General features: G+C 34.9%; 5 protein-coding genes across 7 annotated transcripts; all 5 read right to left on the bottom strand.

Annotated features, from left to right (window-relative positions):
- Window positions 1–6481: 6481 nt before the first annotated feature.
- Window positions 6482–12061, bottom strand: LOC141346535 (E3 ubiquitin-protein ligase TRIM39-like). The gene is made up of 8 exons (XM_073851424.1): window positions 11942–12061; window positions 10227–10319; window positions 9455–10008; window positions 9200–9295; window positions 8737–8904; window positions 8504–8642; window positions 7373–7408; window positions 6482–7223 (listed from the first exon to the last, which is right to left on the bottom strand). Exons 2-8 carry the CDS (start codon window positions 10297–10299, stop codon window positions 6676–6678), a joined length of 1614 nt encoding a protein of 537 aa, XP_073707525.1. The 5' UTR covers window positions 10300–10319; window positions 11942–12061; the 3' UTR covers window positions 6482–6675.
- A 5420-nt stretch (window positions 12062–17481) lies between these two features.
- LOC141346427 (E3 ubiquitin-protein ligase TRIM39-like) lies at window positions 17482–25513 on the bottom strand. 2 transcript variants are annotated; one of them, XM_073851282.1, is made up of 8 exons: window positions 25390–25513; window positions 23870–23962; window positions 23095–23648; window positions 22856–22951; window positions 21709–21942; window positions 21476–21614; window positions 18256–18291; window positions 17482–18093 (listed from the first exon to the last, which is right to left on the bottom strand). In XM_073851282.1, exons 2-8 carry the CDS (start codon window positions 23940–23942, stop codon window positions 17546–17548), a joined length of 1680 nt encoding a protein of 559 aa, XP_073707383.1. In that variant the 5' UTR covers window positions 23943–23962; window positions 25390–25513; the 3' UTR covers window positions 17482–17545. The 2 variants fall into 2 exon arrangements, with proteins under 2 accessions (XP_073707383.1, XP_073707384.1); XM_073851283.1 differs by lacking the exon at window positions 23870–23962 and having other exon boundaries at window positions 25390–25486.
- A 4601-nt stretch (window positions 25514–30114) lies between these two features.
- LOC141346622 (E3 ubiquitin-protein ligase TRIM39-like) lies at window positions 30115–37555 on the bottom strand. The gene is made up of 8 exons (XM_073851553.1): window positions 37452–37555; window positions 36008–36162; window positions 34827–35380; window positions 34600–34695; window positions 34141–34308; window positions 33908–34046; window positions 31497–31532; window positions 30115–31347 (listed from the first exon to the last, which is right to left on the bottom strand). Exons 3-8 carry the CDS (start codon window positions 35376–35378, stop codon window positions 30800–30802), a joined length of 1539 nt encoding a protein of 512 aa, XP_073707654.1. The 5' UTR covers window positions 35379–35380; window positions 36008–36162; window positions 37452–37555; the 3' UTR covers window positions 30115–30799.
- Window positions 37556–41382: 3827 nt separating this feature from the next.
- LOC141346431 (E3 ubiquitin-protein ligase TRIM39-like) lies at window positions 41383–49760 on the bottom strand. The gene is made up of 8 exons (XM_073851288.1): window positions 49637–49760; window positions 47204–47296; window positions 46448–47001; window positions 46209–46304; window positions 45077–45310; window positions 44844–44982; window positions 42328–42363; window positions 41383–42170 (listed from the first exon to the last, which is right to left on the bottom strand). Exons 2-8 carry the CDS (start codon window positions 47274–47276, stop codon window positions 41623–41625), a joined length of 1680 nt encoding a protein of 559 aa, XP_073707389.1. The 5' UTR covers window positions 47277–47296; window positions 49637–49760; the 3' UTR covers window positions 41383–41622.
- Window positions 49761–61753: 11993 nt separating this feature from the next.
- Window positions 61754–71739, bottom strand: LOC141347057 (zinc-binding protein A33-like). Of its 2 annotated transcripts, XM_073852031.1 has the most exons (7): window positions 71188–71739; window positions 70961–71056; window positions 70498–70665; window positions 70265–70403; window positions 63530–63540; window positions 62411–62435; window positions 61754–62298 (listed from the first exon to the last, which is right to left on the bottom strand). In XM_073852031.1, exons 1-7 carry the CDS (start codon window positions 71737–71739, stop codon window positions 61754–61756), a joined length of 1536 nt encoding a protein of 511 aa, XP_073708132.1. The 2 variants fall into 2 exon arrangements, with proteins under 2 accessions (XP_073708132.1, XP_073708133.1); XM_073852032.1 differs by lacking the exon at window positions 63530–63540 and having other exon boundaries at window positions 62411–62437; window positions 70498–70605.
- Between the last annotated feature and the right edge of the window lie 350 nt (window positions 71740–72089).

Here is a 72089-nt window from a genome sequence, read left to right as displayed (position 1 = left end):
AGATAGATAGATAGATAGATAGATAGACAATTATAAAACGATAGAGCGACAGAATGATAGAGCGACAGAATGATAGAGCGACATAATGATAGATAAATAGATAGATAGATAGATAGATAGATAGATAGACAATTATAAAACGATAGAGCGACAGAATGATAGATAGATAGATAGATAGATAGATAGATAGATAGATAGATAGACAATTATAAAACGATAGAGCGACAGAATGATAGATAGATAGATAGATAGATAGATAGATAGATAGATAGATAGATAGATAGACAATTATAAAACGATAGAGCGACAGAATGATAGATAGATAGATAGATAGATAGATAGATAGATAGACAATTATAAAACGATAGAGCGACAGAATGATAGAGCGACAGAATGATAGAGCGACAGAATGATAGATAGATAGATAGATAGATAGATAGATAGATAGATAGATAGATAGATAGATAGATAGATAGATAGATAGACAATTATAAAACGATAGAGCGACAGAATGATAGAGTGACATAATGATAGATAGATAGATAGATAGATAGATAGATAGATAGATAGATAGATAGATAGATAGACAATTATAAAACGATAGAGCGACAGAATGATAGATAGATAGATAGATAGATAGATAGATAGATAGACAATTATAAAACGATAGAGCGACAGAATGATAGAGTGACATAATGATAGATAGATAGATAGATAGATAGATAGATAGATAGATAGATAGATAGATAGATAGATAGACAATTATAAAACGATAGAGCGACAGAATGATAGAGTGACATAATGATAGATAGATAGATAGATAGATAGATAGATAGATAGATAGATAGATAGATAGATAGATAGATAATATAATATAACGATAGAGCAACAGATAGATAGATAGATAGCTACATAATGATAGAGTGACATAATGATAGATAGATAGATAGATAGATAGATAGATAGATAGATAGATAGATAGATAGATAATATAATATAACGATAGAGCAACAGATAGATAGATAGATAGCTACATAATGATAGAGTGACATAATGATAGATAGATAGATAGATAGATAGATAGATAGATAGATAGATAGATAGATAGATAATATAATATAACGATAGAGCAACAGATAGATAGATAGATAGCTACATAATGATAGAGTGACATAATGATAGATAGATAGATCGATAGATAGATAGATAGATAGATAGATAGATAGATAGATAGATAGATAGATAGATAGATAGATAGATAGATAGAACAGTGGGTCCAAACTGAGCTCAGACCATGAGAACGGAAGGACAGTCCACACAGGAAAAAGCGTCTAATGTTACACACACATGGCAGAAGACGGCGGCGAGCAGAGCGTCAGATCATGAGTGATGGAGGTCTGTCCGTGTGGCGCCGCAGTATTGACTCGTGCAGAGTTAAAGAGGAGTGGTGTGACAGTGGAGTGTGAGGTATCAGACGGACTCTCTGAGCTATTGGCTGTCCTAGATTTGGGATTTGGAGCTTAACAGGTTTAAGTGCATCATTGTAACAGACCTGGATTCCCTCCAGATGAATTATCCACAGATGGATGTGACCACAGCCAGCCAACAAACATCATTCTCCAGCTAACAGCTCCCACCAGCACAGATCATCAATCAGCAGCAGCTCCGCTCCTCACCGAGAGCCGGCACGCTCTTCATGCTCACAAGAAATGTTGTGCAACTCACACTTTATCTAAAGAAAAACACTTAGACTTATTAGAAATTCTAACAGTTGTTGTCTAACAAATGCAAATAAAGTAGCTTGAATAAAGTTTTTTAAAGGCGTCGGTTTATTAAATTGTGTGAACTGAACAAAAATACTCTAACATGTTTCTAAAAAAAGTTTTGTTCTTAGATAAGTATTTGTTCAAAGCGTGTCCAAATGTTGTCCAAACTTTCCAAACTGAGTCATCTGAACAAACTATTTTACTTTGCACAATGTTGTGCAAGTTCTCTTCACACATAAAAATTTAAAGGAGTAGTTCACTTCCAGAACAAAAATTTACAGATCATTTAGTCACCCCCTTGTCATCCAAGATGTTCATGACTTTCCTTCATCAGTCATAAGGAAATTAGGTTTTTTGAGTAAAACATTTCAGGATTTCTCTCCATATAATTCACTTATACGGTGTCAAAATGCAAAAGGGCTCTAAACGATCACAGCCGAGGAAAAAATAATCTTATCTAACAAAACGATAAAAAACAAAAAAACAAACAAACAAACAGACAATTTACTAGCATGACAAGACAAGCATTTGAGACTGAAAGTATATAAGTTGTAAATGTTTTTAGAAAATAACCAATCATTTCACTAGATAAGACCCTTCCTCGGCTGAAATCATTTAGAGTCCTTTGAAGCTGCATTTAAACTGCATTTTAGAAGTCCAAACTCAGGAGCACCATAGAAGTCCACTGTATGGAGAGAAATCCTGAAATGTTTTTTTCTCAAAAAACACCATTTCTTTACAACTAAAGAAAGAAAGACATGAACATCTTGGATGACAAGGGGATGAGAACATTACTGTAAATTCTTGTTCTGAAAGTGAACTACTCCTTTAATTTATGCTGCTGCTCCTGTGATTGTTGGTTAGGTGTCTGTCATATGGTTCAAAGTTTGTATTTTTACTTAATTTGCAGTATTTCATTGCGACTGTTGGATTGAATATATTACGGTATGCGTGTAAAATAAATTGCTATGCCAGGGCATTACTCATTTCTATCCAAAATTATCCAAATGTCTGCCAAGCTTCTGTTTGTGTACTATATAGGAAACCACAATTATAGAAACATGCAGAGAAGTAAAAGCCAATGCATTGTGGTACTATAATGTGGTGATGCTTTTCCATGAAATATGTTAACACTCCGATAATCTTTAGTAATGCTAAACTACATTAGTGTACTTCCTATCCAAATTCTGCAGAACAAGCATCAAACCCAGAACTGTCTGCACGGAACTGAAGATATGATCAAAGTAAGTCTTTTTTTGTTGTCTTCACTGGACAGACCATTGAGAGCAATCAGTCTGCAATTATTGTGCACACAGACAGACGCACACACAAACACATGCATACACAAACATGGCGTATTTCAGTCGTCTAAAGTGCTTCTATGGTTCCAGACAGGCGCTCTGTATTAAATTACTGCTAATTTGTGTCAGGTTTTGGCTGGGTGAAGTTTATCTCGTGTGGATCAAAGATCATTAATTCCTGGTTTATACTCTAAAGTGTTCATTCCCAGAAGTCATAAAGAATCCCACAATACATCTGCAGTTGCTCATTATGGATGTGACAATGCATCACACTCATGACTGGATGTAGAACGGCTCAAGACCTCCTGATTCTGAGAGCTTCTGATATCATCTGCTGTGACAAATCTACTTTTTCTCAGACGGGTCGACACATGGAACTAATGAATTATGGGCAGCGTGTCAAACGGCTCATTGCTATACAGTATTACATTATGATAAATGAATACACATGTGATACATTTTTGTCCATTTCAGTTTTGTTTTTTTGTTATAAGTGTGTCTGTGTTAATGCCAACTGCATACATTTTGGCTCAGGTGTTTATTTGTATTGAAATGTTTATATTTCACCCCCATTTCCTTCATACAATCTACTTTACCCTCCGTACAAAAAAATACTCACACTCAGGACCTTAAGGATAAAAATGTCCACATTGCAATTTTTTAACCCAGGACCATTTGACTATAAAATTATGCAATATTTGCTAATAGGCATTCATTCTATCGGCAAGGCTTCAAATCTGACATTTTTACCATTTTTTACTAGATTGTAATAAAATATACATTTTTTTAAAACTCTAACACTACATGAAACATATAAATGCCTCAGATTTTATGTTGTTGTTCTTTTTTGTTGTTGTCACAAAAAACAAAACAAAACAAACAAAAAAAAAACACCTGTGGCATTATATAAACAAACCAGCATTTAAAGGGTTACAATTCTGAAAATGAATGAATGTTTGGTATCTGTGGATAGAACAGATGCTGGTTAAAAATCAACATCAGTGAAAGTGGAAAAAAAATATATTAATAAAAAAATTTTATGACATTTTTTGGACATGGACATTTTTATCCATTTTGCACCTATCCTGTGTGTTATCTTTTTTTCTTTTTTTTTGACGCACAAAGGGTTAGGGAAGGATAATCACTTTATCATTATTATAATCATTATCACTTGCTCACCAATGGATCCTCTACAGTCAATGGGTGCCGTCAGAATAAGAGTCCAAACAGCTGATTAAAAACATCACAATAATCCACAACACTCCAGTCCATCAGTTAATGTCTTGAGAAGTGAAAAGCTTGTGTTTGTAAGAAACAACCCCAATATTAAGATTTATTTTTTTTAAACTTCAAACAGATGCTTCTTGCAAAAATATGTGTCCACAATCCATAATAACACTTCTTCTTTAACAAAGTAGAATGTGAAAAAAGTGACATTGAGTGTGATCATAATTTATATTATCCATTAAATGTTTGACTGAATGTTGGTGCTGATAGCTTAGTGGTTAGCCCCTTAGTGTTCCTGTCAAACTTAACTCAATGCAAAACGTTCCGCCGGTGGAACGTTGGAACACTAAGGGGTTAGAACACTGACATATACACTTACAAAAAAAGCCTTGTCTTACTTACTATCTTTGTCTTGATTCTAGTCAAAAAATAAATAAATAAATAAATAAATAAAAATAAAAATTAAGATTTATTTACTAGATAAGCAAAATTACATAAGATATTTAGTCTTGTTTTAAGCAATGGTTTCTATGGCTTCGGCCTTTTTGACATTTTTTTATTTATTTATAATTTTCTCGGCTTCTGCATAGGTTTCTCGTTTATGGCTTTATATACATGGATTTTTTAAGTTTCATTTACGTTTTTTTTTTCTGATTCTGCCCAGGTTTCTCGTCTATGGTTTCTATTTTGACTAGAAACAAGACAAAAATACTAAGATAAGCCTTTTTTTGCAGTGTAGAATTGCAGTCCTTTGCCAATCCCGATCCCAACTCTCCTCCCCGCTCTTTCTTGTCATTCTCTACTGTCCTGTCTGCTGAAATCATAAAAAATAAAAAGCTGACTCATTATGGCCAGTGTACAGGTGTGAGAGACAGACAGTTAAAAGGTAGGTTTTGAAGCATGGGTGCTGGTTTGAGCTGGATTAAACTGGTCCTGAGATGGTTAAAGCTGGTTTTAGCTGGTCCTAAGCAACTAGCTCCTGCTCAGACCAGAGATAGCCAGTTTAAACCAGCATCTAAGATTCAGCATATGCTGTTTTTTTTCATCATAGAAGCAGGGAATTGTGGGTCAGTGCATGTCATCGGCCATCTATGTGCTGTCTACTCTAAGAAACTCTATTTTTGTCTCTCTGATGGTTCTACACACATAAAGCTGAGAGCTGCTCTTCAACCTGATGTTCATTAATGTTCTTATCTGTGACTGGTTCACTGTTCGCTGTGCAGCTAATACTTTGTAAACAGGCTAATGCTGAAAGCAGCGCTCTGCTCCCTCTGGTGGCGCTGCTGTGTCATTACACGTTTTTAAATACAGGCCTACTGTAAATACACAGAAAAGCTTTTTATAAATCCCGAGTTCTTGATGTTTTTATAAAGAATCGAATAAATGAAGGCGAAGACATTCTGAAGACATAATATTAGGAAGTGGTCAGTACAAAGTGTTTTTGGATTAGGTCTGTCAGTCAGCATCTCAACTGTTAAATTAAATTGAACTACAATTAGTCATGGTTTATTTTTTTGAACATCTTAATTCTAGGATCAATATATAGCTATCTTAATTAAATGAACTCTTCTGTAAATATTAAATTGTCTCAAATGGACAGACACAATCAGCAAAAGTCCTACTGGTTAGAAAAGCAAGTTATTAGTATAAGAGCATCTCATGTGGTGGGTCAATGAGAGCCAAGACTTTCATTGATTATATCAATATATTTAAATATGTTACTAATAAAATTACGATTAATTTAGTTGTTCACTTTTAAGATTTGAAAGATTAACATATTTACTGCTGATTCGAACACTCACAGCACAGTAAACCCATGAATGTCATTTGGAATACATTCTTAAATAGAATTTGGCATGTAAGTCATCTTGCAGCATTCATGTTACAGACATATTTTCTCTGAATTTTCTTATAAGGTTTCAAATTTGTGAATAGAACCTAATACATTTCTGACTATTTTTTTTTTGTTTTAAATATTATTGTATACTTAGCTTAAATTACTGAGCACATACTGTGGTTTATGAATATAGTTATCATACAGTTCTATGATATATTATTATACATTAATATAGGTATTACCATTTAGTGTATCACAGTAAAATCACAGAAGATGGAAAACTGCCTTGATTTAACAATTTATCAAGGCTACTTTGTCCAGATAAAGATGAAAAAAGAAAGAAAAAGGCGTTGAACAAAAACAATTTATTCAACAGCATTATACATTTACATTACATATTTAAATAATAATGTAGTTATTGTATATGGACTTTAAAAATTGAAAAATAAATGAAAAAAACAAAAAAACAGCAGCACCAATTTTTTTTATTTGTAATTATAAAGATAATTATATTAATCTTGTATTTCATATGAGGAGTTTAAAATCATTTATTATCATTGACAGGTGTGATGATCAGTGGACTTGAGTTTTTACCTCCATAGTTTAAGGATGGGCCAAAAAATGGATAGAGTTTTTCAGTGAAAGACTGACCAGTGAAAGAGTAGATATGAGAGCTGGACTCCACATCATAAAAGGAGACCAGACCCTCCTCATAATCCACAAACACACCGACCCGCTGCGGCTTCACTCTCAGAGACAGAGACACAGAAGGATCATCACAGGCTTTATATTCATTTCCATTCCTCAGAACCACAACCCAGTATCCATTACTGGGACTCAGTGTGATCATTCCCTTCCTGTTAATGGATTCTCTGGCCACTCCTAAATCCCATTCAGTCTTTCCCTTCACCTGCACCTCAAAATAAAATCTTCCTGAGGAGAATCCCTCCTTTCCCAAGACATAGACACATGTATCAAATCTCTCTGGTTTGTCTGGGAGTTTCTGTCTAATGTCTCCATCTCTCACTTGTTTTCCATCATCAGACAGGATGAGTTCAGGTTGAGCTGTATCAGGATCCAGAGTCACATCCACTGAGAAAACAGAGAATATCCATCACAACCTACCAATACACACATTTTGTGATGCTGTTTTTAATATTTAATTTTCTTTTTATTGTAGTGCAGTAATGAAGCTGTGAGTGTATGAATGTAAACTAGTGTAGTATAGAGTCACACTGTACCTGCATACTGCTGCATCCACTTCAGCTCTCTAGACACTAATGACAAGAAAACATATGGCAACAAATATATTTTTTTTGTTGTGGCAAAAATATATTTGAAATGTATGCTAAATATACACTACTGCTTAAGTTTGCGGTCGGTCAGATTTTTAATGTTATTTTAAAGAAATCTCTTATGCTCCTCAAGGTTGCATTTATTTGATCAAAAATACAGAAAAAAACAGTAATATTGCAAAATGTTATTACAATATATAAAAATTTTATTTTAATAATTTAAAATATAATTTATTCTTGTAATGCAAAGCTGAATTTACATCAGCTCTAGTCTTAAGTGTCACATGATCTTTCAGAAATTGTTCTAATATGCTGATTAAGAATTATCAATGATCGAAACAGCTGTGCTGCCAAATATTTTTTAAGGATTCTTTGATGAATAACAAGTTTAAAAAACAGCATTTATTCAAAATAAAACATTTATTCAAAATTTTTTTTAGTAATTTAACACATCCTTGGTAAATAAGTATACATTTCTTAAAAAGAATAAAAATTTACAGACCCCAAACTTTGGAACAGTAGTGTCAATTTTTAGAAAACCTTTCTTTTTTAAATAAATGCTGTTCTTTTTAAACTTTTATTGACCAAAGAATCCTAAAAAAAGTATCACAGGTTCCAAAAAATATTAAGCAGCACAACTGTTTCCAACATTGATAATAAATCAGCATATTAGAATGATTTCTGAAGGATCATGCTCAATGAAATATATTTTTGAAACAGTAAATATATTTAGTTTCAACCATCATATACCAAAATATATATTTATAAATATATTTCTGTGGCAAGAAAATGCTTTTTTTTTTTTTTTTTTTGGACATAAATATACAGAGGTCAAAATATAGAGGTTTAAAATATATTTATATATGGCCAAAAATATATTAATAGAAAATATATTTACGTAAATATATTTTGAAATATATTTTAACAAATATATATTTAGCTATTTTTGTGTATATTTTGAAATAAATGTAGAAATATATTGGAAAATATATATTTTTTGCTGTATAGTTAATGCTATATTTAACGAATAGAAAACATAATCACGTTTCTATCTGATCAATGTATGTATTGATGTACCAGTTTGTGTGAGTTTCTCATCTATAGTGTCCTTCAGTTGAGTCAGATCTCTCCTCAGAGTCTCCAGACTCTCATGAGTCTTCATACTGATCTCAGGCCAGTTCCTGGTGTTTGTAGGGCTGCACAGGGATGAGTGAATCTACAGCAGGAGAGAGGAGAAATCCTTCAGCATGGGGAGTGTTCTGGTGTCATATACTGCATTATGATTGATCAGAGAGATCATGTTGACTGACCTGTAGGAGGTGGAGGTGATCTTCAGTGTGTGAGAGCTGCTCCAGCTCAGTGTTTCTCATCTTTAGCTCAGTGATCTCCTGCTCCAGCTCTTCAATCAGCTCTTCCTCCTGTTTCTCTGCTGCTTTCTGCTGCTCCTCCATCATCTCCAGCAGTTTAGTATATAATCTCTATTGCAAGAATCAGTGTTACTATTGCTCACACTTAATGTTTTAATGGGGTTTCATAATCCCTCAACCAAGGAATAAACTTTATCTCTCATCATCTACTGGTGTAATAATGTAACCTGCGAAAAGTTGTAAAATTCCCACCCCAATACACAGACTGACAGTCTATCTTGAACACAGGACAAAGGAAAGCGGAGAGACACAAACTATAAAAAGTCCCAGTGTTGCCGGACTGCATATTTAAAACTGCATCTAAATGATCTAAAATTCATATTTACTTTCAATTAAATGAACTCACTTTTCTGTCTTCTGCTGAGTGTCTGATGTCTTGAATCGTTTTGATTCTGTTCTGGATCATCTGCTGCAGATCTTTCTGTGTCTTCATCAGTTCAGTCTATAGATTGAGAACAACATAGCACAGATTTACTGTTACATATAACACAGATTTACTGTCTTCTGAGGAAGCTTGCAACATCTTTTCATAATAAACTTTAATTTCCCAAGATCAAACAAGATATGATTCCTTAAAAACAGTTTAATTAGTAACTTCTACCTTCTTCTCTTGACTCTCCTCTTCTATAGGAACAGTGTTGTGGTTCTTGTGGTCTTTCACAGAGCAGATTGAACACACACATGTCTGATCATCTCTACAGAACAGATCCAGAGGTCTCTCATGTTTCTGACATATATAGTCCTCCAGATTACTCACAGGATCCATCAGTTTGTGTTTCTTCAAACCTGCCACTCTCAAATGAGGCTCCAGGTGAGTTTCACAGTAAGAGCTCTGACACACCAGACACGACTTCAGGGCTTTCAGCTTTCTCTCCTCACAGAAATCACACAGAACATCAGTTGTTTTCTCTGGAGTTTTCTTTTTATAGTGACCTACAAGCTCTCTGAGTGTGGTATTAATCTTGAGATCAGGTCTATGCTTGAATGTTTCTTTACAGTATGGACAGCTGCAGGTCTGACTGTTGTCCCAGCACTTATTCAGACAGGTCTTGCAGAAGTTGTGTCCACATGGAGTGCTGACTGGATCAGTGAACACGTCCAGACATATAGAGCACTGAAGATCCTCAGACAGAGGACCACTGGAGGATGACATTGCTGGGAAGAGACATTATTTAGGATTAGTGTGAACTCCTTCAATACTGTTAAAAAATAATTTCATGATTAATGTAAACAGTGTCTACAGACAAAGTGTGATGCCTTTGAAGAAAATCCAATATATATATATATAAGATCATGTACAGTTTTTACAACATTAACCCTAGAAAAGTAAAAGTAGTTCATGCACTCATTCTTTTAATGGTTTATTGACTTACATGGAGGTACATGTTCAAAACTATGTCTCCTGTTTTTTCTTGCTTTTGTTGATGTTGGTGAAGATTCTGCCATTGTTCTTTCCCCCTTAAAGCCTTTTCAAGAAAAAACAAACAAATGCACTTTTCAGTAAAAGTTATTTTTTCCCTTTAAGCCTCAAAACCAAATTAGATCACTTGAACTAAATCAATATTTATAATAAATTAAATAATTCATTTGAAACTATGACCTGCTGTTTAGATTAAAGAAAGAACATACCCCCCCCCCTCCCCAAAACAAACAACACACACACATATAAATACATATATAATATATTCTGATCATGTATTTTTCCAAGCACGTTTCAAACCACATTAATTTTTAAAGTGACCAAGAATAATCATTTTCAGGTGACGTGCAATTATTAATGAGGAAAGGTGTAGCTTAAAGTGGCAAACACTTTAAATTCAGATGTAGGTAATTATTAGGCAGATTTTTGCTATGGGTAAAAATGGTTAAAAAAAATCAACAAGAGGAGACTTAATTGATGCTGAAATGTCAAAATTATAAAATGCTTTTCAGAAAAATACAATACTCGTACAAAACTCAAAATCAGGTTTTATGGACAGATAAAAAGAGAGTAGCACTTAATAGAGCAGACGGCTGGGCCTGTGGTTGGCTCAATGATGGACACAGAGCACCAGCTCGAGTCAGACGTCAGCACAGTGGTCAGGGGGTGCTGGTGTAATGGTGTGGGCTGTTATTAGTAATGATGATCTTGTTGGACCTTTTGGGGTTGCAGACAGACTAAAAATGGATTTCCAAAACTATTAACAATTTCTGGAAGGCACTTTCTTCAAACAGTGGTGCAAGAAGCAGTCAGCATCATCCAGAAAGACCATAGTCTTCATGCAGGACAATGCTCCACCACATGCATTCAAGTATTTCACTGATTGTCTTGCCAGAAAAGGCTTCAAAGATGACAGAATAAAGTCTTGGTCCCCTTCCTCCCCTGATTTGAACCCAACTGATAACTTGTAGGCTCTTCTTAAGCATGAGATTTACATTGAGAGAAAACAGTACACAACTTTAAACAGCATCAACTGATCGAGAACAAATCAAGACATTGACTAATTCTATGGATTAGTTATATTGGCTGCTTAAAACTTTGAAAGGACATTAAGATATTATTTTAATTTTGTATTTTGTTTTCTATTTTTAAAAATTTGTTTAAACATTCTTGATAAATAAAGAAATAGATAACTGATAGATAAAAAAAGTCCTGAATAATTGTACACACACATATTTGAAAAAGTTGTAAGAACAAAATAAAAGAGACATTTTTAAGAACAAAATAAAGTTGAACACTTGCTTGTAGTATTGTACTTATTCAACAGTTAACTTAATAAATAAAAGCATATGTTGCATAATAAGTATGCACACTGTGTGTATATATGTATCACGTTTGTGCTCAGTTTGTCTGCAGGTCATTTACTTCCTGTTTCTTTAGCCTTTATGTTGTGACTAAATGACAGAAACACCAAACTTTGCATTATGACCAATCAAATAACATACTGTTAATACAATTCTTATACAGTTTCAGTGCAGTAAACAACTAAAGCAGTGGAGTATCTGACTTCTGTTCAACTCACTCCAGTCTGACATAAACCCTACTAAACCAGATCAGTTCCATTAGAAACCTGTTCAGGACAATCTCTCTTATATTTCTGTAATTTACCTGTGAGTATCAGATGTGTCCAGAGGGGTCTTTGAACGACTCAGTATTCTGTTGTTTAAAGAGTTTGAGTTTAGTTCATAGCGTCCATATTGTTGTTGATCAAATTAGTTTCACTTTCTCTGAATCTCTGAACTACAGTGATGTCAGAGCTCCTCCTGTATTTACATAATTACATTTGTCCCATGTATTCGGTGTTTGTCTGTTTGTATTGGGACTGATGTTTCTGTCAGCTCATGAAAAAGAGATTTCAGCAAACGTGTTTTTTTTTGGCAACATTATAATAATGCATAATAATATTGCAACTAAACATTAGCGCTCTGCTCCCTCTGCTGGCGATGATATACCATTACATGCTGAACAACACGCTTATACTGGACTATATGTAGACTGTAAAACCCACAGGGAAGCGTTTCATAAATGCTGAGTAAATTGTGTAATTCAAATAAATGAGCAGAAAGCATTCTACAGACTAAAATAAATACAAGTGTGTTTTTAAACAGAACAAAACTGTTTTCGGATTAAGTCTTTGTCAGTCACCAGTTTCTGTACTTTATATAAATATGGAATAAAATCACTGTCAAAAATAATTGTACATAACTCAAAGCATTTGTGTGTAATTTTAATTTTCTCGTGCGTAATTTAAAACTATTGTAGGCCTATGTTATTATATTTTTTGTCAGAATTGGATTCCAAAATCTACGGCCACGACAGATACAGATACGAGATTTTCTGTGTTTGTTAGAATACAACTCCAAAATTTACGACTATGACAGTTCACAGACACAACACTTGTTTTCACAACACCTGTGTTACAAGCACGACATGCGAATTACGACCACAAAGTACGGTCGAAGAGTATAGAAGTACCGTTTGTGCTGCAGGCTAACAAAGAAACATGTCCATCTTCCTCCATTTGCCTCCATGCGGGTAAGGTTAGCCACACAGGTGCTGAGTCATTCAGTTGCTGTTGGAATCAAGACTCTGACAGACATAAAGGGTCTTACAGGCCAGCATCAGCAAAACTATCTGGCGGCTGCTCGATTCTGTGAGAACTTCAATGGCCTTTTTGACTGCTTTAACTCCAAACAGCTGAAAGATTCTCACAAGCTCAAATGTGCAATTTCAGATGCATCTGCCCATTTTCCATTCTTTGATAAGTGTCTGGAGTGGCTCCCACGTCTGAAGCTTGTCGGTGCTAACTCTAACAAGAAGCAGCTTCCATGTGTTGAGGGCTGGCAACACAACATCTTGTGCCTGAAAATGCTGTGGTCTGATCTTCGCCAACGTCATCAGGTGTCCTTCCTGTTAACAAATCGTCTCAATCAAGACTGCCTTGAAAATGCCTTCTCAAGCATTAGGGGTATGTAACATACACATTGTAGTCAGCATGTACATCAGTATCCATAGATTGTAATTACCGTTTATTACTTGTTTTATACTTATTTTTCAGCCCGTGGTGGTAATCGCGACAACCCAGACTCAGTCCAGTTCGAATGTGAATACCGAGCTGTGGCCACAGGACTGTTGTTCAGCAATTCAGAAAAGACAAATTGTGAAGAAGATCTCGACGCCTTGTTGCTCCAGTTCAGTACATATGCCTCTCATGACAGCCCTCAGGTCATCGTTGACCCTAAGAGCATCATGGAAGAACACGGGTACTGCAGAGTAGCTACTGATTTTGGTGAGTAATTATTATGTAGAATGTCATGTTTTGAAATTTACATTATAACTAATGCTTAATTATGTTTTATTACTATCTAACAAGATATGATGGACTGCACTGAGGTCAGGGAGAGAGAGAATTTCTTGGTCTGTGAGTCAGAGAAGTCAGGTCAAGTAGTCAGCAAGGACCAGCTGTCTACCTTTAGTAACTCTGAGGGAGAGTGCTCAGACAGGAACAGCTATCTCCAAGAATATCAGGTCTAGAACAAAGACAGAACTTGTTGATGCTCACCAATGAGAATTTTCAATGTAACCCACAACACATTATTAGTAATGGATAATGAACAAGACAGTGTTTGTATATCATGAGGTGGTAATGCAGCCTAGGGCAGGGCAATATATCACACAATATATTCATGTACATCTCATTAGTAAGGCCAGTTCTTTGTTTAGCAGTAAATCTCCATAACCTGTTTTCAAATGGGGCAGCAGTTAATACAGGGAGCCGTAGATCACTGACAAGCTACACAATATCGCGTTCAATTTCGCCGGTGATTCATTTGTGTTACTGAATGCGATATTGCTAATCTAAGAACTGGCTTTACTGACGAGATGCATATGACTATATGTCAGTCCATTTCTTAATGTTATATTTTGTTTATGTTTCTAGAGCAGTGATGGTGTCCTGAGCTCTGACATCAACCCACCTCCTTTTGATCATGATGGAAATGTGCTGGTTTACATCGCTGGATACATCGCTGACAAGGTTGTGGGGAAATTTGCTGATCCTGAAGGTCCCTGCAAGGAATGCAAAGTTCTTAGCACACATGTTCCTACTGATCCTAGATACACTTTCCTTAAAGACAAGCAGTACACTGACTACACAGACCAGGGCTGTATCCGAAATCGCCCCCTATACCCTCAAATAGGGCACTATTTGAGGGGACAGCCATTTTAAGTGGTGTTCGAAACCATAGTGAACGTTCCCGAGTGCACTCATTCAATCCCACAATGCACCGCGAAAACGAGTGTACAACCGATGTACGCTCAACAGCTAGAGATAACCCATAATGCACTGTGAGAGTCGCGCGCTGACTGAATTCCCGCGTCTCTCCAGACGATGGCGCCCGCAGTCCATCCGTTCATTTTACAACGCGCTCCTCCACTGCGTAATACAGCGTACAACACGGGTACAAATTCGTTGTAAATTGATTATTAAATTGTTTAACCAGGGTTTATACGTAAACTCCTTGACATAGTTCAAGATAAATCCTTTAATCTTACTACTCGAACTATCCGTTTTAAATGATTGTTAAACAGTATAGCAATACTATGCAAAAGCGGCAATCCTTCCAGTGCACTTAGTGTCCGAATTCACTCTCTCATTTTCATTCACTCCTTCAAGTGGACTGTATGAGTGGACTAATGTAGGGAATAGTGAATAGGGTATAGGGGGCGATTTCGGATACAGCCCTGGAGTTAGAGTGAGATGTGTCGCACCCAAATCATTCCCTCTGGAAACTCGTACCTCGTCAGTAAAAAAAAAAGGTTCCGCTCACTGAGCGTTTTTGTCACCCGTGACATACTTGTTGGTTGTGTCTGACCGATTGTGGTGGGCCGGTCTGAGCAAAAATGCCAGGGCCCTTTTTTTGTCCCAGTCCAGCCCTGATGACATGTGGACAGCTGAGAGACACATGGTGTCCACCTGTGGTTGAACCTCACCTGTCTTCCCTGGAGCAATGCCACAGCGGACCATTATGCGCCGGAAATAATTCTGGAAGTGAGCAACAGTTGGATTGTTGTTCTATCCACCTGAAATTAAAAAGGTAAGCATATTCCAGGTAAGTATTTCAGACAAGTGTGTTTTTAACAGCTGAATCCAGTAGGTGTGGAAGGTGTGTGAATGTGTGTCTTGATTATGTGTGTTTTTGTAGAATTCTGTTTGTTTTCTCTCAACAACATTGCTCACTTCAATCTCAGCTCCTACCTGAGGCCCTGATGGAGTTGAAAAACAATTCCAAGTGGTCTTGGCTAAAGCGGTATGTGCACATATCGCTGTCCCTCGAGTAGCTCTGGTGAAGGAGTTGATGTTGATAACAAAACCAGTCAGATAGATACCTTTATATGAAACCATAAACGTAGTCTTTTAATATTTACTTTAAATATTGTAAATAGCATTGCATTATTTGAACTGGAACATACCAGGTTAAGTGAGACAAATGAAAGGGGAAAATGATCTAAATGTAATGTCAGGTCAGAGTGAGTTTTAGTGACTGAAGCTCTTACCACTCCCTACCCCAACAAACCTCCTTTTAGTCAGTGTGATGCCTTGTTAAAATGTCATGCAGTGCATGTGAAATCTCTCTACTCATTTATCCAAGTTTTACCTTTAATTCCTCATCCATCTGAGCATGTAAAATGTAGGCTTTGCAATGTGACCTTGTTGAGAACATTTGTAATAAAGTCACAAGAACATTGAGTTGAAGGATAGAAGCCAGAGAAAGATAGCGAAGAGGTAGACCTATTGATGTGGAATGTGTCAGGTTCTCATGAGACTTTGCTTGGGCAAAAAAATCCTAAAAAATGACCCTCAATTAATAAGAAAAACATGCTGAAGTGTTGTGAAATACATGGAGACTTTATAGAGGCTTTATAGACAGATGAGTTGAGAGTGGCTCTTGAAGGACCAGCACCACATCCTCTTGTAGAACTCTTTCCAGTTTCTCCTCCAGAATCTGGCTTAAGTTTTAGTCCTTCTCCTATCCTGAAATGTCTGTCTTGCAGAGATGGACCAAAATGAACTCTTAAAACTTACTGCCAGATTCTGGAAAATATATTTTTGAAAGAGTGCTACAAGAGGATGTGGTGCTGGTCCTTCAAGAGACTAAATGGTTCCTGATGGTTTCATATCTAATTCTTAACATCAATTCTTACTTTTTTGGCAATTAACATGCATTTTTTCTCATCCACCTGTTTTTTCTGACAATGCAGACACAACGAGCGTTTTTCTGTCCGGTGGTCATGCCTTAACTTTGCAAATTCCAGTATTGCATTAGTATTGCATCCTTCTCATGGCTATTTAATAGTTTTAAACTTTTCAGTCTGAGGTAAATCTCTTTTTTGGCTCATTTTATCTGTAAAAGAAAACGTGCCTAATAATTCTGCACACCTGAATATAAGGAGTTTTTCACTTCCAGCCTTCATGGACAATTATAGATCTCTTGTAAATAATGTATAGTAATTATTAAGATTTACGTGGTTTGGAATTGGTCAAATGTGCTTGGAAAAAAAATATGACCACAATATCAACGTGCCTAATTATTATGCAGACGGTGTATATTCCAGTGAACACTGATATTACATGACTTATGTATTACAGTGTATGTACACTGAAAATTACTAATTCCGTTATGTAGGCCTATTTCATCACGCTACAGGCTGCAGTAACCTCCTAAACATATATATATTCTATATATTCTATATTCTTGAAGCACCTACATCTAACGTTACTCTGTGAGGTAATCTTACTTACTATATATTTAACCTGTCTCTGTAATATATCGCCTCACTCTTATCAGTGATAACTAACACTTAAACATGTCCAAATTTTGAAAAAAAAAAAAAAAAAAAAATTTACCTGAGGTGCTGGTCCGCCATTTTTGCGCCACTGGTTTAAAACGGTGACGGGGCGCATGCGCAACTCGGGGAATCGATTAATCTTCATTCGGATAGTAATTGTCAGGTGGAGATGGCATAAAAAATGGCACAATGTTTATGAAAAGTTAAATAATTATTAAACAAACATTATATTTACATAAAAAAATATCTAATTATAGCATATAGATTTTTAATATTAAAATGATAAAAATAGCAGCACATAATGCTTTCAGACTTTTAATGATAAAAATCATTATTTTAATCTTTCATATGTGGAGTTTAAATTCATTTATTATCATTGACAGGTGTGATGATCAGTGGACTTGAGTTTTTACCTCCATCATTAAGGCACGGGGTAAATAATGGATAGAGTTTTTCAGTGAAAGACTGACCAGTGAAAGAGTAGATATGAGAGCTGGACTCCACATCATAAAAGGAGACCAGACCCTCCTCATAATCCACAAACACACCGACCCGCTGCGGCTTCACTCTCAGAGACAGAGACACACGAGGATCATCACAGGCTGTATATTCATTTCCATTCCTCAGAATCACAGTCCAGTATCCATCACTGGGACTAGCTATGATCTCTCCCTTCCTGTTAATGGATTCTCTGGCCACTCCTAAATCCCAATCAGTCTTTCCCTTCACCTGAATCTCAAAATAAAATCTCCCTGAGGAGAATCCCTCCTTTCCCAAGACATAGACACATTGATCAAATCTCTCTGGATTGTCTGGGAGTTTCTGTCTAATGTCTCCATCTCTCACTTGTTTTCCATCATCAGACAGGATGAGTCTAGGTTGAGCTGTATCAGGATCCAGAGTCACATCCACTGAGAAAACAGAGAATATCCATCACAACATACCAATACACACATTTTGTGATGCTGTTTTTATTATTTAATCTTTTAATTATTATTATTTTATATTGTAGTGCAGTAATGAAGCTGTGAGTGTATGAATGTAAACTAGTGTAGTATAGAGTCACACTGTACCTGCATACTGCTGCATCCACTTCAGCTCTCTAGACACTAATGACAAGAAAACATATGGCAAAAAATATATTTATTTGTGGCCAAAATATATTGAAATATTTGCTAAATATACACTACTGCTCAAAAGTTTGGGATTGGTAAGATTTTTAATGTTTTTTTTTTAAAGAAGGCACTAAACTCATCAAGGCTGCATTTACTGTCTTTGATCAAAAATACAGAACAAAATGGTAATATTGCAAAATATTATTACAATAAAAAACGTTTTTTATATATACTTTAAAATATAATTTATTTTTGTGATGCAAAGCTGAATTTTCATCAGCTGTTACTTCAGTCTTAAGTGTTACATGATCTTTCAGAAATCATTATGCTGATTTATTATTAGAATTATCAATGTTGAAAACAGATCTGGTGCTTCCAAATATTTTTTTAGGACCTGTGATTCTTTGATGAATATTGAGTTAAAAAGAACAGCATTTATTCAAAAATATAAATCTTGTCTAACAATATAAATCTTTGCTATCACTTTCTATTAAATTTAACACATCCTTGCTGAATAAAAGTGTTTGTTTCTTTTAAAAAAGAGAATAAATATTTACTGACCCCAAAGATATAAATTACCTTTTAATTTAAAATAAAAAACATTGTTTTACAACATAATAATATTTCCCAACATTACATTTTTTTTCTGTATTTTGATCAAATCAACACAGCCTTGATGAGCATAAGAAACCTCTTTAAAAACATAAAAAAAAGCTTTTGTAGTGTATGTTGCAAACAGTGAAGCTCAATTAAATATATTTTTGAAATAGTAAATATATTTAGTTTCAGCCATCATTTATAAATATATTTCTGTGGCAAGAAAATGCTTTTTTTGGACAAAATTAATTTTTTTAAATGCTTTTTAAAAATATTTTATATATGGCCAAAACTATATTACTTGAACATATATTTGAGCAAATATTTTTTTTGGCCATTTTTTTATATATTTTGCAAAATGTATTTTATATATAGAAATATATGTATAAAAAATATACAGAAATGTGTCAAAAACAAATCAGTAGAAAATATATTCATGTAAATGTATTTTAAAACATATTTTGGCAAATATATTTCTTGGTATTTGAATATATAAATATATATTTAAAAAATACATCTATTAAAATAAAAAAATTACAAAAGTAATGGTGATAATTATTCATGAAATCACCACCAGATGGTGCAAATGGCACCAAATTTTACTATTTAAAAAAATAGTTACAAAAAAACAACAACAAAACATGGTCAAATGACTGGCAGCAACACCTCCCTAACAAAAACTGTTAAATTTAAGTAAAATAAAGTCCAAAACTTTCTTTATATTTAAAAATAAATAAATAAAGTCAAATTACAAAAGAATAAACGCTATCAGATCTCTCAAGATCTGAGCATCTTCATTTATTACAAACCCGTCTGACTTAATTTTATACAAAAGTTCATTTCAAGAATTGACAGAGTTTCAGATGTTGATGTTTTGTTGAAAATATTAAAGTTCGGTGTTTGCATTAGTTGGGCTCTTGACTCTTGATTAAAATGATTTTGTCTGGCTGCTTTAACTCTGTGTTTCTAAAGCCTGTTTGTTAAAGCATTAAATACAAGGGAAAACTGGTCATCAGTAAGAAGATATTAAGAATAACACATTAAGAGACTAGCTTTGTTCACTACTGGGGTTATTGACTATTAAGCTCTATGTTTTAGATGCACAGAGACATCAAGAATCAGCGCATGAATCTCAACAGTGGTGACAATCAACAAAAGCTTTGTTTTGTGAATCTATTGGTTGTTTTGTGATGTTAAAAGCTGATTTATTTTTTTACCATCACCATTGTTGAGATTGTTGAGAATGATTTTGTATTCACTAATGCAAATATGTCTATATATATATTAGTGGTGGGCCGTTATCGGCATTAACGTGCTGCGTTAACGTGAGACACTTATCGGGCGATAAAAAAAATATCGCCGTTAATCTATTCTCAAAGTTGGGTTGGGAGCAGGGTCTAAACTACGTAAGCTGTGATGACTTTCACCTTGATATTTTAGTCGGGATGACGTATACCTAGTCGAATTGCACTGTAGGGGGCGAGAACCAGTCTTCAACTTCTGTGAAATTACCACATCAAATGAGACGTGCAAACATAGATGCAGTTATGAAGCCGCTTCAGGGCAGGTGCGTGCGTTGCTAGACCCTTTTTACTGGGGCACGTGCCCCAGTGAAAATCTGCTGTGCCCCAGTAAAATCTCAAGTTTGAGTTATAATTTACTTTGATAATCCCGAAATAAAGACATTAAACTATATGCAACAACTGAATTGACACTTCTAAAAGCAACGCAGTTTAATCGAAGACTATGCACGCTGATAAGATATCCATTCCCGTGCGCGTCTGTGTACTTAACGGCAACGCGCACGTCGTGCAGCCTTTTGCACAGAAGTACTTGGTTACACAAGTTTGTATAGTTAATTATGTTGTAAATGCAATTGTCAAGCAGTTTGTGATGCATTTTGGAAACAGGAGATGAGCGCCTGATCTAATGCGCCACCTGGCCCGTTCTCGAAGACTTACTTTTTAGTCATTATTTGGGTAGCACACATATTCTGAATGCCTTCAGCAGAATTCAAATTAGCCATTTTAATCTAGATTAATCTAGATTAATTCCAAGATTTAATCTAGATTAATCTAGATTAAAAAAATTAATCTATGCCCACCCCTAATATATATAAACTAATCCATGTGTTATTGCATTTTACAAAGAATGTCATGAAAAAAAAATCTGTTTTTCTGTTAAATTGTTTCATGAACATTTCCATGGAATTCTTTTGTGATTTATGTCATTTCACCTTTTTTTTATTATTACATTTTTTTTTTACTTAAGGTATCTCATCAGAATGTTTCAAGAAATACCTGTTTTGTAAAACATTTAATGAAAAGTTCTGTAAGTGCATATTCAAATTAGGATATTTTACTTTATTTTATGGTTTCTGTTTGGTAGCCATTGCTGTAAGCAATTTAATTTTTTTTTTTTTTACAGTGTATACATAAAATGGCCCAAACTATTTACAAAAATATATACATTTATAAATATATTTGAAAATATATATATTTTTGCTGTATAGTTAATGTTATATTTAACAAATAGAAAACATAACCATGTTTCTATCTGATCAGTGTATGTATTGATGTACCAGTTTGTGTGAGTTTCTCATCTATAGTGTCCTTCAGTTGAGTCAGATCTCTCCTCAGAGTCTCCAGACTCTCATGAGTCTTCATACTGATCTCAGGCCAGTTCCTGGTGTTTGTAGGGCTGCACAGGGATGAGTGAATCTACAGCAGGAGAGAGGAGAAATCCTTCAGCATGGGGAGTGTTCTGGTGTCATATACTGCATTATGATTGATCAGAGAGATCATGTTGACTGACCTGTAGGAGGTGGAGGTGATCTTCAGTGTGTGAGAGCTGCTCCAGCTCAGTGTTTCTCATCTTTAGCTCAGTGATCTCCTGCTCCAGCTCTTCAATCAGCTCTTCCTCCTGTTTCTCTGCTGCTTTCTGCTGCTCCTCCATCATCTCCAGCAGTTCAGTCTGATATCTCTCAATGGAGCGGATGAGATCAGTGAAGAGCTCCACATGGGCTGCTTTCTCCTTCTCTGTGTTTCTCTGCTCAACCAAAACAGTCAACAAATTATTAGCAGTGTTTACTAAGAGAAGAATCTGTGTTACAGTTGCTCATACATTTTTTTTTCACATACATAAATGGGGTTTTAAAGGGTTTCAGAATCCCTCAACTGAAGTATTAAACTTCATCCTGCACTGTTTGCACTGAATGATTCCTCAAATCATGTGTTTTTCAATCATGTTGAGGAGAGGTGTGCTATTACTTTACTAAGTGATCAGGTCACAGTCATGTTGATATTCAGACCATCAGTGTGGTTACAAGTGTACAACAATTAAATAAATAAGTTAATGATGACTAACTTACATTTTAGATAAATTATTATCCTTGTTTGTATTTGCTCTGATCCCTAAATATACTAGTTTGAAACAAAGGTGCAACAAACTGTAGTGTTGATTCATTCCTGTTTTTAAATGAATCATTTGAGTGAATAAATCAAAATCAATGACTCAATCATAGAGAGGTTTATTTGTCGCCATCTACTGATGTAACAGTGTAACCTTTAGAAAGAGTCCCTGTAAAACCCCCACAAATAATAATCAGGGTGCTTCTCAAAACTCATATTAATGCTTCTTCATTTGACACTTCAAAGGGTCCTTCAGAATGAAAGATTCCCAAGGATTCAAGTGATGGACACTTTATACTCCCTTGATTCTTTGTGCATGTTTAACTTGTGACACAGATGTTGTAAGACAGCACAGACGTGTGTTATATAGAAACCATTAGTTGGTTCCCTACACCCTTTATTCCTTCAAAGCTCTAACTCTAGTGGGTAAAAAGGGATCATGGCATAGGGATGAGCTCTTCAGAGTAGAACACAGCCACACAGCTAAACTAATGAAACTAAATGATATGTAATATTTATGTCAACTATTTTATTATTATATTTAAACTCACTTTTCTGACTTCTGCTGAGTGTTTGATGTCTTTAATCTTCTTGGTTCTGTCCTGGATCATCTGCTGCACATCTTTCTGTGTCTTCATCAGTTCAGTCTATAGAGAGAACAACACAGACTTGTTTATCATAACACAGATTAAACTTACAGTATGTTTTCATAATGAGCTTTTATTTCACAAAATGAAATAAAATCTGATTTCTCATGATATCAGTCCTTTAAAAGTACAATAACTTCTACCTTCTTCTCTTGACTCTCCTCTTCTATAGGAACAATGTTGTGGTTCTTGTGGTCTTTCACAGTGCAAATGTAACACACACATGTCTGATCATCTCTACAGAACAGATCCAGAGGTCTCTCATGTTTCTGACATATATAGTCCTCCAGATTACTCACAGGATCCATCAGTTTGTGTTTCTTCAAACGTGCCACTCTCAAATGAGGCTCCAGGTGAGTTTCACAGTAAGAGCTCTGACACACCAGACACGACTTCAGGGCTTTCAGCTTTCTTTCCTCACAGATGTCACACAGAACATCAGTTGTTTTCTCAGGAGTTTTCTTTTTATAGTGACCTACAAGCTCTCTGAGTGTGGTATTAATCTTGAGATCAGGTCTTTGCTTGAATGTTTCTTTACAGTATGGACAGCTGCAGGTCTGACTGTTGTCCCAGCACTTATTCAGACAGGTCTTGCAGAAGTTGTGTCCACATGGAGTGCTGACTGGATCAGTGAACACGTCCAGACATATAGAGCACTGAAGATCCTCAGACAGAGGACCACTGGAGGATGACATTACTGGAAAGAGACATTATTTAGGATTAGTGTGAACTCCTTCAATACTGTTAAAAAATAATTTCATGATTAATGTAAACAGTGTCTTGAGAAAACCCAATATATATATATATATATATATATATATATAAGATCATGTAAAGTTAGGTAGTGTTTTTTCAACATTAACCCTAGAAAAATAAAAGTAGTTCATGCACTCATTCTTTAATGGTTTATTGACTTACATGGAGGTTCATGGTCAAAACTCTGTCTCCTGTTTTTTCTTGCTTTTGTTGATGTTGGTGAAGATTCTGCCATTGTTCTTTCCCTCTTAAAGCCTTTTCAAGAAAACAAAAAAACAAAAAACAAATGCACTTTACAGTAAAAGTTATATTCTCCCTTTAAGCCTTAAAGCCAAATTAGATCACTTGAACTAAATCAATATTGATAATAAATTGGTAAATCTCATAATTCATTTGAAACACTGTGAGTGACTCATAAACTCATTGAACAATCTGAACTATGACCTGCTGTTTAGATTAAAGAAAGAACATACAACCCCCTCTCCCCAAACCAAACAAACAAAACACACACACACACACACACACACACACACACACACACACACACACACACACACACACACACACACACACACACACACATGTTGGGTTTACATGTTTTATGGAGATATTTAATAGAGCAGACGGCTGGGCCTGTGGTTGGCTCAATGATGGACACAGAGCACCAGCTCGAGTCAGACGTCAGCACAGTGGTCAGGGGCTGCTGGTGTAATGGTGTGGGCTGTTATTAGTAATGATGAACTTGTTGGACCTTTTTGGGTTGCAGACAGACTAAAACTGGATTTTCAATACTATTAACAATTTCTGGAAGACACTTTCTTCAAACAGTGGTGCAAGAAGCAGTCAGCATCATCCAGAAAGACCATAGTCTTCATGCAGGACAATGCTCCACCACATGCATTCAAGTATTTCTCTAATTGTCTTGCCAGAAAAGGCTTCAAAGATGACAGAATAAAGTCCTGGTCCCCTTCCTCCCCTGATTTGAACCCAACTAATAACTTGTAGGCCCTTCTTAAGCATGAGATTTACATTGAGAGAAAACAGTACACAACTTTAAACAGCATCAACTGATCAAGAACAAATCAAGACATTGACTAATTCTATGGATTAGTTGTATTGGCTGCTTAAAACTTTGAAAGGACATAAATGTATTATTTGAATTTTGTATTTTGTTTTCTATTTTTTTATTTGTTTAAACATTCTTGATAAATTCTTGATAAAGAATAGTCCTGAATAATTTTGCACACACACATATTTGAGAAGTTGTAATTCCCCTGAGAGAGTAAAATATGTTAATAATTTTTAAGAACAAAATAAAGTTGAACACTTGCTTGTAGTATTGTACTTATTCAACAGTAAACTTAATAAATAAAAGCATATATTGCATAATAAGTATGCACACTGTGTGTATATATGTATCACGTTTGTGCTCGGTTTGTCTGCAGGTCATTTACTTCCTGTTTCTTTAGCCTTTATGTTGTGACTAAATGACAGAAACACCAAACTTTGCATGATGACCAATCAAATGACAAACTGTTAATACAATTCTTATACAGTTTCAGTGCAGTAAACAACTAAAGCAGTGGAGTATCTGACTTCTGTTCAACTCACTCCAGTCTGATATAAACCCTACTAAACCAGATCCTGTTTAGGACAATCTCTCTTATATTTCTGTAATTTACCTGTGAGTATCAGATGTGTCCAGAGGGGTCTTTGAACGACTCAGTATTCTGTTGTTTAAAGAGTTTGAGTTTAGTTCATAGCGTCCATATTGTTGTTGATCAAATTAGTTTCACTTTCTCTGAATCTCTGAACTACAGTGATGTCAGAGCTCCTCCTGTATTTACATAATTACATTTGTCCCATGTATTCGGTGTTTGTCTGTTTGTATTGGGACTGATGTTTCTGTCAGCTCATGAAAAAGAGATTTCAGCAGACGTGTTTTTTTGGCAACATTATAATAATGCATAAAAATATTGCAACTAAACATTAGCGCTCTGCTCCCTCTGCTGGCGATGATATACCATTACATGCTGAACACCCAGGTAAAAAAAAAGTGCACTAAAATACACTTTATTTAAGTATACTTAGTACACTTTTCAGTAATGTACTAAAAGTGCTCTATTTTCGCACACTAATTTTGTACTTATTGTACTAAAAATAGTATTAAGTATATGTTAAGATAAACTTAATACCGTCTAAGTGTACTCAACTGTGCTATTTTGAAACACCATGAAATTGAACTAAAATGTGTTTTTAACATACTATATCTGTATTTAAAAATATATATTTAGTTACAACTAGAAATACACTTGAACCCTACTTTTAAACATTTATAAATATATTTATGACTAATTTAAAGTATAACAATAATATATTAAAAGAATATACAAAGTGTGAAAAAAGTGTGCTAACATACAATTTAAGTACACTTAGTGCACTTCCCTAATGTACTTAAAGTGCTCTATTTTCGGGCACTGATTTTGTACTTAATATACTAAAAGTTATTCTTAAGTACTCCTTAAGATAAACTTAAGATCATCTAAGTGTACTCAACTGTGCTATTTTGAGACACCATGAAGATGAACTAAAACGTGCTTTTAACATACTATCTCAGCATTTCCAAAAATGTATTTTGTTACCACTTATAATACAATTGAAACATATTTCATAAACCTTTAAATATACTAATTATACATAAAAAATAAACTTACTGATTATTTAAAATACATGAATAATATATAACAAATGTTTACAAGGCGTATTTATAATGTATTGCCCACACGTTTTTATTAATAAAAAATACACTTATTAATTATTTAAAATACATGAATAATATATAAAAAATGTATACAAAGCGTATTTATAATGTATTGCCCAAATATTTTTATTAATAAAAAATACACTTATTAATTATTTAAAATACATGAATAATATATAAAAATGTATACAAAGCGTATTTATAATGTATTGCCCAAATATTTTTATTAATAAAAAATACACTTGATGATTATTTAAAATACATGAATAATATATAATAAATGTATACATAGCGTATTTATAATGTATTTTTTATTAATAAAAATATGTGGGCAAGACATTATAATTACGCTTTGTATAAATTTATTATATATAATTGATATATTTTAATTAATTAATAAGTGTATTATAATGAATAAAAATGTATGGGCAATACATTATAAATACGTTGTCACGAAACGTGTAGGAAAGCAAAAAATAACGTCTTCAATAAAAAGTCTTCAATAAGTCCTCAGGCAGAGTAACAATAGACAGGAATGGCGGGAGAAGATGCGCACACAACGAAGGAACATAGGTGTAACGCTTGTAGCCGGACAAAGAAACAAGGAAATCAAACAAACTTATAAAGGGGAGATAATTACAACAACAGGTGGAGGGGATCACACTAATGAACAGGAAGACCAAAAAAGGGCATGGGAGAAACCAAACAGACAGTCCAATGGGGGAAACACTGGGAAAAACCAAGACAAACAGTCCAAGGGCATGACATACACTTTGTATACATTTATCATATATTATTCATGTATTTTAAATAATTAAGAAGTGTATTTTTTATTATTAAACATATGTGGGCAATACATTATAAATACGCTTTGTATACATTTGTTATATATTATTCATGTATTTTAAATAATCAGTAAGTTTATTTTTTATGTTTAATTAGTATATTTAAAGGTTTATGAAATATGTTTCAATTGTATTATAAGTGGTAACAAAATACATTTTTTGGAAATGCTGAGATAGTTCATCTTCATGGTGTCTCAAAATAGCACAGTTGAGTACACTTAGATGATTTTAAGTTTATCTTAACATATACTTAAGAATAACTTTTAGTATATTGAGTACAAAATTAGTGGCCGAAAATAGAGCACTTTAAGTACATTAGGGAAGTGCACTAAGTGTACTTAAATTGTATTTTAGCACACTTTTTTCACACTTTGTATATTCTTTTAATATATTATTGCTATACTTTAAATTAGTCATAAATATATTTATAAATGTTCAAAAGTAGGGTTCAAGTGTATTTCTAGTTGTAACTAAATATATATTTTTTAATACAGATATAGTATGTTAAAAGCACATTTTAGTTCAATTTCATGGTGTCTCAAAATAGCACAGTTGAGTACACTTAGACGGTATTAAGTTTATCTTAACATATACTTAATACTATTTTTTAGTACAATAAGTACAAAATTAGTGTGCGAAAATAGAGCACTTTTAGTACATTACTGAAAAGTGTACTAAGTATACTTAAATAAAGTGTATTTTAGTGCACTTTTTTTTAACCTGGGAGAATTACCACACTCAAAATCAGTTTAAGTGTTAGTGCTAATAATGCATTCATATTAAGTGTACTTTAGTACAACTTTTGAGAAAATGTACTTCTACTACAATACATTACTAATAGATTTTTAATAAAATCAATTTAATATAACTTAAAATTACCACACTCAAAATCAATTTAAGTGTTAAGGCTTATAGTGCATTCATATTAAGTGTACTTAAGTACAACTTTTGAGAAAATATACTTCTACTACAATACATTACTAATTGTAACAAACGGGACGACGGAGAGTGGGGATCCAAATGCAAGGCTTTATTATGAAGGTCGTGGTCGAACAGTCAGGGTCGAAAACACCAGCAAACAACAACAGCAAAGATAATCCAATAGCGTAATCCAATAAACAAGCGTGGGTCAAAATCCAGGTGAGCAGTCCAAAGTAAACAAATGAAATGAAAACAAGAAACTAGGGAACTATGGCTAAGACTGAGAAAACAAGAACAGAATTATGGCTAGGGCTAGGGGAAAACAACAAGGAAACTAGGAAAACCTGGGAACAAGGAAAAACGCTTGGTAGAGTCCACTGGGAGCAAAACAATACTTTGCAGTGGGTGTGTGTGCTGAGCTGGCTTTTATGGCTGATAAACAGGAAGTTACCATAGAGGCAGCAGAGGGAGCAGCAACAGTCAGTGTGGGTAAGAGCTCCCTCTGCTGGCCTGGTGTGACACTTATAGATTTTTTATATATTAACTTATTTTAAATTTAGGATTAGTATGTAAACAGTCTACTAATAATCAACTAATGTTTAAAGCATTTAAAGCACACTTTTGAAAAACACACTAATAAAACTCTTTTGCATGTTTTTTCTGTAGTATACTTTATTTTAGTACACTAAAAATTTATTTAAGTATTACTGGTATTTAGTATACTTTTTTCAAGTGTACTTAAGTCCTACTGAAGTATAAACATACTTTTAATTAGAGTATTTATAGTGTATAAACATCACACTTTTTTTAACACAAAAAAATAACAATGTACTAAAAATGTATTTGCGGGTATTTAAGTGTATTTTCATTGCATTTAAGTTTTTTTTTTTTTTCACCTGGGGATCTTAGTGCTGCGTTTGATACTATTGACCACAACATTCTTTTAAATGGACTTGAAAATTATGTAGGCATTAATGGTAGTGCACTGGTTCGAATCGTACTTATCAGACCATCATCAGTTTGTGGCAATAAATGAAGAGGTATCATTTAAATCGCAAGTGCAGTATGGAGTACCTCAAGGCTCAGTACTAGGGCCGTTACTTTTTACGCTTTACATGTTACCCTTGGGAGATATCATCAGGAAACATGGTGTTAGCTTTCATTGTTACGCTGATGATACTCAGCTCTATATTTCTTCGCAGCCTGGCAAAACATATCAATTCGAAAAACTAACAGAATGCATAGCTGATATTAAAAACTGGATGGTGAATAACTTCTTACTGTTAAATTCTGAAAAAACAGAGGTGTTAATTATTGGACCTAAAACCTCCACAAGTAATAACCTAAAACACAGTCTAATACTAGATGGCTGCTCTGTAAATTCGTCGTCATCAGTTAGGAACCTAGGCGTCCTATTCGATAGCAATCTCTCCTTTGAAAGCCACATTTCTAGTATTTGCAAAACCGCATTTTTCCATCTTAAAAATATATCGAAATTACGACCTATGCTGTCAATGTCAAATGCTGAAACATTAATTCATGCGTTCATGACCTCAAGGATAGATTATTGTAATGCTTTATTGGGTGGTTGTTCTGCACGCTTAATAAACAAACTCCAGCTGGTCCAAAATGCAGCAGCTAGAGTTCTTACTAGAACTAGAAAGTATGACCATATTAGCCCGGTTCTGTCAGCACTGCATTAGCTCCCTATAAAACATCGTATAGATTTTAAGATCTTACTAATTACTTATAAAGCCCTCAATGGTTTAGCTCCTCAGTACTTGAGCGAGCTTCTATCGCATTATAGTCCCTCACGTCCGCTGCGTTCTCAAAATTCTGGCAATTTGATAATACCTAGAATATCAAAATCAACTGCCGGCGGCAGATCATTTTCTTATCTAGCGCCTAAACTCTGGAACAATCTACCTAACACTGTTCGGGAGGCAGACACACTCTGTCAGTTTAAATCTAGATTAAAGACACATCTCTTTAACCTGGCTTACACATAAAACATTAACACATTCCTATAATTCAAATCCGTTAAAGGATTGTTAGGCTGCATTAATTAGGTCAACCGGAACCGAAAACACCTCCCATAACACCTGATGCACTCGTTGCATCGTAAAAAGAATGGCATCTACGCTAATATTAGTCTGTTTCATTCTTATTCCAAGGTCACCGTAGCCACCAGACCCAGCCTGTATCCGGATCAGATGGTCACTGCAGTCCCCCGGATCCAGTCCGGTATCAAGGTATTACCATTTAGTGTATCACAGTAAAATCACAGAAGATGAAAAACTGCCTTGATTTAACAATTTATCAAGGTTACTTTGTCCAGCAGAGATAAAGACGAAAACAGAAAAAAGAAAAAAATATTTATGACAAGTTGAACAAATATAATTTTTTTCAACAGCATTTTACATTTACATTATATATTTAAATCATAATGTAGTTATTGTACATGGACTTTAAAAATTGAAAAATAAATGAAAAAAAAAACAAACAAAAAAAAAAACCAGCAGCACCATTTTTTTTGATTTGTAATTATAGTTTAAGAGTTTAAATTCATTTATTATCATTGACAGGTGTGATGATCAGTGGTCTTGAGTTTTTACCACCATCATTATAGCATGGGCTAAATAATGGATAGAGTTTTTCAGTGAAAGACTGACCAGTGAAAGAGTAGATATGAGAGCTGGACTCCACATCATAAAAGGAGACCAGACCCTCCTCATAATCCACAAACACACCGACCCGCTGCGGCTTCACTCTCAGAGACAGAGAGACACGAGGATCATCACAGGCTTTATATTCATTTCTATTCCTCAGAAACACAGTCCATTGTCCATGACTGGGACTAGCTGTGATCTCTCCCTTCCTGTTAATGGATTCTCTGGCCACTCCTAAATCCCATTTAGTCTTTCCCTTCACCTGAACCTCAAAATAAAATCTCCCTGAGGAGAATCCCTCCTTTCCCAAGACACAGGCACATGTATCAAATCTCTCTGGTTTGTCTGGGAGTTTCTGTCTAATGTCTCCACATCTCACTTGTTTTCCATCATCAGACAGGATGAGATATGGATTAGCTGTATCAGGATCCAGAGTCACATCCACTGAGAAAACAGAGAATATCCATCACAACCTATCAATACACACATTTTGTGATGCTGTTTTTAACATTTAATTTTCTTTTTATTGTAGTGCAGTAATGAAGCTGTGAGTGTATGAATGTAAACTAGTGTAGTATAGAGTCACACTGTACCTGCATACTGCTGCATCCACTTCAGCTCTCTAGACACTAATGACAAGAAAACATATGTATTAAATAAATAAAATATATTTATTTGAGGCCAAAATATATTGAAATGTATGCTAAATATACACTACTGCTCAAAAGTTTGGGATTGGTAAGATTTTTAATGATTTTTTTTTTAAGAAGTCACTAAAGCTCATCAAGGCTGCATTTACTGTCTTTGATCAAAAATACAGAACAAAATGGTAATATTGCAAAATATTATTACAATAAAAAACGTTTTTTATATACTTTAAAATATAATTTATTTTTGTGATGCAAAGCTGAATTTTCATCAGCTGTTACTCCAGTCTTAAGTGTTACATGATCTTTCAGAAATCATTATGCAGCATTTATTATTAGAATTATCAATGTTGAAAACAGTTCTGGTGCTGCCAAATATTTTTTTAGGACCTGTGATTCTTTGATGAATATTGAGTTAAAAAGAACAGCATTTATTCAAAATATAAATCTTGTCTAACAATATAAATCTTTGCTATCACTTTCTATTAATTTAACACATCCTTGCTGAATAAAAGTGTTTATTTCTTTAAAAAAAGAGAATAAATATTTACTGACCCCAAAATTTTGAACAGATAGTATATATTGTTAGAAAACCTTTATATTTTAAATAAATGCTGTTTTTTTAAACCTTTTTTTGATAAAAAAAAATCCTGAAAAAATGTATCACAGGTTGCAAAAAATATTAAGCAGCACAACTGTTTTCAACATTGATAATAAATCAGAATGTTAGAATGATTTCTGAGTAATGATTCTGAAAATGTAACTTTAATTACAGATATAAATTACATTTTAATGTAAATTAAAAAACATTGTTTTACAACATAATAATATTTCCCAACATTACATTTTTTCTGTATTTTGATCAAATCAACACAGCCTTGATGAGCATAAGAAACTTCTTTAAAAACATAAAAAAAAAACTTTTGTAGTGTATGTTGCAAACAGTGAAGCTCAATGAAATATATTTTTGAAATAGTGAATATATTTAGTTTCAGCCATCATTTATAAATATATTTCTGTGGCAAGAAAATGTTTTTCTTGGACAGAAATATACAGAGGTCAAAATATATTTTCTAAATGCTTTTTAAAAATATTTTATATATGGCCAAAAGTATATTACTAGAAAATATATTTAAGCAAATATATTTTTTGGCCAGTTTTTTGTATATATTTTGTAAAATGTATTTTATATGTAGAAATATATATATATAAAAAAATACAGAAATGTGCCAAAAATAAATCAGTAGAAATCAGTAAATGTATTTTCAAACATATTTTGGCAAATATATTTTTTGGTATTTGAATGTAAAAATATATATGTTAAAAATACATCTTTTAAATATATTAATATATTTTCATTTTAAATTCTAAGCAAAATGTTGTAAAATTACTAACAGCATCTGGAAAATTAACATTTTGGCTGTTATTTTAAGTATTACATCATTATCGATGCATTACAGTAATTCTCATTTTTATTCAGACAAATACTGTATTATTTAGAGTTTTTCACTTTTTTCTTAAATTTCATAGAAATGTATGTAAAATTAAAAAAATAATGGTGATCTCTCAAGATCTGAGCATCTTCATTTATTACAAACCCGTCTGACTTAATTTTATACAAAAGTTCATTTCAAGAATTAACAGAGTTTCAGATGTTGATGTTTTGTTGAAAATATTAAAGTTCGGTGTTTGCATTAGTTGGGCTCTTGACTCTTGATTAAAATGATTTTGTCTGGCTGCTTTAACTCTGTGTTTCTAAAGCCTGTTTGTTAAAGCAATAAATACAAGGGAAAACTGGTCATCAGTAAGAAGATATTAAGAATAACACATTAAGAGACTAGCTTTGTTCACTACTGGGGCTATTGACTATTAAGCTCTATGTTTTAGATGCACAGAGACATCAAGAATCAGCGCATGAATCTCAACAGTGGTGACAATTGATGACAAATTGTTTCATGAAAATTTCCATGGAATTATTTTGTGATTTATGTCATTTGACCTTTTTTATTATTATTTTTTTAACTTAAGGTATCTCATCAGAATTTTAAGAAATACCTGTTTTGTAAAACATTTAATGGAAAATTCTCTAAGAGTTCTGTAAGTGCATATTTAAATTAGTATTTTTTACTTTATTTTATGGTTTCTGTTTGGTAGCCATTGCTGTCAGCAATTTAACTGTTTTTTTTTTTACCATTGTTTTTTAGAGTGTATACATAAAATGGGCCAAAATATGTACAAAAATATATACATTTAAAAATATATTTGAAAATATATATTTTTTGATATAGATAATGTTATATTTAAAGAATAGAGTACATCATCATGTTTCTATCTGATCAGTGTATGTATTGATGTACCAGTTTGTGTGAGTTTCTCATCTATAGTGTCCTTCAGTTGAGTCAGATCTCTCCTCAGAGTCTCCAGACTCTCATGAGTCTTCATACTGATCTCAGGCCAGTTCCTGGTGTTTGTAGGGCTGCACAGGGATGAGTGAATCTACAGCAGGAGAGAGGAGAAATCCTTCAGCATGGGGAGTGTTCTGGTGTCATATACTGCATTATGATTGATCAGAGAGATCATGTTGACTGACCTGTAGGAGGTGGAGGTGATCTTCAGTGTGTGAGAGCTGCTCCAGCTCAGTGTTTCTCATCTTTAGCTCAGTGATCTCCTGCTCCAGCTCTTCAATCAGCTCTTCCTCCTGTTTCTCTGCTGCTTTCTGCTGCTCCTCCATCATCTCCAGCAGTTTAGTATATAATCTCTATTGCAAGAATCAGTGTTACTATTGCTCACACTTAATGTTTTAATGGGGTTTCATAATCCCTCAACCAAGGAATAAACTTTATCTCTCATCATCTACTGGTGTAATAATGTAACCTGTGACAAGTTACACTTTTACACCACCCCAATACACAGACTGACAGTCTATCTTGAACATAGGACACAGGAAAGCGGAGAGACACAAACTATGAAAAGTCCCAGTGTTGCCGGGCTGTATATTGAAATCTAAATGATCTATAATTCATATTTACTTTCAATTAAATGAACTCACTTTTCTGTCTTCTGCTGAGTGTCTGATGTCTTGAATCGTTTTGATTCTGTTCTGGATCATCTGCTGCAGATCTTTCTGTGTCTTCATCAGTTCAGTCTATAGATTGAGAGGAACATACAGACACTGTCTTCTGAGGAAGCTTGCAACATCTTTTCATAATAAACTTTAATTTCCCAAGATCAAACAAGATATGATTCCTTAAAAACAGTTTTATTAGTAACTTCTACCTTCTTCTCTTCACTCTCCTCTTCTATAGAAACAGTGTTGTGGTTCTTGTGGTCTTTCACAGTGCAGATGTAACACACACATGTCTGATCATCTCTACAGAACAGATCCAGAGGTCTCTCATGTTTCTGACATATATAGTCCTCCAGATTACTCACAGGATCCATCAGTTTGTGTTTCTTCAAACGTGTCACTCTCAAATGAGGCTCCAGGTGAGTTTCACAGTAAGAGCTCTGACACACCAGACACGACTTCAGGGCTTTCAGCTTTCTCTCCTCACAGATGTCACACAGAACATCAGTTGTTTTCTCTGGAGATTTCTTTTTATAGTGACCTACAAGCTCTCTGAGTGTGGTATTACTCTTGAGATCAGGTCTTTGCTTGAATGTTTCTTTACAGTATGGACAGCTGCAGGTCTGACTGTTGTTCCAGCACTTATTCAGACAGGTCTTGCAGAAGTTGTGTCCACATGGAGTGCTGACTGGATCAGTGAACATGTCCAGACATATAGAGCACTGAAGATCCTCAGACAGAGGACCACTGGAGGATGACATTACTGGAAAAAGACATTATTTAGGATTAGTGTGAACTCCTTCAATACTGTTTATGAAGAATCCCATGAAGAATGTAAAGAGTGTGACGACTTTTAAAAAACTCAAAGGGAGCATCTCAATAAATTAAAATGTCATGGAAAAGTTCATTTATTTCAATAATTCAACTCACATTGTGAAACTTGTGTATTAAATAAATTCAATGCACACAGACTGAAGTAGTTTAAGTCTTTGGTTCACTAGGCTACACAATCATGGGGAAAACTGATCTGACAGTTGTGCAGAAGAAAATCATTGACACCCCTCACAAGGAGGGTAAGCCACAAACATTCATTGCAAAGAAGCTGGCTGTTCACAGAGTGCTGTATCCAAGCATGAAACAGAAAGTTGAATAGAAGGGAAATATTTGGAAGACAAAGATGCACAACCGAACAAGAGAACCGCAACATTGAGAGGCTTGTCAAGCAAAATTGATTCAAAACTTTGGGTGAAATTCACAAGGAATGAACTGAGGCTGGGCTCAAGGCATCATGAGCCATCACACACAGACGTGTCAAGGAATTTGGCTACAGTTGTTGTGTTCCTCTTGTTAAGTCACTCCTGAACCACAGACAACGTCAAAGGCGTCTTACCTGGGCTAAGGAGAAGAAGGAATGGACCCAGTGGTTTCCCAGTGGTCCAAATTCCGCTTTTCAGATGAGAGCAAGTTTGAAATTCATTTGGAAACCAAGGTCCTAGAGTCTGGAGGAAGGGTGGAGAAGCTCATAGCCTGTACCCCATAGAGAATCTGTGGGGTATTGTCAAGAGGAAAATGAAAAACAAGAGACCAAAAAATGCAGATGAGCTGAAGGCCACTGTCAAAGAAACCTGGGCTTCCACACCACCTCAGCAGTGCCACAGACTCTTCCCCTCCACGCCACACTGAATTGAGGCAGTAATTAAAGCAAAAGGAGCCCGTACCAAGTATTGAGTACATTAGCTACAGTAAATGAACATGCTTTCCAGAAGGCCAACAATTCAGAACCAAAAACTTAAAATACTTCAGTCTGTGCACTGAATTTATTTAATACACAAGTTTCACAATTTGAGTTGAATTACTGAAATAAATGAACTTTTCCATGACTTTCTAATTCATTGAGATGCGCCTGTAAGAGATCATGTACAGTCAGAAAGTCATAATTTAAAAATTAAGCCAGACAAGCTGATAAGAGCCCAAATGTGAAGTTCATTACACAACCACTTACATAATAAATAAATAAATACATGAACAAGAATTATTGTGTTAAGCTGAGATTATTTTATCATCTGCTTTACATTCCTGAACTGTACATATTAAATATTATAAGAGAACAGCAAAAGTCTCTCATCAGTGGGGGTTTCAGTAGGTTATTGAGAAGTAAACTATGTCTCCTATTTTTTCTTGCTGTTAGTGAAGATTCTGTCATTGTTACTTCCCACTTCAAGCCTTTAAAAAAATAAATAAATAAATAAGTTTCTCTTTTTTAAACATAAAACCAAATTTGGATGACAGCTACATCATTAAATTGGTAAAATCTCATGTGAGAACTGATTTGAAACACAGCAAGTGACTCATAAACTCAGTGAACAATCTGAACTTTGACCTGCTGTTTAGACTAAAGAAAGTGCAAAGAACAAGCAATATATTTTCCAACAGACATATATCTCTTATACATGTCTCCACAAAATATATGGTCAAGAGTCATTCTCATCTTGTTTAATGTTAAAGTGATTTCCAGCTGCAGTGTAGCAGGTTTGTGTTCAGTTTGTCTGCAGATCATTTACTTACAGTTTCTTTAGTCTTTACAAATGTCAAGATTTTTTGTCAAAAAGGGACAAAGTGACAAAAACAGCAAACTTTGCTTTACAATCAACCAAATGACATACTGTTAATACAACTCTGATATAATTTAAGTGCTGTAAACAACAGTGGAGTATCTGACACGCTTAAACCTGCTTCTGTTCAACGTACTCCAGTCTGACATAAACCCTACTAAACCAGATCAGTTCCATTAGAAACCTGTTCAGGACAATCTCTCTTATATTTCTATCACTTACCTGTGAGTATCAGATGTGTCCAGAAGGGTCAATATTCTCAATATTCTGTTGTCTAAAGAGTTTGATCGTTTCAGACGTCCACAATGTTGCAGATAAAGTTTTACTTTCACTTTCTCTGAGTCTCTCTCTGAACTACAGTGATGTCAGAGCTCCTCCTGTATTCACACATTTACATTTGTGTCTGTATTCGGTGTGTTAGTTCATGTGTGTCTGTTTGTATTGGGACTGGTGTTTGTCAGCTCATGAAGAAGAGATTTCAGCACTTCTGATTGTTTGGCAACATTTGTAAAGAGTTTCTAGGTAAAATTCAGATTAATTTACAGATGTTTACAGATATTCTTTTCTATTCTTATTTTAACACTTACTTGATTTTACCAAAGTGCAAATGAAAGTGATAACAGGTGCTTGAGTGGCAACAGCAGAACAACCCCCAAAAGGTAATGGTTTTGCAGATGGTGTCCACAGACAATTGCTTTCTCCTTGTCCTTCCTGACTGATTCATCTCTAGTCCTGTGTTTTGTTAGAGTCCTTCTCACTCCGTGTATAATGAGGCAGCACCTGTAACTCAATCACGTTACATAGACAGTCCAGTTCCTCCAGGATGACACATCCATACGTGCTGTCACAAGGAGGTTTGGTGTGACTCCTAGCACAGTCTCAAAATCATGGAGGAGATACCAGGAGACGGCCATTACATGAGGAGAGCTGGCCAGAGTCATAGAAGGACAACAAACCTGCAGCCAGACCTGTGTCTGCTCCTTTGACCAAGGAGAAACAGGAGGAGCACTGCTAGAGTCCTACAAACTAACCTCCAGTAGGTGACTGGTGTACATGTTACTGACCAAACTGTCAGAAACAGACTCCATGAGGGTGGCATGAGGGCCTGTCGTCCTGTAGGGGGACCTGTGCTCAGTTCAGTATCATCAGCTCGATTGGCATTTGCCAGAGAACACAAGAATCAGCAGGTCCACCATTGGGGCTCTGTTGTCTTCACAGATGGGAGAAGGTTCACACTGAGCACATTTGACAGATGTTAAAGAGTCTGGAGATGCTATGGAGAATGTTACGCTGCCTGCAACATCATCCAGCATGACTGGTTTGGCAGTGGGTCACTGATGGTATTGGAGAGGAGTATCATTGGAGGATCACACAGACCTCCATGTGCTAGTGAACGCTACCCTTGCTGCTGTTAGGTACCGGGATGAAATCCTCAGAGCCGCTGTCAGATCTTATGTTGGTGCAGTGGGTCCTGGGTTCCTCTTGGAGAAGGACAATGCCTGGCCTCATGTGGCTGGAGTGTGTTTGCAGTTTCTGGATGATGAAGGGATTGATGGCATTGACTGTCTGTCACGTTCCCCAGAACAATTTCCACACTACATAATGTTTATAAGTAATGATCAACTTAAATATTTTGTTAATTCCCTCCAAGTAAACTGTTTTGATTCATTTAAAGTGCAATGAATCACACAACAACTTTGAGGAGTATCATCTTCATTCCTCACACCTGTCCTGATATTCTCTGGCCTCCTCAGTGGATTTGATGCTTCACATTGAAACTGCAGCTGTAGATGATTTGATAAAGGCTGACAGAGTGACATAAAAATATTAATGTACTCATTATAAATATGCAAATAATTTTGAGTGCTGTCTATATTTCAGTTTTGTGTTCCATATTTACAGTAGATGAGCATCAGTCATGTCCAAAAGTGTCCAGTAGAGGCCGGCATTCTCTCTCAGTGACTGCTGTTATCAGTGTTATATGTGTCAGATGTGATACGCTCACACCTGGGGCCTGTAGCATGAAGCTGGTTTAGCTGGTTTGTCAGGTAAGTTTCAGTTTAGTTTGTGGCTACTCTGGGTTTTAGGAACCATGAAAGTGGTTTTAGCGGTGTTCATCGACACAGTAACTTACGCTCCACAGCTAACTTGTTTCAGGACAGGTTATGTTCTGGTTTAGAGATCTTGGACTTCATTCATAAAATACTTGCAGAAAATGTCTCTCTTTCAGATGTGAATCGCAAATGATCTGGAACTTGTGCGCACCTGAATTGTTTCTGCTTTCTGCCTTGTACACGACTCCTAATTAATGTCATTAACATAATATGTATATTATAAAATATCACCAGTCATCGTCCAAATCATTTAATTTAGAACAGCGAGCTGCAAGAACAGCTTACATTTCCAAAAACCTGCAGCACTCCGACAAGAAAAGTGTGTATATCTGCTCAGACCCTGATGTGATGCTAAGCACTTTTCCAAGTCAAAGGCAGCTTTTAGAGACAATTATTTATTTTGATTATTCTCTACTATTTATATAATTAAAGGGCACTTCAGGAAGGAGACACCATTTGTAAGAACATTCCAAATGAAAGTAAACAGTTGATGATCCCTTGATGAAGGGCCCTTCCAGAAATCCGTTACTAAGGAAACATGTGATGGTCCAGGGCTAAGTTCAGTCCTAAAGAGCCACAGTCTTGAAGAGTTTAGCTCCAACCCTGAAAAACCCTCACCTGTTTATAGTCTTAGTAATCCTGAAGACATTGATTATCTTGTTCAGGTGTGTTTGATTAGGGTTGGAGCTAAACTCTGCAGGACAGCGGCTCTCTAGGACTGAACTTGTCTACTCCTGTCATGATCAATTTAAGAAACTAATTTCTAGTTAGTGATCATGTGATTTCGGGTTACAGGTTCTCACAATGCATTTGGAAACAAATTTGGGATTGATTTTGACTTCACATTAAAATGTAGGAATAATTAAATATGTCATTATTTTAATGTAATAAATTTCCCATCTGTGATAGAAATGAAAGAGGTTTTGTAAAGCAAGTGAAAGCAAATGAAATGTTCAATGTAAAAAAAAAAAAAAAAAAAAAACGATAACACTTTCTATGAAGTCCATACTTTATAAGGGTATTTCTAAGGCATTATCATGAATGCATACTGCATAAAAAAAAAAAAAAAAAAAAAAAAAAAAATATATATATATATATATATATATATATATATATATAATATGTTATATCAACTCATGGATAATCATAACAACAATTATAATACAATATAATACTTACAAATTTGTGGTTATAACTTTTAAGAGTATGATTATTTATAACACAATGAACACTATATTAAATATAATGGACTTTACCATATCTTGACATTGTTTATTTAACATCAGTACTTTATCTTGTGAGTGGTTAGGTATTGAGTGTTATTTTCAGTGTTTCCTGTGAGGCTAACGTTAATTTTGATGTGAGCTAGTTAATACTCTTCAACTGAAAATAAAAAAATGCAATGTTTTATATGGCTTTAATTTCAAGTTGCGACATCAAAATCAACCACAGACTAGGAAACACAGATGAGCGCTCGCTAACTTGCTAAAGTACTCCTCTCTGTGCACCAACAGGTTTGTCCAGCTGACCAATCAGAGCAGAGTAAGCTTATGGAAGCGAGGGGTTTACAGACATTACGCTCAAAACAGATTCAAACAAACCGTTTCAAAATCATGCACAAGAATAAATGTATATTCTGGGAAAATTGCAGTTAATTTATTAAATCTCTTATATTCACAACTGATTGTTTCTGTGTGCTGACCACAATTCAAAGTCCCTGAATGTTGATTTTGCTACATGCTACATGCTAAGTTACTGCTAGTACTGACTAAAGTAGGAAAGTTACTCTTTCTTGGTCAGAAAAATAATCTTTCCTTGAATTGATAAATGATTATAATGTCAGATCTAATAATATTGATTCTGCTACAGTTAATTCTAAGATCTGAGCTAAATATTTATAATTAATTATAACCAGTTATATCACAACATTTTATATTTCATATCATAATATTTTCCCTTTTGAGCTAATTTGCTATAATATAGATAGATAGATAGATAGATAGATAGATAGATAGATAGATAGATAGATAGATAGATAGATAGATAGATAGATAGATAGCAATTTTACTTTGTCAGGTGGAGATGGCAGAAAAAAATGGCACAAATGTTTATGAAAAGTTAAATAATTATTGAACAAACATTATATATTTACATAAAAAATGTCTAATTATAGCATATAGATTTTTAATATTAAAATGATAAAAATAGCAGCAAATGATGCTTTCAGACTTTTAATGATAAAAATCATTATTTTAATCTTTCATATGAGGAGTTTAACATCATTTATTATCATTGACAGGTGTGATGATCAGTGGACTTGAGTTTTTACCGCCATCATTAAGGCATGGGTTAAAATATGGATAGAGTTTTTCAGTGAAAGACTGACCAGTGAAAGAGTAGATATGAGAGCTGGACTCCACATCATAAAAGGAGACCAGACCCTCCTCATAATCCACAAACACACCGACCCGCTGCGGCTTCACTCTCAGAGACAGAGACACAGGAGGATCATCACTGGCACTATATTCATTTCCATTCCTCAGCCACACAATCCAGTGTCCATCACTGGAACTAGCTGTGATCTGTCCCTTCCTGTTAATGGATTCTCTGGCCACTCCTAAAGTCCATTTAGTCTTTCCCTTCACCTGCACCTCAAAATAAAATCTCCCTGAGGAGAATCCCTCCTTTCCCAAGACACAGACACATTTATCAAATCTCTCTGGATTGTCTGGGAGTTTCTGTCTAATGTCTCCATCTCTCACTTGTTTTCCATCATCAGACAGGATGAGATATGGATGAGCTGTATCAGGATCCAGAGACACATCCACTGAGAAAACAGAGAATATCCATCACAACCTACCAATACACACAGTTTGTGATGCTGTTTTTAATATTTAATCCTTTGTTTTATTTTATATTGCAGTGCAGTAATGAAGCTGTGAGTGTATGAATGTAAACTAGTGTAGTATAGAGTCACACTGTACCTGCATACTGCTGCATCCACTTCAGCTCTCTAGACACTAATGACAACAAAACATATGGCAAAAAATATATTTATTTGTGGCCAAAATATATTGAAATGTTTGCTAAATATACACTACTGCTCAAAAGTTTGGGATTGGTAAGATTTTTATTGTTTTTTTTTTTTTTTAAAGAAGTAACTAAAGCTCATCAAGGCTGCATTTATTGTCTTCGGTCAAAAATACAGAACAAAATGGTAATATTGCAAAATATTATTACAATAAAAAACGTTTTTTTTTTTTTTTATGTATACTTTAAAATATAATTTATTCTTGTGATGCAAAGCTGAATTTTCATCAGCTGTTACTCCAGTCTTAAGTGTTACATGATCTTTCAGAAATCATTATGCTGATTTATTATTAGAATTATCAATGTTGGAAACAGATCTGGTGCTGCCAAATATTTTTTTAGGACCTGTGATTCTTTGATGAATATTGAGTTAAAAAGAACAGCATTTATTCAAAATATAAATCTTGTCTAACAATATAAATCGATGCTATCACTTTCTATTAATTTAACACATCATTGCTGAATAAAAGTGTTAATTTCTTTAAAAAAAAAAAGAGAGAATAAATATTTACTGACCCCAAAGATATAAATTACAATTTAAATTAAATTAAAAAATATTGTTTTACAACATAATAATATTTCCCAACATTACATTTTTTAGTGTAGTGTAGTTTTTTTTGTAGTGTATGTTGCAAACAGTGAAGCTCAATGAAATATATTTTTGAAATAGTAAATATATTTAGTTAGCCAGCATTTATAAATATATTTCTGTGGCAAGAAAATGCCTTTTTTGGACAAAAAAGGAGGACAAAATGTATTTTTAAAATGCTTTTTAAAAATATTTTATATATGGCCTAAAATATATTACTAGAACATATATTTGAGCAAATATATTTTTTGCCCATTTTTTTTTAAATATATTTTGTAAAAAGTATTTTATATATATAAATATATATTAAAAAAATATGCAGAAATGTGCCAAAAATAAATCAGTAGAAAATATATTCATGTAAATGTATTTTTAAACATATTTTGGCAAATATATTTCTTGGTATTTGAATGTATAAATATATATTTAAAAAATACATCTTTTAAATATATTAATATATTTTCATTTTAAATTCTATGCAAAACGTTGCAAAGTATCTGTAAAATTAACATTTTGGCTGTTATTTTAAGTATTACATCATTATCATAGAATTTCATAGAAATGTATGTAAAATTACAAAAATAATGGTGATAATAATTCATGAAATCACCACCAGATGGTGCAAATGGCACCAAATTTTACTATTTTAAAAAAATAGTAAAAAAACAAAACAAAAAACAAAACAAATAAAAACAACAACAACAACAAAACATGGTCAAATGACTGGCAGCAACACCTCCCTAACAAAAACTGTTACATTTAAGTAAATTTAAGTCCAAAACTTTCTTTATATTTAAAAATAAATAAATAAAGTCAAATTACTTGCAGCAAAAGAATAAACGCTATCAGATCTCTCAAGATCTGAGCATCTTCATTTATTACAAACCCGTCTGACTTAATTTTATACAAAAGTTAATTTCAAGAATTAACTCATTTCAAGAGTTTCAGATGTTGATGTTTTGTTGAAAATATTAAATTTCGGTGTTTGCATTAGTTGGGCTCTTGACTCTTGATTAAAATGATTTTGTCTGGCTGCTTTAACTCTGTGTTTCTAAAGCCTGTTTGTTAAAGCATTAAATACAAGGGAAAACTGGTCATCAGTAAGAAGATATTAAGAATAACACATTAAGAGACTAGCTTTGTTCACTACTGGGGCTATTGACTATTAAGCTCTATGTTTTAGATGCACAGAGACATCAAGAATCAGAGCATGAATCTCAACAGTGGTGACAATTAACAAAAGCTTTGTTTTGTGAATCTATAGGTTGTTTTGTGATGTTAAAAGCTGATTTATTTATCTGAATATTTTGTCACCATTGTTGAGATTGTTGAGAATGATTTTGTATTCACTAATACAGATATGTTTATAAATACATCAACTAATCCATGTGTTATTGCATTTTACAAAGAATGCCATGAAAAAAAATCTGTTTTCTGTTAAATTGTTTCATGAACATTTCCATGGAATTTCACCTTTTTTTATTAATTTTTTTTTTAACTTAAGGTATTTTATCAGAATATTTCAAGAAATACCTTTTTTGTAAAACATTTAATGAAAAATTCTGTAAGAGTTCTGTAAGTGCATATTTAAATTAGTATATTTTACTTTATTTTATGGTTTCTGTTTGGTAGCCATTGCTGTCAACAATTTAACTGTTTTTTTACCATTGTATTTTACAGTGTATACATAAAATAATATAAAATATATACATTTAAAATATATTTGAATATATATATATTTTTGCTGTATAGTTAATGTTATATTTAAAGAATAGAGTACATAATCATGTTTCTATCTGATCAGTGTATGTATTGATGTACCAGTTTGTGTGAGTTTCTCATCTATAGTGTCCTTCAGTTGAGTCAGATCTCTCCTCAGAGTCTCCAGACTCTCATGAGTCTTCATACTGATCTCAGGCCAGTTCCTGGTGTTTGTAGGGCTGCACAGGGATGAGTGAATCTACAGCAGGAGAGAGGAGAAATCCTTCAGCATGGGGAGTGTTCTGGTGTCATATACTGCATTATGATTGATCAGAGAGATCATGTTGACTGACCTGTAGGAGGTGGAGGTGATCTTCAGTGTGTGAGAGCTGCTCCAGCTCAGTGTTTCTCATCTTTAGCTCAGTGATCTCCTGCTCCAGCTCTTCAATCAGCTCTTCCTCCTGTTTCTCTGCTGCTTTCTGCTGCTCCTCCATCATCTCCAGCAGTTCAGTCTGATATCTCTCAATGGAGCGGATGAGATCAGTGAAGAGCTCCACATGGGCTGCTTTCTCCTTCTCTGTGTTTCTCTGCTCAACCAAAACAGTCAACAAATTATTAGCAGTGTTTACTAAGAGAAGAATCTGTGTTACTGTTGCTCATACAATTTTTTCACATAGATAAATTTGTTTTTAAGGAGTTTCAGAATCCCTCAACTGAAGTATTAAACTTCATCCTGCACTGTTTGCACTGAATGATTCCTCAAATCATGTGTTTTTCAATCAAGTTGAGGAGAGGTGTGCTATTACTTTACTAAGTGATCAGGTCACAGTCATGTTGATATTCAGACCATCAGTGTGGTTACAAGTGTACAACAATTAAATAAATAAGTTAATGATAACTAACTTTCATTTTAGATAAATTATTATCCTTGTTTGTATTTGCTCTGATCCCTAAATATACTAGTTTGAAACTAAGCTGCAAAAAAACTGTAGTGTTGATTCATTCCGGTTTTTAAATGAATCATTTAAGCGAATAAATCAAAATCAATGACTTAATCATAGAGAGGTTTATTTGTCGCCACATAATGATGTAACAATGTAACCTTTAGAAAGAGTTCCACAGATAATGCTTCTCAAAACTCATATTGATGCTTCTTCATTTGACACTTCAAAGGGCCCTTCAGACTGAAAGATTCCCAAGGATTCAAGTGATGGACACTTTATACTCCCTTGATTCTTTGTGCATGTTTAACTTGTGGCACAGATGTTGTAAGACAGCACAGAAATGTGCTCTATAGAAACCATTAGTTGGTTCCCTAAACCCTTTATTCCTTCAAAGCTCTAACTCTAGTGGGTAAACCCTTCAAAGGTATCATGGCATAGAGATGAGCTCTTCAGAGTAGAACACAGCCACACAGCTAAACTAATAAAACTAAATGATATATAATATTTATGTCAACTATTTTATTATTATATTTAAACTCACTTTTCTGACTTCTGCTGAGTGTTTGATGTCTTTAATCTTCTTGGTTCTGTTCTGGATCATCTGCTGCACATCTTTCTGTGTCTTTATCAATTCAGTCTATAGAGAGAACAACACATACTTGTTTATCATAACACAGATTAAATTTACAGTATGTTTTCATAATGAGCTTTAATTACACAAAATGAAATAAAATCTGATTTCTCATGATATCAGTCCTTTAAAAGTACAATAACTTCTACCTTCTTCTCTTCACTCTCCTCTTCTATAGAAACAGTGTTGTGGTTCTTGTGGTCTTTCACGACGCAGATTGAACACACACATGTCTGATCATCTCTACAGAACAGATCCAGAGGTCTCTCATGTTTCTGACATATATAGTCCTCCAGATTACTCACAGGATCCATCAGTTTGTGTTTCTTCAAACCTGCCACTCTCAAATGAGGCTCCAGGTGAGTTTCACAGTAAGAGCTCTGACACACCAGACACGACTTCAGGGCTTTCAGCTTTCTCTCCTCACAGAAATCACACAGAACATCAGTTGTTTTCTCTGGAGTTTTCTTTTTATAGTGACCTACAAGCTCTCTGAGTGTGGTATTAATCTTGAGATCAGGTCTATGCTTGAATGTTTCTTTACAGTATGGACAGCTGCAGGTCTGACTGTTGTCCCAGCACTTATTCAGACAGGTCTTGCAGAAGTTGTGTCCACATGGAGTGCTGACTGGATCAGTGAACACGTCCAGACATATAGAGCACTGAAGATCCTCAGACAGAGGACCACTGGAGGATGACATCCCTGGAAAGAGACATTATTTAGGATTAGTGTGAACTCCTTCAATACTGTTAAAAAAGAATGTCATGATTAATGTAAACAGTGTCTTGAGAAAATCCAATATATATATATAAGATCATGTAAAGTTAGGTAGTGTTTTTTCAACATTAACCCTAGAAAATAAAAGTAGTTCATGCACTCATTCTTTAATGGTTTATTGACTTACATGGAGGTTCATGGTCAAAACTCTGTCTCCTGTTTTTTCTTGCTTTTGTTGATGTTGGTGAAGATTCTGCCATTGTTCTTTCCCTCTTAAAGCCTTTTCAAGAAAACAAAAAAACAAAAAACAAATGCACTTTACAGTAAAAGTTATATTCTCCCTTTAAGCCTTAAAGCCAAATTAGATCACTTGAACCAAATCAATATTTATAATAAATTGGTAAATCTCATAATTCATTTGAAACACTGTGAGTGACTCATAAACTCATTGAACAATCTGAACTATGACCTGCTGTTTAGATTAAAGAAAGAACATACACCCCCCTCTCCCCAAAACAAACAAACAAAACACACACACACACACACACACACACACACACACACACACACACACACACACACACACACACACACACACACACACACACACACACACACACACACACATGTTGGGTTTACATGTTTTATGGGGACATTCCATAGGCGTAATGGTTTTTATACTGTACAAACCGTACTTTCTATCGCCCTAACCCTACCCTACACCTAAACCTAGCCCTCACAGGAGATTGTGCACACTTTTACTTCCTCAAAAAAACTCATTGTGAATGATTTATAAGCCTGTTTCCTCATGGGGACCTAAGAAATGTCCCCACAAGGGAGGACATTTGGTCCCCACAACGTGATGAATACCAGGTACACACACACACACACACACACACACACACACACACACACACACACACACACACAAAAAAAAACATACATATAAATACATATATAATGAGTGCATAATTATTATGCAAGTGAATATTCTGATTACATTAATTTTAAAAATGACAGAATTATAATTTTCAGGTGACATGCGGATGAGGAATGTTAATGAGGTAAAAATGGTAAAAAAAAATCAATAAAAAGAGACTTAATTGATGCTGAAATGTCAAAATTATAAAATGCTTTTCAGAAAAATACAATACTCTGAATTTTTCCAAACTAATGAAGCATGACCATCAGACAATCAACCAGTTTGTCAACAATAGTCAGCAGGGTTGCAAAAAAATGCGTTGAAAAGAAAAGGTGCAAATTGGCAGCAATAGTAGAATTAAGTGGGAAACCACCAGAAAGCTTTTAGACTCCAGTGCCACCATTTTCCAGAACTGCAACCTCCCTGGATTCTCCAGAAGTACCAGATGCCTACTTTTTAGAGAATTTGCTAAGGTAAAGAAAGCTGAAACCGAACTCACACTTAACAAAAATCACAAGCTGAAGTGTTAAGATTTGGCCAAAAAATACATGAAAATCTATTTTTCAAAGGTTTTATGGACAGGTAAAAAGAGAGTAGCACTTAATAGAGCAGACGGCTGGGCCTGTGGTTGGCTCAATGATGGACACAGAGCACCAGCTCGAGTCAGACGTCAGCACAGTGGTCAGGGGCTGCTGGTGTAATGGTGTGGGCTGTTATTAGTAATGATGATCTTGTTGGACCTTTTTGGGTTGCAGACAGACTAAAAATGGATTTCCAAAACTATTAAAATTTCTGGAAGGCACTTTCTTCAAACAGTGGTGCAAGAAGCAGTCAGCATCATCCAGAAAGACCATAGTCTTCATGCAGGACAATGCTCCACCACATGCATTCAAGTATTTCACTGATTGTCTTGCCAGAAAAGGCTTCAAAGATGACAGAATAAAGTTCTGGTCCCTCTCCTCCCCTGATTTGAACCCAACTGATAACTTGTAGGCCCTTCTTAAGCATGAGATTAACATGGAGAGAAAACAGTACACAACTTTGATCAGCATCCGCTACAACTGATCAAGAACAAACCAAGACATTGACTAATTCTATGGATTAGTTATATTGGCTGCTTAAACCTTTGAAAGGACATTAAGATATTATTTTAATTTTGTATTTTGTTTTCTATTTTTAAAAATTTGTTTAAACATTCTTGATAAATAAAGAAATAGATAACTGATAGATAAAAAAAGTCCTGAATAATTGTGCACACACACATATTTGAGAAAGTTGTAAGAACAAAATAAAAGAGAAATTTTTAAGAACAAAATAAAGTTGAACACTTGCTTGTAGTATTGTACTTATTCAACAGTAAACTTAATAAATAAAAGCATATGTTGCATAATAAGTATGCACACTGTGTGTATATATGTATCACGTTTGTGTTCAGTTTGTCTGCAGGTCATTTACTTCCTGTTTCTTTAGCCTTTATGTTGTGACTAAATGACAGAAACACCAAACTTTGCATGATGACCAATCAAATGACATACTGTTAATACAATTCTTATACAGTTTCAGTGCAGTAAACAACTAAAGCAGTGGAGTATCTGACTTCTGTTCAACTCACTCCAGTCTGATATAAACCCTACTAAACCAGATCAGTTCCATTAGAAACCTGTTCAGGACAATCTCTCTTATATTTCTGTAATTTACCTGTGAGTATCAGATGTGTCCAGAGGGGTCTTTGAACGACTCAGTATTCTGTTGTTTAAAGAGTTTGAGTTTAGTTCATAGCGTCCATATTGTTGTTGATCAAATTAGTTTCACTTTCTCTGAATCTCTGAACTACAGTGATGTCAGAGCTCCTCCTGTATTTACATAATTACATTTGTCCCATGTATTCGGTGTTTGTCTGTTTGTATTGGGACTGATGTTTCTGTCAGCTCATGAAAAAGAGATTTCAGCAGACGTGTTTTTTTGGCAACATTATAATAATGCATAATAATATTGCAACTAAACATCAGCGCTCTGCTCCCTCTGCTGGCGATGATATACCATTACATGCTGAACAACACGCTTATACTGGACTATATGTAGACTGTAAAACCCACAGGGAAGCGTTTCATAAATGCTGAGTAAATTGTGTAATTCAAATAAATGAGCAGAAAGCATTCTACAGACTAAAATAAATACAAGTGTGTTTTTGAACAGAACAAAACTGTTTTCGGATTAAGTCTTTGTCAGTCACCAGTTTCTGTACTTTATATAAATATGGAATAAAATCACTGTAAAAAATAATTGTACATAATTCAAAGCATTTGTGTGTAATTTTAATTTTCTCGTGCGTAATTTAAAACTATTGTATGTTATTATGTTTTTTGTCAGAATTGGATTCCAAAATCTACGGCCACAACAGTTTACAGATACGAGATTTTCTGTGTTTGTTAGAATACAACTCCAAAATTTACGACTATGACAGTTCACAGACACAACACTTGTTTTCACAACACCTGTGTTACAAGCACGACATGCGAATTACGACCACAAAGTACGGTCGAAGAGTATAAAAGTACCGTTTGTGCTGCAGGCTAACAAAGAAACATGTCCATCTTCCTCCATTTGCCTCCATGCGGGTTAGGTTAGCCACACAGGTGCTGAGTCATTCAGTTGCTGTTGGAATCAAGACTCTGACAGACATAAAGGGTCTTACAGGCCAGCATCAGCAAAACTATCTGGCAGCTGCTCGATTCTGTGAGAACTTCAATGGCCTTTTTGACTGCTTCAACTCCAAACAGCTGAAAGATTCTCACAAGCTCAAATGTGCAATTTCAGATGCATCTGCCCATTTTCCATTCTTTGATAAGTGTCTGGAGTGGCTCCCACGTCTGAAGCTTGTCGGTGCTAACTCTAACAAGAAGCAGCTTCCATGTGTTGAGGGCTGGCAACACAACATCTTGTGCCTGAAAATGCTGTGGTCTGATCTTCGCCAACATCATCAGGTGTCCTTCCTGTTAACAAATCGTCTTAATCAAGACTGCCTTGAAAATGCCTTCTCAAGCATTAGGGGTATGTAACATACACATTGAAGTCAGCATATACATCAGTATCCATAGATTGGCCTTTTATTACTTGTTTTATACTTATTTTTCAGCCCGTGGTGGTAATCGCGACAACCCAGACTCAGTCCAGTTCGAATGTGAATACCGAGCTGTGGCCACAGGACTGTTGTTCAGCATTTCAGAAAAGACAAATTGTGAAGAAGATCTCGACGCCTTGTTGCTACAGTTCAGTACATATGCCTCTCATGCAGTGGCGGTTCTACACGGAGGCCAAGGGAGGCCCGTGCCCCTGTAGACATGTCCTTGGCCACCCCTGTGGCCCCCCCGTACTGACCAAATAAAATAAAATAAATTAATTATGGTTTTACACACGAGCGCCAAAAGCGGAACTAATGCACGCATCGTTCTACTTAAATGGGTAAATTAGAGCGGCGCACACAAACACTGCAGCAACAATTAGAACTACTCTTGGATAGAGGAGCTACGATTTATTTCTCCTGTTGCAAGAGTCGAAAGTAAGCAAAACAATTTCATTTCGTGAGTGACTTGTTGTTCTTGCACATAACCGTGTTACTTTTGTTTTTCACACTGATAATTAAATCAAGTTTGTAAATGGCTTTGTAAAATCTTTGTTAACGTTAGTTAATAAAAATATACAGCTGTTCATGTTAGTTCATGATCAAGTGCCGGTTTAGTTCTGCTGAAACTCTACACCTCTGAGAACTCTCTCATTAAAACAAAGAAAGTGTAGACATGATGTAAATAAGAGATTAATTGTACTGTGTAAATGTGATTTCATTACCTTTTATTAACTTTGAGAGATTGCGATGAACTACAGTAATGTATGAGTGACAGCTTTCCAGTGATTGTAAGGGGAGTGCGCAATTTTAAGACTATAATTAATTCAGAATTTGAATTCATTTATTCATGGATTCACTCTCTGATAACGCAACATCGCCATTGCTATCGTGCAGCACATAGGCTACTACATCAGTTACACAAACTAAGAGAAGGTAAAGCAGGTGCTTACTCATCAAAATATGTCTAAACAGCCGCACTGCACGTGTCGACACGCGCCCGTGAGTAAACATTATTTTTTTCTTTCACCATGCAGCAAACGTAAAAAATAATTAAACCGTTTAACTTATAGTACTTCTTACTGTCGATTAACAGTGAACGGTCAATATGAGCATCCCTAAAATGTTTGTATGATTTTAAAGTAAAATAAAGTTTATAATCTTTAAATATCACTTGTTGTCATTTTTTAATGTGCCCCTCTGGATAAACACTGGCCCCTCCTTGGCCCCCCTAGTCAAATTTGTCTAGAACCGCCACTGCTCTCATGACAGCCCTCAGGTCATCGTTGACCCTAAGAGCATCATGGAAGAACACGGGTACTGCAGAGTAGCTACTGATTTTGGTGAGTATTATTATGTAGAATGTCATGTTTTGAAATTTACATTATAACTAATGCTTAATTATGTTTTATTACTATCTAACAAGATATGATGGACTGCACTGAGGTCAGGGAGAGAGAGAATTTCTTGGTCTGTGAGTCAGAGAAGTCAGGTCAAGTAGTCAGCAAGGACCAGCTGTCTACCTTTAGTAACTCTGAGGGAGAGTGCTCAGACAGGAACAGCTATCTCCAAGAACATCAGGTCTAGAACAAAGACAGAACTTGTTGATGCTCACCAATGAGAATTTTCTATGTAACCCACAACACATTATTAGTAATGGATAATGAACAACACAGTGTTTGTATATCATGAGGTGGTAATGCAGCCTAGGGCAGGGCAATATATCACACAATATATTCATGTACATCTCATTAGTAAGGCCAGTTCTTTGTTCAGCAGTAAATCTCCATAACCTGTTTTCAAATGGGGCAGCAGTTAATACAGGGAGCCGTAGATCACTGACAAGCTACACAATATCGCGTTCAATTTCGCGGGTGATTCATTTGTGTTACTGAATGCGATATTGCTAATCTAAGAACCTGCTTTACTGACGAGATGCATATGACTATATGTCAGTCCATTTCTTAATGTTATATTTTGTTTATGTTTCTAGAGCCGTGATGGTGTCCTGAGCTCTGACATCAACCCACCTCCTTTTGATCATGATGGAAATGTGCTGGTTTACATCGCTGGATACATCGCTGACAAGGTTGTGGGGAAATTTGCTGATCCTGAAGGTCCCTGCAAGGAATGCAAAGTTCTTAGCACACATGTTCCTACTGATCCTAGAGATACACTTTCCTTAAAGACAAGCAGTACACTGACCTTGCCTTGGGAGAGAAGGGCCTGAAGGTGCACTGGTGGACTTAGTCGTAGCCCTGGAAGCTAACTTCCGCGAACATATAAACAGTGTTGTTCATATTGTTGGTCTGGGAAAGAAATTATTTACAAGTGGCATGGAGGTTGTCAGTGAGTGCAGGGAAGAAGTGTGTAACAAGGAAGAGTGCAAGACATCACCTGTGTACTTGGTAAAATTATTTAACAGGATTAGAATTCATCATATATTGCGCACCCAAAATCGTCACGTCTCTCAGCCTAATCAGAAACGCATCAGGAAATTCTTAAAGTTAACTCATCAGTAAATTCTTTATCTTTTTTGTGACATGTGTACCACAATCATTCTCTTCCATTTCCATTCTACTCCTTTCTTATATCTTACAATCTCTTACAGAATTTTCTCTCTCACATGAACACAAAATTGCTGCTGATAGTTTTGATCTTTTACTACCACTTCCACTTTATTTATCTTACTATTTATGGTTAATGTTAAATGTGTGCACTTGATACAGTACAAAAATATTTTCTCTCTTAATCTCTTCAAACACAATTGCCGATGGTGGTTTTGATCTCTGTTGCTTATTTGAATTTGATCTATTACTATTTTCAATTCAGTGTTCACCTAATATATGACAAATTACAGAGACCTCACAATAGTTGGAGTCCTTGAGACAATTGTTGCTAGTGTTCATATTTTGTGATAAATTTGAACAGTTTTTTTTATGAATGTGTACCATTTCTTTATAAATGTATTTAAAAAAAAACAAAAAAAAAACATTGTGAATAAATAAATTTGAGTGTGTCTGACTCTATCACTACCAAACATCAAATCTGGTTATTTCACTACATTAAGTTTTTTAACTTAACAAGGAAAAAAATACAATAGAACATAGATATGGGTAAGTAAAGGGTTTGCAGTAATTGTATCGGTTTACTTGGTAAACAGTAAGCATTATGAAACAGTCTAGTCAATTGGTGAAGGGGACCTGTTTATAATATTTAATTTAGATATAAATACATATATACAAACTTTACATATAGGTCATTGTAAGTTGGTCAAGCGCGACTGGCTCGTATTATTCTACCGCGTTTTGTGTAGGTGTCAGTCCAAAATGGCGGCAGCACAGTTATGTCATGGGCGGAACTGTTGCTATGGACAAAGAACATATACTGACAAGAAGTGAAAGTCAATAGTACGTTCCATTGCAACAGCGCCGCCCAGTAGCAGCCCTACGATTCCGCCATTTTGGAGTGAAAGCCACTCGGTAGTCCACTACCTCCATGCTGTCGCTATGGCAATTTATCAGCTGCTTTGTTTTTTAAAAAAGTACTTTAAAGCTAAAATACACAACCTGAACCATGACAACATTTTTAAATATATATTGTTTTACTCCTTTCCGTTTATTTCATAATAATTTTTGTATTATATTAGGCTACTTTTGTTAATTATTAAACCATAACTCGTTTGTTGTTAAAAGGATTTTTGTATGTTTTGTACGTACCCTAAAACGCTGAACTAATACCAAAATATATAATTTAATTAAGGACATGCATCAAAAAAATGGAAATGTTAGACAATAAATATACGACAGGAATATAACAGCTTAACAGTTAACTGTTTTTGCAGTATTATCGTATATTAATGTCCGTTTAAGCATGACTAAAAACTTATTTTAATTAAAATTATTTAATTATTTAGTTATGAAAGACACAGCAATCATGTTCTGTAAGATCATCGATATTTGTAGTGTGATCCATGGGTTTAACCTCTTAAAAAAGTGTTTCAAAATGTTGCTGCTTCATTTACATGACCTTCCTCATTTTATTGTGTGACAAACACAGATCGAATAATCTTCAATTGAATCACGATGTCAGAATATAATAAAAAAAAATTCAAAATGTTGCTGCTTCATTTACACGACCTTCTTCACATAGTATCAGCCCATATATGGTCTCATTTGAAAGCTTAGAGTCTCCTCTTTACTAGGAATACCATAACTTTTAGTTTTATGATTCATAAAGTAGTAAAATTGTGCTTAGAATTTATGTTGTTCCACACACAAATTTCCGCCTAACAATTGTGAAGAATTATTACAAAGAATGTGTATTTCTTATATTTTTCTCAAAACAGACAAATCATATATCACAAGAAAGTGCTCATTCTCAAGAATCTGACCATATAAATCATTTTATTGTGTGACAAACACAGATCAAATAATCTTCAATTGAATCGCGATGTCAGAATATACTTGAAGAATATGATGATATATTATATTACTTTCCTCCACATACTACTGCTTCAGTTAGCCGCAAATAGCCACAAACTCCATTTTATCTTTTAGATTAGGATCTCTTCTTTCAAACAAGACCATTTTCACGTTTCTGCGTTGCACCATTGCTGAGAAACCGTTGTTTTGCCAGATGCGCTCGGGCGCGGCTTTCCAAACGCGCTCTGAACCGCTCAAGCAGGTGTGTGTGTGTCTGCGGCTGCATTCAGAGCGTGTCAGTAGATCAGATTAAGTTACACCCTCCGACCGCATGCCGTGCTGCTCCGAGGTGTGAACGATGACAGCTCAGCCTCTCCAGACGCGAAGAAGAAGCAGAGCCATGAGGTGCGTTCCGATCGACAGGGTCCCTACGCAGTGTTCACTGCTCCCTACTCCCTTAGCACGGTATATCCGTTGAAGTGGACTTCGCTGACAATAATCTCTCATTTGGAATGCCCTGGAACGTCATCAAAGCAAATCAACGGCAGGGTCACGCAGATTATGATTTAACATAAATAAATATTGTAATTTATTTTACTTTCAACTTTCAACTATTTTACTACTTACTTTTAAAATACATATAAACGTATGTATCTAAAAAAATATAGTCCAAATGTATATGTTTAGACCGTTAACAGATTAACAGCTTTTTGTGGTCTTATCTCACGCACTTTTTTTTCCCCACACACAGCCTATATTTAACTATCCTGTGATAACATTAAATAAAACAAGACAGAGCTTCACCTCGCCAGTTTTACTTTCATTCATAAAATACAATATGCAAATGTAACATGAATCGCCATAACCATTCATAAACACTCTAATTTGTATAATAATAACAACATTTATTGCAACCGCTTCATTTCAGAGCCTTAAAAAAACTTAAACGGCTCTTCTCCATCATTACTTCGAACTGGTGACGCGGTGCGCAATGACAGTTGGGTAGTTTTCCCCGTCCACTTCCTGTGAAGTGAAGTACTGATGTTCCCTTATTCCCTATGCCGTTCGCAGTGCCCTTCGAACTGAACATGTTCGCTCCCTTCGGTTTGGAATCTCACTTAAGATGGCGGAATACCCTGTGAAGTCCACTTCGCAGTCCACTTACGGTCGAATGGAACGCACCTATGGAGAGGTTCCGGGTCACAAAAGATGCTTCGACGGTGCCGGGCATTGTGGGATATGTAGTTTTTGGACTCTTACACCGGAGATATGCGTCTGTTGGCGTCTCAGAGGAATATAGCGGTCTCAATTATCCAAAATAGACGCTAAATGAATAAATAACGGGCCGTTTCCATGGAGAGCAGAGGATCCGCGGCTCATAAGCGCGTCTATAAGTATAACAGTGCTTCTATTCAGGTTTGTTTTATTCTTATAATTACTTTGAAACGTAAAGGACACCAAAACAATCTGCTAAGCTATGTATTGAGTGTATATTGAATGTTGACAGTAAAGTACAGTATGTGTTTCAGTAAATACACAGGCAAACATAAAAATGAAACATAATTCAGTCAATTATCATGAAAAGTGCTATGGTACATAGTAAAATAGTATTCTATTCTATTCTATTCTCAATAATGTGCTTTATAAAGCCTGTTTTTGCAAAGAAACAGAAGGACACTTTTAGGGGGAAAAAGGGGGAAAAGGGGCAATGCGACTCCCTTCGGTTATAATTCAATAACTTTCAATTAGAAACTGTTATATGAAAAAATCTTTTTTCTGGTATATCCTGAGACCTAGTGGAATCAAACAAAACAATTTGCAAAGAACTGAGACACCTAAATCCTGAGTTATAGACTTTCAAAAAAAAACTTTTGAAAAAAAAATCAAAAAGCGCCTATGTTTTTTTTGTTTTTATTGTAATATTTGAAATCTATATAATGTTATTTATAAAGAATTACACTGATATTATGTAGTTTAAAAGGTTTTCTATACAATGAAACCATTTTTTTTTATTTCCTCCATTGTATGTGTATAGGGGAACCATTTGAATTTAGGTAGGCCAAATGCAGGCGGAAATCCCCCAAATAGCCGCAGAGTGTAAGGGGTTAAAGTGCAATAAATCACACAACAACTTTGAGGAGTATCATCATCATTCCTCACACCTGTCCTGATATTCTCTGGTCTCCTCAGTGGATTTGATGCTTCACATTGAAACTGCAGCTGTAGATGATTTGATAAAGGCTGACAGAGTGACAGAGAAATATTAATGTACACATTATAAATATGCAAATAATCTTGAGTGCTGTCTATATTTCAGTTTTGTGTCCCATATTTACAGTAGATGAGCATCAGTCATGTCCAAAAGTGTCCAATAGAGGCCGGCATTCTCTCTCAGTGACTGCTGTTATCAGTGTTATATGTGTCAGATGTGATACGCTCACACCTGGGGCCTGTAGCATGAAGCTGGTTTAGCTGGTTTGTCAGGTAAGGTTCAGTTTAGTTTGTGGCTACTCTGGGTTTTAGGAACCATGAAAGTGGTTTTAGCGGTGTTCATCGACACAGTAATTTACGCTCCACAGCTAACTTGTTTCAGGGCAGGTTATGTTCTGGTTTACAGATCTTGGACTTCATTCATAAAATGTTGAGCAAAAACCATCCTAAATTTGATTTAATGATCATCTCTCGAATATGAGTATGTGTGATTCATAGAATGAAAATACGTCGAGAAAATGTGTCTCTTTCAGATGTGAATCGCAAATAATCTGGAACTTGTGCGCACCTGAATTGTTTCAGCTTTCTGCCTTGTACACGACTCCTAATTAATGTCATTAACATAATATGTATATTATAAAATATCACCAGTCATCGTCCAAATCATTTAATTTAGAACAGCGAGCTGCAAGAACAGCTTACATTTGTAAAAACCTGCAGTACTCCGACAAGAAAAGTGTGTATATCTGCTCAGACCCTGATGTGATGCTAAGCACTTTTCCACGTCAAAAGCAGTTTTTATAAATATGAGCACTGATGTGGATTTAAGCTTATTAAGATCAAATCTGTACATTTTATAAATGAGGCCCCTGAATCCAAATTCGGCCCCAATCAGCTCAGAGAAATGTGACACATCTCTGACACAAGTCACTCCCCCAGTTTCTCATGCTCCAAAAAAAAAAAAAAAAAAAACCCTCACCTGTTTATAGTCTTAGTAATCCTGAAGACATTGATTATCTTGTTCAGGTGTGTTTGATTAGGGTTGGAGCTAAACTCTGCAGGACAGCGGCTCTCTAGGACTGAACTTGTCTACTCCTGTCATGATCAATTTAAGAAAGTGATTTCTAGTTAGTGATCATGTGATTTCGGGTTACAGGTTCTCACAATGCATTTGGAAGCAAAGTTGGGATTGATTTTGACTTCACATTAAAATGTAGGAATAATTAAATATGTCATTATTTAATGTAATAAATTTCCTGTCTGTGATAGAAATGAAAGAGGTTTTGTAAAGCAAGTGAAAGCAAATGAAATGTTTAATGTAAAAAAAAAAAAAAAACGATAACACTTTCTGTGAAGTCCATAGGGGAGAGTGGGGTGAGTTGTGCCAGTTTTTACTCAAAGTACCTTTATAGTGAAGCCATGACAGTAATACCTCCAATTAAAGTATGTACATATATTTCAGGATGTGGTGCATCTCTGGGGACAATAACATTGGATCTGAAATAAACTGATTCAGAATTTTAGCTTTCAGAAAAAAAGTGGTCTCGTGGCACAACTTACCCCTGGTGCAGGTTAAATTGTGCTTTTGGGTAGAATACATCGGGGAAAATTGTGCCAGTGATTATTAAAGTAAAAAAAAAAAATAATAATAATAATGTCATGAACTGTAATGCAATATAAAATCAAGACAAATTTAATACAAAATTACTAATTTACGGTTTATTTATAGATATTGTTACCCTATTAAACTATTGGCATGTTATATTTTCTGCTTTTCGGAAAACACAAAAAACGAAAATACACAATATATGATATTTGTCAATCATTAGAACGCTCTCTGTCAACAAAGCACTGTCTGTCAATTATGTAACATAAAAGAATAAATTGACTTTTTTTCTGAACAATTCTGAACATCCCATTGTGACTTAGGCCACTTAAAAAACTGAATAAAACTTCTCTTTAATAACAGTGCAAACTCAAAACTCAAAAAAATAGTGTTAGCTAAACTAAACAAATCGCAGGTAAATCGAACACTGATGAGGCACGCTCATCTCCTCACACAGATTATCCCCAGTGGGTATGTGGGTCTAGATCAGGGCTGCCCAACCCTGTTTTTGGAGATCTACCATCCTACAAAGTTCAGCTCCTACCCAAATCAAACACACCTGAACCAGCTAATTAATCTTTTAGGTAGCACGTGATAATTACAGACAGCTGTGTTGGAGCAGGGCTGGATCTAAAGTCTGCAGGTAGGTAGATCTCCAGGATCAGGGTTGGGCATCCCTGGGGGGTGTTCCATAAAACAAGTTTATCAAATAAGTCAGGTTTATTTCAGTTAGTCTGACTTATATTGAGCCAAATCAAGTGACAATAAGTCAGACTAACTAAAATAAACCTGACTTATTCGGTAAATTTGTTTTATGGAACACCACTCTGGTCTAGATTGTCTAGATCCAGACTACTACTTAACATCCCACAGGCACAACTTAACCCTGTCCCTTTGGCACAAATCACCCCATGCCCGACAATTTTGAAAGACTAGCATGATCCAGCAGTTTAGAGCTAACATTATACTAACTGTATAGACTCATTGTGTAGCCTACTAAAGCACTAAAACATGTGTAAAATATTTTCAAACTTGTATATAATTGTTCAGACGCAACAATCAAAAAACCTTGTTCATATAAATTTTACTTTGAAAGGCAAAAAAAAAAAAAAATGTTTTTTGAGCTAAAATGTCCTTAGATCTCATGCCATGTGTCTCTCTTCTTTGGGCGATGGGTTAATTGGATGGCTCTTCAAAAGTATGTGGTCAAATGACCAATTTCTTCTATGGTTTTCTAGAAACAAGGGGTGGAACTACTCTCCCATACTTTATAAGGGTATTTCTAAGGCATTATCATGAATGCATAATGCATTAAAAATTACATTATGTTATATCATCTAATGGATAATCATAACAACAATTATAATACATTATAATACTTACAAATTTGTGGTTATAACTTTTAAGAGTATGATTATTTATAACACAATGAACACTATATTAAATATAATGGACTTTACCATATCTTGACATTGTTTATTTAACATCAGTACTTTATCTTGTGAGTGGTTTGGTGTTGAGTGTTATTTTCAGTGTTTCCTGTGAGGCTAATGTTCATTTTGATGTGAGCTAGTTAATACTCTTCAACTGAAAATAAAAAAAATACAATGTTTTATATGGCTTTAATTTCAAGTTGTGACATCAAAATCAACCACAGACTAGGAAACACAGATGAGCGCTCGCTAACTTGCTAAAGTACTCCTCTCTGTGCAACAACAGGTTTGTCCAGCTGACCAATCAGAGCAGAGTAAGCTTATGGAAGCGAGGGGTTTACAGACATTACGCTCAAAACAGATTCAAACAAACCGTTTCAAAATCATGCACAAGTATAAATGTATATTCTGGGAAAATTGCAGTTCATTTATTAAATCTCTTATATTCACAACTGATTGTCTCTGTGTGCTGACCACAATTCAAAGTCCCTGAATGTTGATCTTGCTACATGCTACATGCTAAGTTACTGCTAGTACTGACTAAAGTAGGAAAGTTACTCTTTCTTGGACAGAAAAATAATCTTTCCTTGAATTGATAAATGATTATACTGTCAGATCTAATAATATCGATTCTTCTACAGTTAATTTTAAGATCTGATCTAAATATTCATAATTAATTATAACCAGTTATATCATAATATTTTCCCTTTTGAGCTAATTTGCTATCATATAGATAGATGATAGATAGATAGACAGATAGATAGATAGATAGATAGATAGATAGATAGATAGATAGATAGATAGATAGATAGATAGATAGATAGATAATAAATGGCACAAATGTTTATGAAAAGTTAAATAATTATTGAACAAACATTATATATTCACATAAAAATGTCTAATTATAGCATATAGAGTTTTAATATTAAAATGATAAAAAATAGCAGCACATAATGCTTTCAGACTTTTAATGATAAAAATCATTATTTTAATCTTGTATTTCATATGAGGAGTTTAAATTCATTTATCATTGACAGGTGTGATGATCAGTGGACTTGAGTTTTTACCTCCATCATTATTGCATGGGCTAAAATATGGATAGAGTTTTTCAGTGAAAGACTGACCAGTGAAAGAGTAGATATGAGAGCTGGACTCCACATCATAAAAGGAGACCAGACCCTCCTCATAATCCACAAACACACCGACCCGCTGCGGCTTCACTCTCAGAGACAGAGACACAGGAGGATCATCACAGGCTTTATATTCATTTCCATTCCTCAGAAACACAGTCCATTGTCCATGACTGGGACTAGCTGTGATCTGTCCCTTCCTGTTAATGGATTCTCTGGCCACTCCTAAAGTCCATTTAGTCTTTCCCTTCACCTGCACCTCAAAATAAAATCTCCCTGAGGAGAATCCCTCCTTTCCCAAGACATTTACACATTTATCAAATCTCTCTGGATTGTCTGGGAGTTTCTGTCTAATGTCTCCATGTCTCACTTGTTTTCCATCATCAGACAGGATGAGTTTAGGATGAGCTGTATCAGGATCTAGAGTCACATCCACTGAGAAAACAATAATCCATTTAATCCATTTATTTCTATTTTATATTGTAGTGCAGTAATGAAGCTGTGAGTGTATGAATGTAAACTAGTGTAGTATAGAGTCACACTGTACCTGCATACTGCTGCATCACCTTCAGCTCTGTAGAGACACATGACAATAAAACATATGGCAAAAAATATATTTATTTGAGGCCAAAATATATTGAAATGTATGCTAAATATACACTTATGCTCAAAAGTTTGGGATTGGTAAGATTTTTAATTTTTTTTTTTTTAAAGAAGTCACTAAAACTCATCAAGGCTGCATTTACTGTCTTTGATCAAAAATACAGAACAAAATGGTAATATTGCAAAATATTATTACAATAAAAAACGTTTTTTTATATACTTTAAAATATAATTTATTCTTGTGATGCAAAGCTGAATTGTCATCAGCTGTTACTCCAGTCTTAAGTGTTACATGATCTTTCAGAAATCATTATGCTGATTTATTATTAGATTTATTAATGTTGGAAACAGATCTGGTGCTGCCAAATATTTTTTAGGACCTGTGATTCTTTGATGAATATTGAGTTAAAAAGAACAGCATTTATTCAAAATATAAATCTTGTCTAACAATATAAATCTTTGCTATCACTTTCTATTAATTTAACACATCCTTACTGAATAAAAGTGTTTATTTCTTTAAAAAAAAAAGAGAATAAATATTTACTGACCCCAAAGATATAAATTACATTTTAATTTAAATTAAAAAAACATTGTTTGGGGCGCTATGGAGCAGGGGCGCTATGGAGCAACGTAGCAGGTAGACGTGTTTGCCATCTTCTCCACAACCAAGTCGATAAAATAGTAATCTTCGTGTCATTAGACTAACTTTAAATGGGCTAAAAGTTTAGTTAGACAACCATAGCGCTACATTTGATCTTTAAACTTTGTCAATGCCGTCAAAAAAACAGCCCCAGGGCGTTAAACCTTCCCAGTCACAGCCCGAGGCTACTGACAACATGGCGATGAGTGACCAAACGGCGGGCCTCGGACTTGAAGGAAAAGATATGTCGCTGATGATGGAGAAGATCTCGGATAAGATTATCAGCGCCTTGGACGAGAGATTCGACAAACTTGAAGCGACTCTTCGTACTATACAAACGACGCAACGAGAGTTAATTGAGAGAGTCGAGACGGTAGAGGGGCAGTCCGGTGATCATGAAACCCGTATCCTTTCCCTGGAAACATCTGTGGACACTTTAAGCAAAGAGAACAAGATGCTTAAGTCCAAACTTAACGACCTTGAGGGTCGATCGCGCCGCAATAACATCAGAATTGTCGGTATCCCAGAAGGAGCTGAAAAAGGAAGGCCAACCGAGTTCGTGACGGAGCTGATAACGCAACTTTTCCAAGACTTCTCCGAACCCCCAGTCGTCGATCGCGCACACCGAGTTCCACAGCCAAAGCCCCTGGAAGGAGGCAAATCGCGTGCAATAATTGCGCGGATTCATTACTTCCAGGATAAGGAGCGCATTTTACGCCTTAGACAGGGACGACAACTCGAATACCAGGGACATAAGGTGCTGTTCTTTCCGGATTACACGGCCGAGGTAATGGAACAACGGCGAAAATTCAGCGAGCTGTTGCAAATGCTAAGAGAGCTTAAGGTGCGTCATGTTCTGCGCTTCCCTGCCACTCTTTGCATCACCTATAATGGAAATACCAGAAGGTTTACATCTCCCACGGACGCAAAGTCATATATAGACAAAGATCTGAAGCAAGTCGCTGGGACGGATCAAGAATAAATTCGGCTGTGTAGAGCTATGGTGTTTGTATAGAGACTGTAAGTGAATAGCCTACTATTTTTTGTTGTCTTTTTCTTTTTGAATAAGACTTGGTTGTGGAGTTGTAATTATTATTTTTTTTAGTACATACCCTTTTCTATCCCGTTTCACTTCGTTTAGTGGGAAGTGTTAGTTTAATTTAATTCTCCGCTTCAAGAATTTGGTGCTCTAGTCACTAGGGGGAGCCATAATGCTTCGTTTGGGGAAGTCATTTGAGGCAGTTGGGTGGGTTAGGGGGTTAAAATTTCATGCGTGTATTTGTTTTCTGTTTTTGTTTATTTCTTTTTGGAGGGCATTTTTGTTTCAAGAGGTAAATGACAGGGATTAATCAAAGCAATAGAGGAAATCCTAATTTAACTTTGGTATCCTGGAATGTTAAAGGGCTTGGCCATCCTATTAAAAGAGGCAAAGTGTTTACCTATTTAAAGTCCCTAAAAGCAGACATTTTATTTCTTCAGGAAACACATATAGCTGTGGGACAAGAACGTAAACTTAGGGCAAACTGGATCTCCCAGGTGTATCAGGCTCCTTTCAGTAGTAAGGCAAGAGGGGTAGCAATTTTATTTCGAAAGGGTATTTCTTTTCATCTTGATTCGATGACTACAGATTCTCATGGTAGATATGTAATGATTTCAGGACATCTTAATTCTTTGTACGTTACAATGATAAATATATATGGTCCAAATACTGACGACCCTCAGTTTTTTAAGAAAATCTTTGATTTAATCCCAGCAGGGTGTGTAAATGTTGTTGTAGGTGGGGATTTCAATTGCTATTTAGATCCGTTCTTAGACCGATCATCTTCAAAGCCACCTCCTAGCATAACCTCAGTACAGATCCTCAATAGATTGATTGATGATAGGAACATGGTAGATATTTGGAGGTTGCAACACCCAATGAATAGGGAGTACTCGTTTTACTCACACGTTCATAAGTCTTATACAAGGATTGATCGTTTTTTGGTTTCTTCTGAACTGATACATAGAATAACTGATACACAGTATCACAACATGTTGATATCAGACCACAGTCCCATTTCGCTTGAGCTTAACAATGTTCTGCCTCGACAAAACTATTATTGGCGATTCAATCCTTATCTACTTAAAGACACAGCTTTTGAAAAATACATTAATGCTAAATTAGATGATTTCTTTATGAATAATGATAATGGCCAAGTCTCCGATTCTATTTTATGGGATACCCTTAAGGCAGTCATGAGGGGTCATATTATTGCTTATGAAACAGCTATTAAGAAAAATAGCAATAGCAGGCTTTTAATAATTGAAAATTTATTAACAACATTAGAAAAGGAATATAGAAAATCTGGATTACAACAAGATTACAATAAGATATTGAAGTTAAAATATGAATATAATTCGATTCTAGGCAAAAGAGTTGAGAATCTCTTACTTAAAATGAAACAAAAACACTTTGAACTGAGTGATAAGCCAGAAAGGTTATTAGCCAGACAATTAAGGGGTGAGCAGGCAAAGCAAACCATCCACCAAATTAAATCAAAAACAGCGGAAATTGTAACCAGTCCAGAAAAAATCAATGAATCTTTTAGGGATTTTTATTTAGATCTTTATTCCTCAAAATGCAAAGTTAGTCAAGAAGATTATGATTCTTTTTTTGATAACCTCAACCTTCCCCAATTAGATGAAATTGCAAAAGAGAACCTAGAAGGCTCATTTTCCGAAGCAGACATCTTAGAGGCCATCAAGTCCTTTCCGTCTTGCAAAGCACCAGGTCCGGATGGCTTTGGATGTGAATTTTATAAAGCCTTTGCTTTAAAACTTGCCCCTTACTTATTGAGAATGATTAATGACTCGTATGAAAATGGCAGACTTCCTAATTCATTATATGAGGCCAATATTTGTGTTCTGTTAAAGAAAGGGAAAGACAATACCGATCCGGCCAATTATAGACCTATTTCGCTTCTCAATTTTGATCAGAAGGTGATAACAAAAGTATTGGCAAACAGACTTGGACAACATATCTCAACAATAGTACACCCAGACCAAACTGGGTTTATACCAGGTCGCTTTTCCTTTTGCAACGTTCGCCTTCTACTTAACATCCTATATAGGGATTGTGGTAGGGAAACCTCAGGTGCAATTATCTCACTAGATGCCCAAAAAGCGTTTGATCAAATAGAGTGGCCATTCATGCTGAAAGCGCTTGAACACTTTGGGTTTGGAAGTTGTTTCATCAAATGGGTAAAAATTTTATATTTGTGTCCTCGTTCATCCATTCTGACAAACTCTAACAAATCCAACCCATTTGAATTGTGTCGAGGAGTTAGGCAAGGAGACCCTCTTTCCCCTCTCCTTTTTGATATTGCATTGGAACCACTTGCCATAGGGATTAGAAGTCACCCACAAATACATGGAATAAAGATTGGAAATGATGAAGCTTTGGTTAGTCTATACGCTGACGATCTATTAATATATCTATCTGACCCAGCCAAATCAGTTCCCCATTTGCTTAACTATATTAATGCTTTTGGAAAAATCTCTGGGTATACTATTAACTGGTCCAAAAGTGAGTTTATGTCACTTGCTAGACACACAAACTCCAGCCAGGCTAGTCCCTTACCTTTTAAAATAGTAGAAGACCACTTTACATACCTTGGCATTGTGGTTCCAAAAAACCCTAAGCAGATATTTAAACTTAATTTTTTAGTCAGGATTGACAAACTGAAAGAAAATATTGAGCGATGGAGGCTCCTTCCACTATCTATGATTGGCAAAATTAATGCAATTAAAATGGTCACTTTACCACAATTCCTATACCTTTTTCAAAACTTGCCTATCTGTATACCTGTATCTTTTTTCAAGCTTCTAGATTCAATCATCATGCCATTTATTTGGGCTTACAAGACCCCCCGAATTGCGAAAACGCACTTACAGAAACCCACACAGATGGGAGGCCTTGGGCTCCCAGTGTTTAAATTTTACTACTGGGCAGCAAATATTAGGGCATTGTCTTACTGGCAGAGGGGTATTCCCAATGAAACTTTCTCTGTGGCTGATCCCTTATGGCTTAGGTTTGAGACATTGTCTCTAACTACATCTTGTCTCCCAGTTTTACTTTTTTCTAAAGTGTCTCCCTCATCAAAACAAATTGGGACTAATTTAATAATTAAAAATTCAATACGGATATTAAATCAAATAAGGAAACATGTTAAGTCACCTGACGTCTCTGTCCTCACACCCATAGCGAATAATCATATGTTTAAACCCTCTCAGTTAGATCAAGGGTTTATCGTATGGAAGGGCAAAGGTCTGAAGTCTATTGGGGATCTGTACATAGATGGAAAATTTGCATCTTTTAGCCAGTTGCAATCTGCATTTAATCTTCCAGGCTCTGATTTTTTTCGGTACTTGCAAGTGAGACATTATGCTCAAACTGTCATTTCAAGCTTTATTGACAAACCAAAATATAATACATTTGAGCAATGTTTTTTGGAAAATCCTAGCTCTAGACACTTGGTTTCACGCTGTGTTACTGCTTTTCAACTGCCTGTGAGTACAAATTATATAAAAGAGGCCTGGACTAAGGAATTTGATGAAGAAGTGCCCGATGAAACCTGGAATGAAAGTCTCAAAAGGATTCAAGGCTGCTCAATAAATACAAGGCACAGGTTGATTCAGTTTAAAGTAATTCATAGGTTGTATTATTCCAAAACTAAACTAAGTAAAATATTTAATTCTATCTCCCCAGTTTGCGACAGATGCAAAATAAACGAGGGTTCCTTGTCACACATGTTTTGGTTTTGTCCTAAACTGTTTGATTTTTGGACTGCCATATTTGATTTTTTTTCAAAGGTTTTTCAAAAGGAGGTTAAGCCAGACCACTGTCTTGCAATTCTTGGATATTCTGAGACATTGAACACTCTTCCAAGTTTCCAGCAACGACCTCTATTGATGGGCATGATTCTTGCAAAAAAAGCAATTCTTTTAAACTGGAAATCCTCAGACTCTCCATGCTTCAAAGCTTGGTTGGGTGAATTGTTTCATGTTATACAACTGGAGAGGATACGTTCCTTGGAGCCCAAATCTCATCGTCAGTTTCAAACTGTATGGCAACCCTTTTTGGATTTCCTCAAGACTGAATAGTATATTACTATTTTCACAGTAATGACTGAATTTATGATTTGCTTTGATTATGTTAAATGTCCCTCACTTGTTGTTCTCTGTTGTTTTTTGCTTTGTTGTGTATTGTTTTGTTGGTAAATTATGTAAAACAATTTAAAATAAAATATTAAAAAAAAAAAAAAAAAAAAAAAAAAAAACATTGTTTTACAACATAATAATATTTTCCAACATTACATTTGTTTCTGTATTTTGATCAAATCAACACTTGATGAGCATAAGAAACTTCTTTAAAAACATACAAAAAAAGCTTTTGTAGTGTATGTTGCAAACAGTGAAGCTCAATGAAATATATTTTTGAAATAGTAAATATATTTAGTTTCAGCCATCATTTATAAATATATTTCTGTGGCAAGAAAATGCTTTTTTTGGACAAAAAAGGAGGTCAAAATTTATTTTTAAAATGCTTTTTAAAAATATTTTATATATGGCTTAAAATATATTCCTAGAACATATATTTGAGCAAATATATTTTTTTGCCCATTTTTTTTAATATATTTTGTAAAATGTATTTTATATATAGAAGTATATATATATATATATATATATAAAAATATGCAGAAATGTGCCAAAAATAAATCAGTAGAAAATATATTCATGTAAATGTATTTTCAAACATATTTTGGCAAATATATTTCTTGGTATTTGAATGTATAAATATATATTTAAAAAATACATCTTTTAAATATATTAATATATTTTCATTTTAAATTCTATGCAAAACGTTGCAAAGTATCTGTAAAATTAACATTTTGGCTGTTATTTTAAGTATTACATCATTATCATAGAATTTCATAGAAATGTATGTAAAATTACAAAAAATTATAAACAAATAAAACAAAATAAAAACAAATAAAAATAAGAACAACAACAAAACATGGCCAAATGACTGGCAGCAACACCTCCCTAACAAAAACGTTTTTAAGTAAATTAAAGTCCAAAACTTTCTTTATATTTAAAAATAAATAAAGTCAAATTACTTGCAGCAAAAGAATAAATGCTATCAGATGTCTCAAGATCTGAGCATCTTCATTTTTTACAAACCCGTCTGACTTAATTTTATACAAAAGTTCATTTCAAGAATTAACAGAGTTTCAGATGTTGATGCTTTGTTGAAAATATTAAAGTTCGGTGTTTGCATTAGTTGAGCTCTCGACTCTTGATTAAAATGATTTTGTCTGGCTGCTTTAACTCTGTGTTTCTAAAGCCTGTTTGTTAAAGCAATAAATACAAGGGAAAACTGGTCATCAGTAAGAAGATATTAAGAATAACACATTAAGAGACTAGCTTTGTTAACTACTGGGGCTATTGACTATTAAACTCTATGTTTTAGATGCACAGAGACATCAAGAATCAGCGCATGAATCTCAACAGTGGTGACAATCAACAAAAGCTTTGTTTTGTGAATCTATAGGTTGTTTTGTGATGTTAAAAGCTGATTTATTTATCTGAATATTTTGTCACCATTGTTGAGATTGTTGAGAATGATTTTGTATTCACTAATGCAAATATGTCTATATATACATCAACTAATCTATGTGTTATTGCATTTTACAAAAAATATCATGAAAAAAAAAACTGTTGTTTTGTCAAATTGTTTCATGAACATTTCCATGGAATTCTTTTGTGATTTATGTCATTTGACCTTTTTTTTTATTATTCTTTTTTTTTTTTTTTTATTTAAGGGATCTCATCAGAATGTTTCAAGAAATACCTGTTTTGTAAAACATTTAATGAAAAATTCTGTAAGTGCGTATTTAAATTAGTATATTTTACTTTATTTTATGGTTTCTGTTTGGTAGCCATTGCTGTCAACAATTTAACTGTTTTTTTACAGTGTATACCTAAAATAATATAAAATATATATACATTTAAAAATATATTTGAAAAAATATATTTTTTGCTGTATAGTTAATGTTATATTTAACAAGTAGAAAACATAAGCATGTTTCTATCTGATCAATGTATGTATTGATGTACCAGTTTGTGTGAGTTTCTCATCTATAGTGTCCTTCAGTTGAGTCAGATCTCTCCTCAGAGTCTCCAGACTCTCATGAGTCTTCATACTGATCTCAGGCCAGTTCCTGGTGTTTGTAGGGCTGCACAGGGATGAGTGAATCTACAGCAGGAGAGAGGAGAAATCCTTCAGCATGGGGAGTGTTCTGGTGTCATATACTGCATTATGATTGATCAGAGAGATCATGTTGACTGACCTGTAGGAGGTGGAGGTGATCTTCAGTGTGTGAGAGCTGCTCCAGCTCAGTGTTTCTCATCTTTAGCTCAGTGATCTCCTGCTCCAGCTCTTCAATCAGCTCTTCCTCCTGTTTCTCTGCTGCTTTCTGCTGCTCCTCCATCCTCTCCAGCAGTTCAGTATATAATCTCTATTGCAAGAATCAGTGTTACTATTGCTCACACTTAATGTTTTAATGGGGTTTCATAATCCCTCAACTAAGGAATAAACTTTATCTCTCATCATCTACTGGTGTAATAATGTAACCTGCGAAAAGTTGTAAAATTCCCACCCCAATACACAGACTGACAGTCTATCTGGACCATAGGACACAGGAAAGCGGAGAGACACAAACTATGAAAAGTCCCAGTGTTGCCGGACTATATATTGAAAACTGCATCTAAATGATCTATAATTCATATTTACTTTCAATTAAATGAACTCACTTTTCTGTCTTCTGCTGAGTGTCTGATGTCTTGAATCGTTTTGATTCTGTTCTGGATCATCTGCTGCAGATCTTTCTGTGTCTTCATCAGTTCAGTCTATAGATTGAGAGGAACATACAGACACTGTCTTCTGAGGAAGCTTGCAACATCTTTTCATAATAAGCTTTAATTTCCCAAGATCAAACAAGATATGATTCCTTAAAAACAGTTTTATTAGTAACTTCTACCTTCTTCTCTTGACTCTCCTCTTCTATAGAAACAGTGTTGTGATTCTTGTGGTCTTTCACGACGCAGAACGAACACACACATGTCTGATCATCTCTACAGAACAGATCCAGAGGTCTCTCATGTTTCTGACATATATAGTCCTCCAGATTACTCACAGGATCCATCAGTTTGTGTTTCTTCAAACGTGCCACTCTCAAATGAGGCTCCAGGTGAGTTTCACAGTAAGAGCTCTGACACACCAGACACGACTTCAGGGCTTTCAGCTTTCTCTCCTCACAGATGTCACACAGAACATCAGTTGTTTTCTCTGGAGATTTCTTTTTATAGTGACCTACAAGCTCTCTGAGTGTGGTATTACTCTTGAGATCAGGTCTTTGCTTGAATGTTTCTTTACAGTATGGACAGCTGCAGGTCTGACTGTTGTCCCAGCACTTATTCAGACAGGTCTTGCAGAAGTTGTGTCCACCTGGAGTGCTGACTGGATCAGTGAACACGTCCAGACATATAGAGCACTGAAGATCCTCAGACAGAGGACCACTGGAGGATGACATTACTGGAAAAAGACATTATTTAGGATTAGTGTGAACTCCTTCAATACTGTTTATGAAGAATCCTATGAAGAATGTAAAGAGTGTGACGACTTTTAAAAAACTCAAAGGGAGCATCTCAATAAATTAAAATGTCATGGAAAAGTTCATTTATTTCAATAATTCAACTCACATTGTGAAACTTGTGTATTAAATAAATTCAATGCACACAGACTGAAGTAGTTTAAGTCTTTGGTTCACTAGGCTACACAATCATGGGGAAAACTGATCTGACAGTTGTGCAGAAGAAAATCATTGACACCCCTCACAAGGAGGGTAAGCCACAAACATTCATTGCAAAGAAGCTGGCTGTT

Source organism: Garra rufa, chromosome 12 (genome assembly GCF_049309525.1).
Source record: "Garra rufa chromosome 12, GarRuf1.0, whole genome shotgun sequence".
Classification (NCBI taxonomy): Eukaryota; Metazoa; Chordata; class Actinopteri; order Cypriniformes; family Cyprinidae; genus Garra; species Garra rufa.
This window is presented reverse-complemented; position numbering and strand designations above follow the sequence as displayed.

What these genes read in the sequence shown, in the direction of transcription:
- LOC141346622 (XM_073851553.1), bottom strand. Translation starts at nt 35,378, where the DNA reads ATGTCATCCTCCAGTGGTCCTCTGTCTGAGGATCTTCAGTGCTCTATA. An exon ending in AGGAGAGTGAAGAGAAGAAG is followed by an intron (nt 34,696 to 34,826) that starts GTAGAAGTTACT and finishes CTCAATCTATAG; the next exon opens with ACTGAACTGATGAAGACACA. An exon ending in ACTCAGCAGAAGACAGAAAA is followed by an intron (nt 34,309 to 34,599) that starts GTGAGTTCATTT and finishes TTCTTGCAATAG; the next exon opens with AGATTATATACTAAACTGCT.
- LOC141347057 (XM_073852031.1), bottom strand. Translation starts at nt 71,739, where the DNA reads ATGTCATCCTCCAGTGGTCCTCTGTCTGAGGATCTTCAGTGCTCTATA. An exon ending in ATCACCTCCACCTCCTACAG is followed by an intron (nt 70,404 to 70,497) that starts GTCAGTCAACAT and finishes CTCCTGCTGTAG; the next exon opens with ATTCACTCATCCCTGTGCAG. An exon ending in GGTGATGCAGCAGTATGCAG is followed by an intron (nt 62,299 to 62,410) that starts GTACAGTGTGAC and finishes TTGTTTTCTCAG; the next exon opens with TGGATGTGACTCTAGATCCT.
- LOC141346535 (XM_073851424.1), bottom strand. Translation starts at nt 10,299, where the DNA reads ATGGCAGAATCTTCACCAACATCAACAAAAGCAAGAAAAAACAGGAGA. An exon ending in TTTTGAACATGTACCTCCAT is followed by an intron (nt 10,009 to 10,226) that starts GTAAGTCAATAA and finishes GTCTCTTCCCAG; the next exon opens with CAATGTCATCCTCCAGTGGT. An exon ending in ACTCAGCAGAAGACAGAAAA is followed by an intron (nt 8,905 to 9,199) that starts GTGAGTTCATTT and finishes TTCTTGCAATAG; the next exon opens with AGATTATATACTAAACTGCT.
- LOC141346431 (XM_073851288.1), bottom strand. Translation starts at nt 47,276, where the DNA reads ATGGCAGAATCTTCACCAACATCAACAAAAGCAAGAAAAAACAGGAGA. An exon ending in ACTCAGCAGAAGTCAGAAAA is followed by an intron (nt 45,311 to 46,208) that starts GTGAGTTTAAAT and finishes TTGGTTGAGCAG; the next exon opens with AGAAACACAGAGAAGGAGAA. An exon ending in ATCACCTCCACCTCCTACAG is followed by an intron (nt 44,983 to 45,076) that starts GTCAGTCAACAT and finishes CTCCTGCTGTAG; the next exon opens with ATTCACTCATCCCTGTGCAG.
- LOC141346427 (XM_073851282.1), bottom strand. Translation starts at nt 23,942, where the DNA reads ATGGCAGAATCTTCACCAACATCAACAAAAGCAAGAAAAAACAGGAGA. An exon ending in ACTCAGCAGAAGTCAGAAAA is followed by an intron (nt 21,943 to 22,855) that starts GTGAGTTTAAAT and finishes TTGGTTGAGCAG; the next exon opens with AGAAACACAGAGAAGGAGAA. An exon ending in ATCACCTCCACCTCCTACAG is followed by an intron (nt 21,615 to 21,708) that starts GTCAGTCAACAT and finishes CTCCTGCTGTAG; the next exon opens with ATTCACTCATCCCTGTGCAG.